This window comes from Malania oleifera, chromosome 3 (assembly GCF_029873635.1).
Source record: "Malania oleifera isolate guangnan ecotype guangnan chromosome 3, ASM2987363v1, whole genome shotgun sequence".
In the NCBI taxonomy this organism is placed as follows: Eukaryota; Viridiplantae; Streptophyta; class Magnoliopsida; order Santalales; family Ximeniaceae; genus Malania; species Malania oleifera.
The window spans coordinates 39,954,313-40,026,401 of record NC_080419.1 but is presented as its reverse complement, the minus strand read 5'-3'; the positions used below and the strand labels follow the sequence as shown (position 1 = coordinate 40,026,401).

The following is a 72,089-nucleotide window of genomic DNA, read 5'->3' as shown; positions in this document are numbered from 1 at the left end:
CCCACCTATACAAGTAGCACCCCTCTGCTCTGATACTTAGGCAACCTGAAGGTCACTACTGAAGCATACCAAGGAATTCACCTTACTCAGTAAGCCCTCAAGTTTTAGATTGATCCCGTACTCACATAGTTCAACAAAAGTTTACTGGCGAAGGCCCCAAGGGTAGGGAATCTACCCGCCCATACAAGTAGGTTCCTTCTACCATAGTACGCTAGACAGCTACTGCCACATTTGAAGTTACTAGCGCACTCGACTTTCTTAGCAAACCCTCAGGCGAAGAGTATGCCTTACCCAATCGTGACATGTTCTAATAGCATAAATACTTCTAATAACATAATACATTATTGTTTCTGTCATTACTCAACCATTCATATCTATTCATGTTCATAACTTAAAAATTACATTGCATTTCCTTTTAAGTGACTCTTTCCATTTATATCGTTCACATTTCATTTCATTCCATTATCATTTCATTACCATTTCATTAGAACTGTTAGCTGTCATCAGTTAGTCTACATAGAAATGTACTAGAATCTGCTAACATGACTCCTTTCAATTGTATTACATTTACATGGTTGCATTAACATACACAAGCAACATAGTCCATATCATATTTTATTCTTAATGCTTTACTTACTTAACTTGCATCTCATACATTTAACATATATTTACACAACAAATACATTTACTCATACCACACACAATTTAGCAGTAAAATTCATACATATTTCTTGTAAAATAAGTCAACCCACATTTAACGTTTATATGCTGAACATACTTTTCATTTCTTACATAATTTCCCAGAAAATATGTTTCACTTTCATAAGTTTATTTTACATATACATAACTATATACGCAATCCTAGGCTCAGAAAACATAATTTACATGGTTGACATTATTAATAATCCACACCAAAACATATACATAAATATAACATAATTTATTACCTTTAATTTCATAAAATCTGATTTAATATACAATTTCCCCTTACCTGACTTCTGAACTACACCGGTAGGATCCCCAAACTGATACCCACGACGTTCACTTGGACCCTGAATTAGAAATCCTAGTTTAATTAAATAAATCTCAACTGACTCAAATCTTAAGAAAATACTTATTTAATACTTCCGAGGTTCCAAATAATAATATGCATTAAGAGATTCCCAAAATAACTCACTTACCCTGATTTTGGGATGTTTCTCAAACCTCTCAAACTAATGATCAACTCCTACAGGCTTTCAGAGAACGATCCAACGAACCTCGTGGTTGTCCCGGATCGTCATACCAGGTCAAATCCATCCCAAAATCGAAGAGAGAATGGAGAGAAACCGAATTTCAAGAGAGAGAAACAAAGAAAAATCATTTTCTTCGTGTGGAAGCAACCTTGGACCTTTTTATAGACGCTGCTACCACGTGGATTTGTCGATGAGACACGTAGGTTCGTTGACGAGCCACTGAAGATACTTCATCAACAAGAAGACACTTTCATCGACGAAATTCAGAGTTTGAAATATACTCTCTCGAGATTCCTTCGTCGATGAGGAATAGAATTCGTCGATGATCCCTAGAGGACACTCGTCGACGAAGACAGAACATTCGTCGACGAGGCCTGCTATTCCTTCTCCAATTTATTTCCTATTGTTGACCTTATAGGTCAAGCCCAATTTTGATAATGACAAATACTTCTGTATTTAATAAATATCTAGTTCATGTATAGGTCTATATCAGCAGATACATCGATGGAACGTGAAAGCTCAAAGCTTGAAGACAAATTTATGTTCTCAATTGTAATATTCAGTAGTGAAATTTGTCTGTAATAGTAATTAGGGTATTTGGTTTGTAATAAGCACACACATCACATGTATGGTTTATTTTGTGAGCTCAAACCAATCATAATGCAAAATGACCTTAGAGTGACCTTAGGGCACACACATTTACACATATGTTTGATAGACACTTCATTAGGGTTTGTATGCTTCAAGATTGGACCGAAATGCACACATAGTGTACTTTCGGTCGACCAGCATAGTCAGTTCATTTTGGTCTGGTCAACCGAAACCTCCCTAGGTCAAAAGTTTGACCACCTAGTCGACCAAACCAGGTAGTTCAAAAAGACCTGGTCGACCGAAACCCTCCCTGGTCAACATTTTGACCATCTGGTCGATCAAGCACTTTTGTTCTCCAACTACTTGGTCGACCGGAGGTTCCTCGGGAGAAATCCCAGTGGTTTGGTCGACCGAACCAGCCAGCTCAAAATGGCCTGGTCAATCGAACCTCAAAAAATTGAGAATTCTCCCTCTCCTAGTTGACCGAGCCCTCAGTTCAAAAGTCCCCTAGTCGACTGCACCATATGAGACTTGGTCAACCAAACCATATGAGACTTGGTCGACCGAACTTGTTCTGGTTAACCGAACCTCTCAGGTTGCACCCAATTTTTACCGTAGTTAAAATATTTTAACGGCGTTAAAATGTTTTAAACATCATTAAACTTTTCTAATAATCCCTAATAAGTCCCCAACGGTCAAAAATTCAGGTGTGTCTATATATACCCTTTCATTTGAGAGAATTAAGCAATCAATTAGCAAAAATAAAAAATTAAATTCTCTCTCAAGCAAAATATTTCTCATTGCCCACACTTCCAAATACACTCTAGCTTACCTTCAAAAGTTGTTATATCATCTGTAAGTGTTGTTGAGTGTTTAGATTGAAAGGTTTGCTCTCTCTTTGCTGTGACATTGTTTCATTTTGTTGAGAGTCAAACCCAAAAGGATTCTTAGGGGACTTTGCTTATAAGTTCATCCTAAGAAGACTTTACTAGATCTTCTAAGATTGCATATTCGTTGCAACATCTTAAGAAGTTTGCATTTGCTTTTGGTTGCTAAATACTTTCAAAATCATGTACAAATATCTATTACTCTTTATTTTGAAAATCATTTAAGGAGATATTTGTTTTTGAGGTAAAACATCTTTGTTGCAATATTTATTCACTCATATATATTTTTTTGAAAACAAAGATCATATATATTTTGCAAGTCCAAGCATATACATATTTATGTGATTAAGATATTCTACTGATTGACATTCTTGAGGCTTGTTTGATATTCTGTGTAAACACATTTGATTGAATATTTTGAAACACACAGATTATTATTGACACCCTCACGTGCGTACTACACTGATAGAATATATATTTGAGAGTTGAACTATCTAAACCACACTGAGCATACATTTTAAATCATCTGTGGTGTTTGTGATTGTGCGCATTTTTGGTACAAATTTGCATTACGTGAAAGCACCCTTGTATTGTACCTTTTGATTTTATATCTGAGAGATTCCAAGCATGGCCTGAGGGGGCGGTAATCTAGCCCGATAAGGATTGGTGTAAAGGTTGAGGTCAGCCCTGTGATAATTTGACCTGATTTATATAGGTTCTGCTCCACCCGTTCAAGTGAGCAAGTTATTGTGATAATCCTTGTGCTAGTTAGCCAAGGCGGGGACGTAGGCAGTTGGCCGAACCTCGATAACATATCTGTGTGTTACCCTGTTCATTACTGCTTTCTGATGCATGTGTAATTGATTAAACTACTTTAATTAACTTCTTAAATTACTTGCACTAGATTGACTATAGGGTTGTGAACATACTGCTGTTAGGAGGAACACCTAGGGGATAGAAATTTAAAAATACCAATTCACCCCCCTTGTTTTGATCACGGTAAAGCTAACACCTGTTCCCCTTATTATCCTTTAATCCATTTCATTTATTATATTTCACAATTATTTTTTATTTTTTTATTTTCTGGGTCATTACATTGTATAACATAATTTAATCTCATGCCACACAATTTGGATATTAATTCATACTTTCATAAATAAACCTGAGAAAAGAATATCATAATATACTCGTATATTCTGTTGAAAATACGAGAATGATCATCTCCACAATTTAATTTAACAAAGATCTATTTTGAATGAAAATGGAGATAATCAACCCTACTCACTTTAATCTTTCACAAATACATGTATAATAACTCAAAACACTTATTTCATATACCTAATTCATTCAGAAAATCACATATAGTATTTGTGTAATCAGATGTCCAGTTTTAAATGGTTCACCTTTCAAAAATAACTAATACAATCCCATTTCTTTACTTATACTCAACTTTAACTGATTGAATTTCACAAATACGACTATCACAATATTCATATATCCATGTGTGGCAGTTTAATCGGTTAAATTTAGAAAACAAGTTGACATAATATATTCTCCTTACATGTTCCTAAAGATATGCCTAAAAAATTTGGAGGACAGAAACCCTAACTTTTTGAATGCTCCACGGGAAATAAGCTAGCGAGCTGAGAGGAGAGAAAAAGACGATCGAGGAGTGAGCGCAGACTATAGATGGCCTTAGGAGAGAGAAAGACACGAGAGGGATGAGAGAAACTGAAGCCTTATCTTTTAAAGAGAAAGAGAAAAAGAATTTTCTAAAAATAAATGAGTGAACTTCTATTTATAGGCAAGTTGCCCCCGCACAAAACTGTCGATGGTTTTTTTTTAAACCTTCGATGGTTTGGCCTTATGACCCTTTATAAATGATCTCTGTAGTTGAAACCATCGACGATTTGGCCTGTTTCCAAACCATTTCCTTCTTTCCTATTTCTTTTCCTTTTAATTTATTTCTCTTTTATTTTACTCATTTTTCTTTTATTTTCTGGGTTCGGGGCCTCTACATCATGAATCAATTGACTATCCAACACCAACACTTAATCTAAGGAGTGTGGTTGCACTAATTGATTTGTACACCCAGCCTGGTCTGAACCCATCCTATTCTTTGCAACACTTCTCAGGTCGGACACAAGGGGGTTCCAGTATCGTATCTGGCTAGCTAGTTATGGTACCGTGCTCATAACATACTTAATCCATCAGGGTTCTGATATCATATAGTACAATTTATTTAATATATCTGTAAACGTGATCTTATTTTATAAGCATCATTTCATAAATCTATATAAATCATGTTTTCACTGTCATATCATATTTGTCTCGGTATAAAAATGGCATAACATATCATACTTGGCTTACAACCATCATTTCATAACTTTGTATGTCATGGTTTTGTATAATTCTATCATATTATAAATTTTTAAAATAAATTTGTAATTTCTAAAATCATGTATAAATCTGTCATATCATAATTTCTTTATAAATCTAACATATCTTAATTTCTATATAAATCTATCATATCGAAATTTTCAAATAACTTTGTCATAATTTCATTACTTATGCCACACAACTTGTGTAAATATTTCATTATATAATAATCTGCTAGAAAACTATTTTATTCTGCTGAAAATATCGATGTAAACTTTCCTAGGGTTTATTCAAATCCATATACCAGGTTTTTTTTCCAAAACATACATGTAATAATTCAGAATCTATCATTTTCCATATGCCTAAATACCTAGAAAATCATATATCCTATCTTTGTAATCAGATGCTGTAATTTAATCGGTTAAATTTCTGAAATTAACTGGCATGATATGCTCCCCTTACCTGATTCCTAGAGAAATTCTTGCAAGGATCCTAAAACAATTTATGCGGCGTTCGCACAAAATCCTATATTCATATACCTTAGTTTAATCAGTTCAGCCCTTGAATGATAACAATATTAACATTCATAGGCCCATAAACTCCCAATAGTTGGTTAGATTTTAAAAACAACTAATTTAATTCATATTCCTTACCCTATATTTGAAGTGGTGCAGAGGATCCCCAAACTACAAATCTGCTCTAGTTAATCTGCTAAGAATCGAAGTTGGGATCCTGCAATTGTATTTATTTATCGATTCGGGCTGAGCTTGAGAGAGAAATTGAGGAGAGAGAGAGAGAGAGAGAGAGAAAGTGAGTCATAACCCTAGGAGCGAGAGTGAGGAGAGAATGATTTTTCCCTAAAAGAATGACTTAAAGCCTATTTATAGGCTACTAACCCAGGACAAAATCGTCGATGGTTTTCCTAAAACTGTTGACGGTTTGGCATTTAACCAAACCTTTTACCGCATTTTCACCCTTAACTATCCTCGTTAAATTGAAATCCTCGACTATTTTCCTGATCTTAATAAAACTCTCAACAGTTTGGCCTCACCAAACCATACTCACACAAAACCGTCGACAGTTTTCCTGAGGCTCCCTCAAACCGTCGACGGTTTGGTCCTACACCAAACCAAATTCTTCTTTTTATTTATTATTTTTATTATTATTATTTCTCGGGTATCTACATCCTCCCCTCTTTATAAAAATTTCATCATCAAGATTCGCTATCTAGCACTTATACCAACATTTGGGAAAATCTCTGAAATTTTATTAATTACCCTCACTTGTGGCGAAGGAATACCGTGGTTACATAAACGGTTCTGGGAGATTACAATAACCAAATCCAAACTCTCCCAAAACCACTTAACATAAAACCATTACACATAGATTACAATTAAATACACCCAGCTGGTCAATATACACTAGACATGCTTACACATAACTAACACTTACCTGAGCAGCCATACCTACTTGCTTAGTGTTGAGCCACGTCAAACAATTGCGTATACTTCTAGCATATCTCCTCCTCTAACTCCTATGAAGCTTCTTCAATTACATGATTATTCCAGAGCACTTTCACCAGTGGGAACTTGTTGGTGTGTAATTCCTGCTCTTTCTGATCCGAGATCTGAATCGACACTTCATCATAAGATAAAGTATTTCTGAGCTCCAAGGACTCGCAGCTTATCACATGTGAAGTATTCGGGATGTACTTTTTCAACATAGATACATGGAACACATCATGGATCCTAGATAGTGTTGAGGCCAATGCTAACCTGTAGGCAATTGGACCAATTCTTTCTAATCTCTTAAACGACCCAATATACCTAGTGCTTAGCTCACCTTTCTTTCCAAATCTCATCACTCCTTTCATTGGTGCAATTTTCAAGAACATGTGATCTCCTACATCAAACTCCAGCTTCCTCTAGCGAGTGTCTACATAGCTTTTATGTTGACTCTGAGTTGTTTTAATTCTTTCTTGAATAAGTCTGATTTTCTTAAAAGTATGTTGTATAATTTCTGCCCCTAGAATTTGCCTTTCACCAACTTCATCCAAATATAATGGATTTCAACTCCTATGACCATATAATGCTTCATATGGTGTCATCCTTATACTGGACTAGTAGTTATTATTATAAATGAACTCCACCAGTGGTAGATACTAGATCCAATTGCCCCCAAAGTCCAGCACACAAGCATATAACATATCTTCTAACATATGAATGGTCCTCTTTGACTGTCCATCAGTCTAGGGATGAATATCATGTTAAATTTCAACTAGGACCCCAAGGCTCTTTATAAACTCTTCCAAAACTAGGACGTGAACCATGGGTCCCAGTCTAATACAATATTGGCACACCATGACGTCTAACTATCTCCTAGATGTACAATTATGCCAACCTGTTCATGGAGTAGTTAACTCTAATTGGAAGGAAGTGGGCAGTCTTTGTCAGCCGATAAACTACTACCCAAATGGTGTTTTCCCATGTAGTGCTGGTGGCAACCCTATGACAAAGTATATGGAGATATGCTCCCACTTCCACTCGGGAATGTGAAGTTGTCGCAATGGTCCTATTGATCCCTGATGCTCCGTATTTACTTGTTGACATGTCAAGCACTGCTCTACATACCCGACAATTTCTCTTTTCAAATCACTCCACCAAAAGGATTCCCACAAATTCATATACATTTTAGTACTTCCTCGGTGTACTGTATAGAGGGAATGGTGTGTCTCTTTCAGAATAATTCTTTTAATTTCAACATCATCAGGTACACACAGTTTGGTATGAAACCTCAAAGCTTTATCATCGGAGATATTAAAATTTGTCTCCACCTCACTCTATACTTTATCTACAATATTTACTAACTCTGTATCTTTCGTTTGAGAAGTTTTAATCCTCTCCAGTAAAGTGGGATGAACTACTAAACTCGCAATAAATGCTTGATGGCTTCCCTTACTAGTTCCACTCCAAGACTTTCTAGATTCATCTTGATCTGATGTTGAGTCGCCATTGTTGATACTGAGGCATTCCCTAACTACCAGCTCAAGGCATCGGCTACCACATATTAGCTTTCCTTGGGTGGTAACTGATGGTATAACCGTAGTCTTTTATTAGTTTCAGCTATCTCCTCTACCTCATATTTAGTTCCTTCTGTGTGAAAAAGTACTTAAGACTTTTGTGATCTGTGAATATCTCATGTTGACTCTATGAGTCCAATCCTATTTTGATAATGACAAATCACTTGGTATTTGACCTATGCAATTGAGTTTTTGAACAGGATCATGATTTAAAATGCATGAATGGGAATGGGTATTTAGAATTGAATGTATTTACATATGTCAAATGATATAATTTGAAGCTCAAATATACCCTATACAAATCTTAGGACTCATACATTTCATGAAAGATACATTTACATTAGTTCTACGTTGAATGAATTTTTAGAGGCAAACTTTAGAGGCCTCGTTGACGAACCACATGGCCTCGTCGACGAACGCATGAAGCTTACTCGGCGACGAACAATTTGTTATCGTCAATGAAAAAATACCAAAAGCTCAAAATTTTCAAACAGTACTCTTGTTAACGAAATCATGTTCCCTTTGATGAACGAGTGTTGAACACTCATTGACAAAAGTATCCTCTCGTCGAAGAATGTCGCAGCACTGAATGTCATCTAAGCGTGGACACAGACGAAATTCTTTAATTCTAATTGATCCAACGGTTAGGATTTTATCAACTAAAATCTTTGTGATAGTTAAAACTATATTTTCATTCAAAGATTTGATATTTGGTTATTGAAAAAACGATCTGATTGCAAATTCTAAGAGCTTCTAAATACATATTCTTGAGGAATATTTTTTGAAAAATATTGTTTAAATCTTTACAATATTCAAAGTTATATTTTGATTCAAATATTTAATCTTACAAATTATTTGATAGCTAGAACATAGATCTGCATATTATTCAAGATTATTTTTAAAAGGATCTAATTTTCTATTCTTGCATAAAGTGAACGACATCAAACCCTAAGATCTCCAAAGCACTCATTTTTAAGAAATTATTTTTGGAAGATGATAATTAAAAGGTAAATTTGGAAAGCATCTCATTACTCATATAACGATCTTATCATTACATACATATTGAGCTTCATGTTTTATCATATTATTATGTACTAGGATTTATTTTGTACTCAATAGCTTTGTTAGAAGCATTTTGAGTTTTGCAGAAATTGAATTCATTATTGTATTAACGGTTCGGGTTGTGAACCTAGGTTGAGGAGAAAGTTACGCCTCTTATAAGCAGCCGACTATAAGGGAAGTTCCATCCCACTTAAAGGAGCGAGGATTAGTGGAATCCTTGAGTAGGTTCCTTAAGGCGAGGACATAGGCCGGGTTAGCTAAACCTCGTAAAATCATGTTTGCATCTCTCTTACCCTTAAATTTTTGTGTAAATTTATTTATGTGAATTGTGTGAAAGTTTTGATTATATAGTAGGTATACAAAGTAATTGAGTAAAAATGATTAATTGACAAAATCACTCATTAGGTTAATTAATTAAAGAACATTGAGCTAATTGTAAGTAGCTTTCAAGTTTGTAATTGAAAGTTTTCAAAATTAGAACTTGAAGGACTTAATTTTTAAGCTACCCAATTCACCCCCCTCTAGGGTTAACACTGAAATTCACATCTCACATCTTTCACCATATAAGTAGTGCCTCCAAATTTTCAATGCAAAAACTACCGTAGCCAACTCCAAATCATGCGTAGGGTAATTCTTCTCATACTCCTTAAGTTGTTGAGAAGCATAAGCCACCACTTTTCCCTATTGCATCAAAACACAGCCAAACCCTTTTTAGGACGCATCACTATAGATCAAAAATCCACCCTCCCTTGATGGAATGATAAAAACTAGGGCAATGACGAGGCGTTGCTTTAGTTCCTAAAATTTTCATTCACATTCATATATCCATTCAAAATTCATATTCTTCCTCATCAACCATGTCAGAGGACCCGATAGTTTAGAAAATCCTTCCACAAACCGCCTGTAGTACCATGCCAGACACAAAAAATTTTTAACCTCCTGAACATTTTTCGGTATTGCCCATTCCACTACCGTCTCTATTTTACTTAGGTCTATAGAAAATCCATCATTGGATATCACATGTCCAAGGAATGCAACTTTCTCCAGCTAGAATTCACATTTCCTAAATTTAGCATACAACTTCTTTTCTCTTAGCAACTAAAGCATCGACCTCAAATGATTTTCGTGCTCCTCAAGTAAACCAAAATATCATCTATAAACACCACCACAAATTGATACAGATATTCATGGAATACTTTATTCATCAAATCCATAAAGGCCACGGGAGCATTAGTCAATCTGAAAGGCATAACCAAGAACTCATAGTGGTCATACCTGGTTCAGAAAGCAGTCTTTGAAACATCCTCCGATCTAATTTTCACTTGATGATACCCTGATCGGAGACTAATCATAGAATAAACATGTGTTCCCTAAAGCTGGTCAAATAAATCATCAATGTAAGGAAGTGAGTATTTATTCTTAATTGTCACTTTATTTATCTCACAGTAGTCAATATACATTCTTATCGACCCATCCTTCTTTTTAACAAACAATACTGGTGCTCCCCAGGGTGACACACTAGACCTGATAAATCCCTTCTCTAATAATTCGTGCAACTGATCTTTTAATTATTTCAACTCTGCTGGAGCCATTCAATAAGGAGCCTTAGAAATCGGTGTCGTCCTTGGAAGTAGATCAATAGTAAATTCAGTCTCACAATTGGGAGGCAACCCAAGTAAATCCTCTGGAAACAAATCAAAGAATTCTCTTATAGCTGGAATATTCTCAAACTCTAATCCTCCCATAGGCACTTCCTTAACGCAAGCTAAATACCCCTAGCATCCCTCAAGGAGTAGCCTTTTTACCTCTATAGCTGATAAAATCTGTAGGGAAGAATGCACACTCGACCCAACAAACCTGTACTCCTGCTCACTAGAAGGTCTGAATACCACCTCTTTATTATAAAAATCAATACTAGCATAGTTGGTGGCTAGCCAATCCATTCCCAAAATCATGTCGAACCCATGCATGTCAAATACCACTAGATTGGCTGGTAGTATTCTTCCTTAAATACCCACTAGAAAATCTCTAAGCACTTTTCTACTTTTTACCACTATTCCTATCATTGTGACAATAGATAACTCGATATCTAACAACTGAGTTTCTACCCCATATAGTTTGATATATTCCCCAGATATAAATGAATGAGTCGCACCTGAATCAAACAACACCATAGCTTTATTTGAAAACATAGAAAAAGTACCTGTCACCACGTCACCTGCCGCCTTTGCATCTAATAGTGTCAATGCATAAACCCGTGTCTTGGCGGTGTTTCTCTGTTGACTGCCTTGGGGTGCCTAGTCGTTTCCCCTGAATTTTCACAGAGTAGATGCACTACTTAGCAACGCACGACATTAACCTGCTATATGACCAAGTCTACCATACCTATAGCATACATTCATCCTAAATTGACATTCTCCCACATGCCTCTTGTTACATTTGGGGCAAGTAGGGTATACTTAATTGCCCTGGTACACTTGTCTTCCCATCTCTTGTCTCTGGCCCCCACTATTTCTGTTTGTCCTCCATGGGCCCCGACTAGTACTTTCTTGAAAACTAGGAAGTGTAGGCCTCTTCCTATGATTCTGCACCCCAAAACCTCTATGTAGGCTGGTCTTGATCACCGTAACTTTATCTACTAGTTCTAAAAAGTTTTGGACTTGGAAATCCACTACCTGTTCATAGATTCCCTGCCTCAGGCCTCCCTCAAATCTCCTCGCCTTCTTCTCCTCATCTGGCACCATATAAGGGGAAAAATGAGACAGCTCCACAAATTTAGCTGCATACTACTGGACTGTGAGGTGCCCCTGGGTCAAATTCAAAAATTTCTCTGCCTTTGCATTCCTAGTGGTAGCAAGAAAGCATTGTTCAAACAATATCTCCTTAAAACAATTACAAGTTAGGTTTGCAGGTACTGGCCTCTACTTCTCTAATAGTCTCACTAATCTCCACTAGTGTTTAGCCTCCCTAGTCATCTTAAAGGCAAAAAATAAGACTTTATGTTCCTCGGTGTAAGAAATAACTGCCAATATTGCTTCAATCTCCTAAACCTAGTTTTCTGCAACAAATGGATCGCCCCTCCCAAGAATGTAGCATAATGCATATGAGTAAACTACTCTATGGTGGGCAATCCTGCTCCCTTGAGTTTCTCGCAATCTCCGCCATAACTTTCTAGGCTACACTATGCAATACTGCATATGAATCACTGCCACCCATGTTAGAAGGCCCCTCATCACTACCACCACCAACATTCGCATTGCTACTCCCAGGGTCCATCTTGAAAATAGAATGGAAATAGTATGAGATTCCTAACTTCATAACACAACTAATACATTTATCTAACTAAAAACCATAACATATCCTCATACAACCAATCAATTTAACGTCCTTATTTCCCAATTTAAGGTTTAGTCCCACTACTCAAAAACAAAAACCGATTATAGTTTACCATGCCTTTCTTGAAACCGTTATTTCAAGAAAATCACAAAAACCACCACACTATGCAATACTGCATCTGAATCACTGCCACCCATGTTAGAAGACCCCTCATCACTACCACCACTAGCATTCGAATTGTTACTCCCAGGGTCCATCTTGAAAATAGAATGAAAATAGTATGAGATTCCTAACTTCATAACACAACTAATACATTTATCTAACTAAAAACCATAACATATCCTCATACAACCAATCAATTTAACGTCCTTATTTCCCAATTTAAGGTTTAGTCCCACTACTCAGAAACAAAAATCGATGATAGTTTACCATGCCTTTCTTGAAACCGTTATTTCGAGAAAATCACAAAAACCACCATGGAGTTCCTGCCTCTAGGTTGCGAGACAAAACCCTAAATTCAAATATTATCCTCCAGTAATGACTCACTAAAATCCTGATCTACCCATTTCCTACCTTCACCAAGATCCATTCCTATACTCTGGTATTATTTTCCGCTGTGCACTAAAGTCTACAGAACCTAAAAACCTAGGCTTTGATACCAAAACTATAACGACCCAAAAATTATTATACTATACTACTATAAATATAAAAATAATAGTAAATCTGCTCTAATACCACACTGTAGCGCTCCGAACCCGGTGGGGCTCGGAGTGCTATCCTGTCTACACATATCTCTGATACCATACTCAAGTAACCCGGAATCCCACTACGGGAACCGGGTACACCTGTCCATATCTCAAATAAAGCATGCAGTGACATATTCATAAACCCAAAATACAATATCAGAGTTCTAAACCATCATATCATATATATACATGTCTCCCCAAAAACTCGAATAATTCAACACCTCAAGGTGTTACAAGACTTATTTATATTTACGTACATAACAGTGTCTCACCAGCACTATCTTCAAACCAAAGTATCTATCCTGCTTGAAGCCCACTAAGCTCGGCCCTCTAGATTTTCTAAAATGTTAAGAGATTATAAGAGTGAAACACCTCTCGATAAGACATAATAGATTATTATCAGTGTGTGGCAGCATGAGTTTTGGAGTAGTATAACTTATAGCATTTAAATAAATCACTTTAATTGGTAAATCATGTAAAATTTGTTCTTATATATACATATATTTGGAAACATACATGCTTTCCTACATAAACATACTTTATCATAATAGATTTCTCTGTGTATGTAAATCGTCTGATATATCCATATATACATAAAAAGTTTCCAAGGATATTTATATATCTCGTCATGTAATAACCCCACATGACCAGGTTGTGCAGCCCGTGGGCTGGACTTAGCAATGGCTGGCCTACCACGCTAAGTCAAACATAAAAGTATGTAAGCACGATTGCCCACCTAGCCTAGTTCGAACCCATATTGCTCTTCGCAACACTTCATGGGCCGAACCCAAGGCGTATCCTGCTCTTCGCAAGACTTCACGGGTCAATCGACTATCCAACACCAACACTCTATTTAAGAAGTGTGGTTGCACTAACTGATCTATACACACAGTCTGGTCTGAACCCATCCTACTCTCCTTAACACTTCTCGGGCCAGACACAAGGGGGTTCCACTATCGTATCTTGCTAGCTAGGTACGATACCGTGCTCATAATATACATAATCCATGAGGGTTCGGATATCATATAATGTGATCTCATTTCATAAGCATCATTTCATAAATCTATATAAATTATGTTTTCACTGTCATATCATATCTGTCTCTGTATAAAACTAGCATAGCATATCATACTCGGCCTACAACTGTCATTTCATAACTTTGCATGTCATGTTTTTGTATAATTTTGTCATATTATGAATTTTGAAAATAAACTTGTAATTTCGTAAATCACGTAAAAATTTGTCATATCATAATTTCTATATAAATCTATCATATCACAATTTCTATATAAATATATCATATCGAAATTTTCAAATAACTCTATCATAATTTCATTACTCATGCCACACAATTTTTGTAAATATTTCATTATATAATAATCTCCCAGAAAACTATTTTATTCTGCTGAAAATATCGGTGTAAACTTTCCTAGGGTTTATTCAAATCCATATACCAGGTTTTTTCCCAAAAAATACATAAAATAATTTCAGAATCTATCATTTCCATATGTCTGAATACCAAGAAAATCATATATCCTATCTTTGTAATCAGATACAATAATTTAATTGGTCAAATTTCTAAAATTAACTGACATAATATACTGACTCACTCGAAAAATGAGCAGCTCGAAAGCTATCCCAAGTATAGGAGTTACGTCGTGTAATATTAAGCCCAAGGGCTAGATCGTCTCCTCAGGGAATGCGTTTTAATCTTAGATTTTACTTTCTTCCAATCGAAATTAAAAAGGTACTGAACTCAGTTCAGATTCGGGTTTTCAAGATTGTGGAGACTTAAATGAAAACACAAATTAAAGTCCTAAAACTATCATGCACGGAATTAAATAACAATAATGAAAACCCTAGTCTACTTAAGGAAACACTGGGACACGCGTTAATTAAAAATGGCAACTTAGAACATGGAATTAAAAACACACAATGGAAACTAAACCAAACACATACTAAAAATCGAACCTTTAGCACAATTAAGAGATCAAATCAAGACTCATAATTTAAATGCAAACATGAATTCAATGGAAATTTAAAAAAACGTAAACAATAACGGAACACAATAAAAACACAACCTTTACTAATCATAGACCCTAACTAAATTGAATTTCGATAAAAAAAATATCTGAATTTAATTAAGAATGCTAAATTAAAATAACTATCAATTAGATAAACAAAGAGATTAATTTAACAATAATGAAATACCCAACATTACTCAACTTAAACAAAAAGAAAGAAAACTCCAATAACATTAAAAAAAAACTAAACTTTCTTCAATATTCCAAGATTCAAAGAAAAGTAAATAAAAGAAAGAAAGAAAGGAAAAGAGAGAGAGAGAAACAAATCCAAGGAGCCGTGAAGTTGCTGCTGCGCTTTGGTGGTCCTGCTATGGAGTCGGCTAGTGTTCTGCTGTGCTTGGGGACTGCTGAAGATGGTGGAGGAGGCTGGCCGTACTGCAAGAGGGCAGAGGATGCCAAGAAAAACAGAGGAAAGGGGGAGAGTGAGGGAGGAAAGACAAAGGGAAGGAAGAGAGACAAGGGGAGAGAAGCAGAATTGAAAAGAACGAAAAAAACAAACTAAAGAAGAAGAAGAAGAAGAAGAAGAAGAAGAAGGAGAAGGAGAAGGAGAAGAGGAGAATGGGGAGCCATGGGGGCTGCCTCTGCAGGTAGAGAAAGAGAAGGGTTAAATAGGATAGGGGGGAAAGCCCTAGACCCGAATAGGAAACCCGAATTGCTATATTTTTTCATTTTTTTCATTTTCTATTCATTGCAAATTATGCTCTTCTGGAGCCCGTATCTCACAAAACTCAAAACACAAAAGTTGTAGATAATCCTTTCCTCTTTCTCCAAAAATTTGAATCGTCTCAATCGAAACTCAGATGGAAAAGTTATGTACAAAATACGAACAGGTGTCGGTTTTGATTCCCGGGAATTTTCCTGCGACAAAAAATTACCAAATTCTCATAAATAGTGCAATAAAATTCAAGAATGATGATTTTGACACTTTATTAAAATATTGAATAAATTTGGACATTTAGTTAAAAATATAAACGGTAAAGCCCAGGTTAAGATGTCCAATTACGCAGTTTCGGCGCGTAATCACACCCCCCCAACTAACGTTTTGCTAGTCTCTAGCAAATGACGTGAATGAATCTCAGGGTGGTATCTACAACTACATACTCCAATAATCATGAAATCAATGCACATGTGATATAACTATACCCCTTCACATACAAGAACATACTGAATTTCACACAAGCTCGTTCATATTCAATGCACACGACTCCAAAGAACGTCACTTAGGCAAGTTTCATCATTTATATGTCATTTAAGAGTAGTATACTCTCATGAAATTAGTCAGTGGCACATTTAGAGTTAATGCAATCATATAAGTTCGAGTATAAACACGTAAACTCTCGAGGTGTGTGTGATGTGTGTGACTCAGTATACCTAGGACGCCAGTGGACACCTACAGAACGGTCGCTTTGACTCGGCCTAACTGGTATACCCTCAAGAACACTCAAAGAAAATGGGTTCACTCATCATATGTGAGGAAGAATGTCGCGATCAAACATCTCACATATTAAAAAGGAATAAACGCTAGGTATATGGAGTGAACTAGTCTTGAAAGGATCTAGCCTATCTATGAGGTGTCGGGTCCTTCACCCTAGCATCTTCTCACCTACTCGCCATATCCAACTGAGACCACCCTAAATCAACTTACTCACAAACTTGTCGTGAATACATCTGAGGCATTAACCAGTTGAAGCATCTTCATACGTGGAAAATATGTGTCATCCTTGACTTTTCGTGATATGTATTTGGGCCGGCATTGACTTTTCATTTCATGCGCATGTGTAACTTATTCTTTGTTTCTGCTCATTCTTTATTTTCTGTCTTTTCTTGAGTAATAAGGACAATATTAACACTTCTTTTGTAATCTTCATACCATCAATGGGAATTGAACTCGAATAGGAGTTCATGAATTAAGTCTATCTCTAGGGGTGGCTCAGCCTTCACATCTTGAGTAGGCTACAAGACCTAGGTTTCTATCTCCCCACTAGGTGTCACCTCTAGGCTAGAAAATCAAAAATAAAGACTAGTGTACAAGGAATCATCCAGAAAAATAGAATTGAGTTCTATGAACTCTGATTTGATATTAACGCTCAAAAGGACGATAAATAGCTCAAGAATATCTCACAAAGGTGTTATAGTCGCCACGGGTGCTCTCTCAGTGCTCACAGGAAACCCTAAGTGCAATGAATCACGTGAATGTGTTTATTCAGCCTCGTGAGATGCGGTATAAATACAGGAAATTATATAGTCAAATTAACATAAATGTACTACCAATCGATTCTTTATGGAGTCAGAAGATTATATAAAGAGAAAACTATGCATGATTGACTTAAGTGTGTCATTCATAAGTTATATGCAAGTATGCGAAAGGTATGAGTCAGTGTTAAGCATGGTATAATGCAATGTAATCCTTCAGTACTCCTCCTTTCTTTCTCTCTTTCTTTTTGATTTTTTTTTTATTTTTTTATTTTTTTTTTAAAAAAAACCCAGTACGTGTACGTGCACAGTGTCACATGCGAATGCTCATCCCCCCCAACTAAAGTGGAACATTGTCCTCAATGTGAAAGCATAGGGGAAATAGAAAATACTATGCACGAGAAAAGTAAGGCGTACCTGAGTGGCGAAATAATGGAAAACAAAGATCGAACTACGAGAAAATAGACCTGAAAACTAACTAAAAATAAAATAAAATAAAATAAAAGGAAAATAAGGGAAAGAAAAACATCACAATTGTCTTGGCGGAGGCTCTGGAGGAATTTCGTCTGGTGGCCGCAGGTCTATAAATTGCATCGGCGGGTCTCCAAATTTGAGTCGCCAAAATCGATCAGTCTTCAAACCTGCAAGAAAATCAACCTCAGATAAATTAATGCGTGTTAAAATACCAAACAATTTGTGTGCAAGTCGACCCTCTTGTGTTGACAAGAAAGGGTCTTTATTCAACATCGTTTCTAGGAAATTTGCTTCTTTACGAACTAACGTGTGATGGGAAGTTATTGGAGCAATTACCTGTAGTTCTTCATAAGCATTAACATTAAAGGTTTTACCTGGTTCTTTGAAAATTATAAGCTCACCAGACTGGTCACCCTCTTTATCGGGTGTAAATATCATCATACCACTGCAAGAGTCTGCGTCCTCATTAGGCTCCTTAACATCTGATTCAGGTGGGGATGACGGTTCCATGGTTTCTGAGCTTGGAGTATGAGGTACCACAGGTTGGTACTCCGTATAAGTATCAGTCTCCTTATAAACTAACTGCTTCGCTTGTGGGCTCGTTTCCTCTGATTTTTCTTTGAATTCATCTATTTCAGCCGTAACTTCCGGTGTTGGGACAACTATTTGCTCGATGATGAGCATTTCAGATTGGGGATCATCTTTCTTGCTACTGAAGGTGATGGTGGCCTCTGCTGTCTCAAGAGAAACATCATGTATTTGTTGTTGCGGTTGCTGGTACTCTTGAGAACTAGGCTGAAGTTCTGCGAGTGTTTCCTCATTTTCTAAGATGTCCAACTGTGTGCTTATCGCATTAATGGTGTCCCGCAATTCATTATTATGATCGACTTGAGTTTGCATGAATTGTTGGAGCATGTTCGCCATCTGTGTTATGCTATCCTCGAAAAGGTCTGACGACGTACGGCTCTGAGGGATTTGTTGTGGCTGGTAATGAGGTGGAGGAATATTTGGGTATTTTGGTGGTTCATATGCATCACCACCACTAATTGTGCTGATAGGGTGTGCAGTCATGGGTGCCTGAGTGTATCGTGTGTTGCACTGTGGGACATTGGCAGCTAAGTAATCAAAGAATAATAATACTTGATCTGGATCCTTGCTGACGGGCTCTCCATTAGACATAGTCTGGACAAAACACTTGCAATCAGCGGTAAGAGCAGTATAAAAATAATCAGCTAACCTCCATGAGTCAAACCCATGATGTGTGCAAGTACTTAGCAGATCCTTGAATCGTTCCCAGCAAGCCCGAAATGTCTCGTCATCCTGCTGCACAAAATTAAGAATCTGTTCCTGCAAAAATTGAGTTCTTTGTGAGGGACAAAACGCATGTAGGAATTCACGCTCCATATCAGTCCAATTAGTGATAGAATAAGGTCTCATAGAATGAAACCAAATCAGTGCCCTATCCTGCAAAGTAGTAAGGAATAAAATTAGTCTAGTAGATTCGTCAGCTCTAGCATGAGAGAAAAACATGTTGCAGGTTAACTCAAACTCTGCTAGGTACTGATAGGGGCACTCAGATTCCGTCCCGTAGAACTCGGGTAGCAGTGACGTTCTCCCGCGGTGCATCATGAAATTAAGCTCATCATAAGGCAAAATAGTGGAAGAGGATGCAGTGGCATATTCAAGCTGCAAAAAATCCATTATCGTGCGCGGTGCAGGTGTAGCCATTTTTCAAAACTCAAAATTTTTTTCTGTTTTTCTTTTATGTTTTTTTTTCTTTTTTCATAAAACTAATAAAAATGATGGAAAAAACGCAAATTTGAGACTAAGACCGACATTCCCCGGCAATGGCGCCAAAAACTTGACTCACTCGAAAAATGAGCAGCTCGAAAGCTATCCCAAGTATAGGAGTTACGTCGTGTAATATTAAGCCCAAGGGCTAGATCGTCTCCTCAGGGAATGCGTTTTAATCTTAGATTTTACTTTCTTCCAATCGAAATTAAAAAGGTACTGAACTCAGTTCAGATTCGGGTTTTCAAGATTGTGGAGACTTAAATGAAAACACAAATTAAAGTCCTAAAACTATCATGCACGGAATTAAATAACAATAATGAAAACCCTAGTCTACTTAAGGAAACACTGGGACACGCGTTAATTAAAAATGGCAACTTAGAACATGGAATTAAAAACACACAATGGAAACTAAACCAAACACATACTAAAAATCGAACCTTTAGCACAATTAAGAGATCAAATCAAGACTCATAATTTAAATGCAAACATGAATTCAACGGAAATTTAAAAAAACGTAAACAATAACGGAACACAATAAAAACACAACCTTTACTAATCATAGACCCTAACTAAATCGAATTTCGATAAAAAAAATATCTGAATTTAATTAAGAATGCTAAATTAAAATAACTATCAATTAGATAAACAAAGAGATTAATTTAACAATAATGAAATACCCAACATTACTCAACTTAAACAAAAAGAAAGAAAACTCCAATAACATTAAAAAAAAAACTAAACTTTCTTCAATATTCCAAGATTCAAAGAAAAGTAAATAAAAGAAAGAAAGAAAGGAAAAGAGAGAGAGAGAAACAAATCCACGGAGCCGTGAAGTTGCTGCTGCGCTTTGGTGGTCCTGCTATGGAGTCGGCTAGTGTTCTGCTGTGCTTGGGGACTGTTGAAGATGGTGGGGGAGGCTGGCCGTACTGCAAGAGGGCAGAGGATGCCAAGAAAAACAGAGGAAAGGGGGAGAGTGAGGGAGGAAAGACAAAGGGAAGGAAGAGAGACAAGGGGAGAGAAGCAGAATTGAAAAGAACAAAAAAAAACAAACTAAAGAAGAAGAAGAAGAAGAAGAAGAAGAAGAAGGAGAAGGAGAAGGAGAAGAGGAGAATGGGGAGCCATGGGGGCTGCCTCTGCAGGTAGAGAAAGAGAAGGGTTAAATAGGATAGGGGGGAAAGCCCTAGACCCGAATAGGAAACCCGAATTGCTATATTTTTTCATTTTTTTCATTTTCTATTCCTTGCAAATTCTGATCTTCTGGAGCCCGTATCTCACAAAACTCAAAACACAAAAGTTGTAGATAATCCTTTCCTCTTTCTCCAAAAATTTGAATCGTCTCAATCGGAACTCAGATGGAAAAGTTATGTACAAAATACGAACAGGTGTCGGTTTTGATTCCCGGGAATTTTCCTGCGACAAAAAATTACCAAATTCTCATAAATAGTGCAATAAAATTCAAGAATGATGATTTTGACAATTTATTAAAATATTGAATAAATTTGGACATTTAGTTAAAAATATAAACGGTAAAGCCCGGGTTAAGATGTCCAATTACGCAGTTTCGGCGCGTAATCATATACTCTCCTACCTGATTCCTAGAGAAATGCCTACAAGGATCCTAAAACAATTCCTGCCACGTTCGCACAAAACCGTGTATTCATATACCTTAGTTTAATCAGCTCAGCCCGAAAATGATAACCATATTAACATTCCCAAGCCCACATTGTAACGACCCAAAAATTTCACCAATCTTTTTTTTTTTTAAAAAAATAATACAAATTACTCTGATAACCCTATAACACCTGCTATAACATCTCAGGCCCCAGATGGGTACTAAGGCATCCCTGTACACAAAATGGCGTACCTACGTAGAGAAAAACATAAAATCATACACCCATATTTACAATACTACAATTCAGTATTTCCAAACCATGCATACAAATCTACACGTCACCACAGTACCATCTACCCAAAAATACAATCCCCTGAATATACTTACCCTTAAAACTGGGCAGCACACAAGATCTCTCCATCTGCGAGCCTGATCTGCTCACTTAGTTAGATCACCTGAAAAATGTTAAATCACTAGGACGAGACAGTGCTCAGCAAGAGGAAATATGCTATTACTAGTGTATGACAACTGAGTTTCATAAATACAATATTGATAATATTTGAAACTATAAAACTGGAAAATTAATATATTGTATAATTTGCATTTATCATAGTTTAAGGTATAACTATAATTTCTGAGTTTTCTACTTTTCATACTTCTAGTATCATCCTATATCTGCTGATATTCTGTAAATCTGTATATATATATATACATAACTAAGATGTTTACCTTGGAAAACTGTGCATCATGATTTAACCCCTCATGACAAGATTGTGCAGCCCATAGGCTAGACTTAATCTTGGTTGGCCCACTTGGTAAGTCAATTGTAACTCTACCAATCCTCAACCCGGCCAAACTGCGTCCTCTCTTAGCCATGGAACTTGTAACTACCTCGTCAAATTGACCACCTCAGCCCAATCTTTTGGGGAGTCTCCAAATCCTCCTAGCACGGTTGACGGAAACCATCCACGCACTATCTAAGACGTGTGGTTGCACTTTGAACTATACTAGCAACGGTACCGTGCTCTTCTAGTTGATCATAACTTGATTCATCAGGGTCTGATATAGTATATACTATTTCTATAAATATCCTATTATTTTTATCATGTTTCCAAAATAACCATAACACTATAAATATGATCTGAAAATACTATACTATCTGAATAAAATATCTGACTATAATATTTGTGTTATCTAAATGTCATATCTGTCTGTATAATCTGTATTGTCTTAGTGTTATGGTTTTGGAAACATAGCATTCTGTAAATACTATAAAATACTTGTTTGTATAATATATGTAAAATATCTGTCTGACAAATATCTATCTATAAAATGTATCTGTCTATATACATACACACTGTAAATCATGATATTCTGAGAAACTATATAAATTTTGTACTTAACAAATATCTACTCAGACCACACAATTAATATATCTCATGTTTTAAAATCTGTAAAACTGTATAATTTATATCCTATACCTTAATAAACAAATACTATAATTTACTGATAATATATCTGAATTTACTAGCATAGCATATTTCCTTAACCTAAACGGTTGGGAGGCTCACCTCCAACTTATCCTCATGCTCACAGCATACTGTTCCCAAAATCCCGAAATAACCCATATTTACAATAAATCACTATATTTCCCCGAACCTACATATTGTAATTTACTGAACTATAATTTACCTGGGCTCCTGGAAATATTTTTTGGGGGTCCTCACCCCATGCTTGCAGGGTCCTAAAACACCCTATCCCTAAAAAAATCACACCTTAATTTTATTTGACAAAATACTAGTATGTTCTCACAGAATACAAAATCTCAATTCAGATAACCCTGCTAATACTGAAATTACCCAAATAATTTACTTACCCTAATTTTGGGATGGTGCCCAAGTTGGCCAATCTACCAATATGTTCTAGTAGACTTGTAGATAATCTCCCTAAGATCAATGTGGTGACTTCGGATCGTCGAAATAGGGAGAAACGAAGCGAGAAATGTAGAGAGAAGTGAGAGGAACCGAGTAGGAGAGAGAGAAAAATGAGTAAAAAATGATTTTCTCTCCCTAAATCCTGATTTTCTACTATTTATAGACCTTTTGCCACGTGGCCTCGTCGACGAGCCACGTCACCTCATCAACAAGTTCAAGAAGGAAATTGGTTGACGAGCACCTACCGTCGATGAGTTTCAGGTCCCAAAAATAGCCCCTTGGTAAATTCTCGTCGACAAGACACGCGTCCATGTCGACGAGCTCAAGAAGACTATTCTTGATTATTTAATTTTTTTCCCTCTCTTTCTTTATTATCTAATTCCCATAATTATCCAGGTTACTATATTCTTCCCTCTTTATAAAATTTCATCCTTGAAATTTACTATCTGTAGTAAACACCATCCATTAAGGAAAATAAACTACTTATTTTATTACTTACCCTCACTTATGGCGGAGGAATACCGTGGTTACATTCAGGGTTTTGAGAGATTACAAATATACTCGATCATAAAAGAAAATTCTCCCAAAACCAAAACACTACCTATCCTATAATCTAAAATACAACTATACATTCATCATTATCTATTAATTAAAATAAAACTACTATTATTTGAATAATACTGACTATTACTGTATCTAACTAAATAGGTGTGGGTATTTTTGTCTAATTTCCTCTTCAAACTCCCATGAAGCTTACTTTATGGCATGATTCCTCCATATAACTTTTACTAACTGAATTTTCTTGATGCGTAAATCCTGTTTCTTTCTATCTAGGATTTGCACTGGTGCTTCCTTATAAGCCAATGAATCTCTAAGCTTTATCTCTGCATAACTGATTACGTGAGATGGATCTGACACATATTTCCTCAACATGGAAACATGAAATACGTCATGAATTCTAGAAAGGGTTGGTGGTAGAGCTATTTTGTAGGACCCTGACCCCACTCTCTCAAGTATCCCAAATTGGCCAATGTACCTAGGGCTCAGTTTACCTTTCTTTCCAAATCTCATAACTCGTCTGAGTGGAGCTACTTTCAAAAATACCCAATCTCCCATGTCGAATTCCAACTCTCGACGGCGCGTATCCACGTAACTTTTTTGTCGACTCTGAGCTGCACTGATTCTATCTTTAAAAAGTCGGACTTCATTACACACCTGCTGCACCATCTCAAGTCCCAGAACTCACCTCTCACCCACTTCATCCTAGTACAATGGAGAACGACACCTCCTACCATGTAATGCCTTTTATGGTGCAATGCCGATGCTCGCCTGATGGCTATTATTATATGTGAACTCAACCAATGGCAGATACTGGGTCCAGCTGCTCTCAAAATCCAGCACACAAGCTCACATCATATCCTCAAGTATCTGAATCTTCCTCTCGGTCTGCCCATCAGTGTGAGGATGAAAAGTTGTTCTGAATGCTAACTGTGACCCTATGGCCTCCTGAAAAATTTTTCAAAATCGTGTCATAAATAGGGGGTCATAGTCAAGACTATGAATACCGGCACTCCATGGGAGCGCACTATCTTCTGAATGTACAATTTTGTTGGCTTGTCCATAGAACAGCTAATTTTGATAGGGATAAAATGAGCGGTCTTTGTCAACCGATCTACAACCACACATATAGCATTTTTTCCCTGTCGTGCTGGCAATAACCCTGTCACAAAATCCATAGAGACGTGATCGCATCTCCACTCAGAGACGTAGAGTGGTTGCAACTGTCCCACATGTCTCTGGTGCTCAGCCTTTATCTGCTGGCACGTCAAGTACTGCTTCACAAATTCAGCAATGTCCCTCTTCATGCCTATCACCAGAAGGATTCCCGTAGATCCCAGTACATTTTAGTACTACTTGGATGTACGGTGCATAATGATCTATGAGCCTCCTCTAAAATCATTCTCCTTATCACGGCGTCCACAGGAACGCACAATCTAGCACGGAACCTCAAAGTCCCATCATCTGAAATACTGAATTCTTCCCCTTGTCCATTCTATACTTTCTCTGTCAACTCTTCTAATTTTGGATAGTTCATCTGAGCATCTTTAATTCTTTCTTGTAAAGTAGGATGTACCACCAGGTTGGCAATGAATGCCTGGCGATCATCCACTATCAGTTCCAGATCTAACCTCCCCAAATCCATCTGAATAGGGTGCTGAATCTCCACTAATGACGTCACCGCTCCTGCTGTTTTCCTACTCAATGCATCAGCCACCATGTTTGATTTCCCTAGGTAGTAGCTAATAGTGCAGTCATTATCTTTAATGAGTTCCAGCCACCTTCTTTGCCTCATATTCAGTTCTTTATGAGTAAAGAAATACTTTAAACTTTTGTGATCTGTAAAGATTTCACATTTCTCACAATATAGATAATGCCTCCAGATTTAAAAAGCATAAACCACTACAGCTAATTCTAAATCATGCACAAGATAGTTCTTCCCATATTCTTTAAGATATCTAGATGCGTAGGCAATGACTCTCCCATGCCGCGTTAACAAACATCCAAGACCTTTCAAAGATGCATCACTGTATATCACAAATCCATCCTTCCCTGATGGAATAGCTAGTATCGGTGTTGAAACCAACCGCTGTTTTAACTCTTGGAAGCTCTGCTCACAATCATCGATCTAATCAAACTTCACATTTTTCCTCGTAAGTCCTATTAGTGGACCCGATAATATGGGGAAACAAACTACGAAGCGTCGATAGTAGCCTGCTGAACCCAAAAAACTCTTTACATTCTGGACATTTCCTGGCCTCACCCAACTCACCACTGCTTCTATTTTACTCGGGTCAACCAATATATCGTCCTCAGAGATCACATGCCCAAGGAAAGTAACCTGTCTTAACCAAAATTCACATTTCTTAAATTTTATGTACAATTTTATTTCTCTCAATAGTTGCAACACCAGCCTTAGATGATGCTCATGCTCCTCAAAACTCATTGAGTAGACCAGTATATCATCAATGAAAACTACAACAAACTAGTCTAGATACTAATGGAACACCCAATTCATTAAATACATAAATACTGTTGGTGCATTAGTCAACCCAAACGGCATTACCAAAGATTCGTAATGCCCATATCTGGTTCGCAATGCTATTTTCAAAATGTCCTCTACTCTAACTTTTACTTGATGTTAACTTGACTGTAGCTCAATTTCAGAGTAGACATAGGTCCCCTGAAGATGATCAAATAAGTCATCAATCCTGGGAAGAGGATATTTATTCTTGACCATCAATTTGTTTATGTCCTTATAGTCTATGCACATCCTCATGGTCCCATCTTTCTTTTTCATGAAGAGGACTGAGGCCCCCCAAAGCGACACACTGGGCTTGATAACTCCTTTATGCAGCAACTCCTACAACTGATCTTTCAATTCCTTCAATTCGATTGGAGCCATACGATATGGTGCTTTAGATACTGATGCCAACCTTGGTAGAAGATTCACCGTAAATTCAATCTCTTGGTCTGGTGGTAAGCCGAAGAATTCTTTTGGAAAAACATCTGCAAATTCTCTGACTACTAAAATATCAGCCTGTTTTAGTTCTTCTTTTGGAAATTCCTTTATGTAGGCAATATACCCCTGGCAACCACTCTATAGCAATCTCCTCACCAGAATAGTTGACACTAGCTATGGTAAGGCGCGCACACATGAACCCACAAATCTGTATTCGTGCTCTCCTAGGGGTCTAAAAATCTTTACTTTTTTATGGCAATCTATATTAGCGTGATTAGATGCCATCCAATCCATACTCAATATTACATCAAACCCTGCATATCTAGTACCACGAGATCAGCTGGTAGTACTTTCTCCTAAATACTAAGTGGAAAGTCCTAAAGTACCTTCCTACACCTCACTATAAACCCTGTCGGCATGACTACAAACAACTCAACATCTAATAACTATGCCTCTACCTCAGTTACTTTAACATACCTCGCCGATACGAAGGAATAAGTGACACCTGTGTCAAATAAAACTACAACTTTATATCGTAAAATAGCGAGTATACCTGTAACGACATCTCCAGTAGCCTCGGCGTCTCCCGGTGTCAAAGCATATGCCCTTGTCGGTGCTGTGTTCATCTACTGGCCTCCACGAGGTGCCTGGTAACAACCCTGAAATTGTATGGGAGCTGGTGCATAGTTTGTTGGTCCCTAATATGATCAAGCTATATGGCTAGGTCTCCCATATCGGTAAAAAACATTCTCGCCTAACCGGCACTCGTTTGAATGCCTCCGACCACCCCTGGGGTAGGTGGGATAAGTCTATCTACCTTGATACCCACTGTATACTGTCCTTACCAGCTCTGCCTCCTCTCCATGGACCCCGACTAGGCCCAGTCTGAAAACTCAGAGGCGTGGGCCTTTTTGTCTGACTCAGTACTCCCACATATGCCTGCTTACTCCCCTCTGCTACTATGGCCCTATCTACTAACTTTGAGAAGTCTTGTATCTTAAGAACCGCCACCTGTTTATAAAAATCCCACCTCAAATTCCTATAAAATATCTTAGCCTTCTTAGCTTCATCTGGGACAATATAAGGACAGAAGCGCGACAACTCGATGAATCTCGCCACATACTGTTGGACTGTTATTGATCCCTAGGACAAACTTAGAAATTCCTATACTTTAGCCTCTCTAACCGAGGCAGGATAGTATCTTTCAAAGAATATGTCCCTAAATCAGGTCCAAGTCATTGGCACTGGAATTGATCTCTGCTCCTCCAGTGATCTAGTGATCGTCCACCATCTCTCGGCCTCCCCTATCAGCTTATACGCGGCATAGAGGACTTTTTGCTCCTCGGTGTAGTGGAGCATCATCAAAATCTTCTCTCTCTCCTACATCCAGTTATCCACAACCGCAAGATCAGGTGCTCTTGAAAAAGCTGGTGGGTTCATCTTCATAAATTTTTCTATTGTGCACACTTGAGCTATAGATGGACCTTCCTACTCCCTAGAGCTCCGGACAATCTCAGTCATGACTTACTAAACCACACTGTGTAACACAGCATATGAATCTCTACCTCCTACACCAGAAGGCCCAGCTCCATCATCGCCACTAACGTGAGCGCTACTACCTCCCGGGTCCATCCTGCATTATTACCAAATTATTCTAAGAAACCAAACCTTACTATGCTATACTAACTAAAATACCCCTTACCTCCTATTACTAATTTATGTTTTGACCCTACCATATGGAAATAGAATTCGACGATATTTTACAATGGTTTTCGTGAAATCGTCACCCCATTAAAAACACAAAAACCACCCTGAGATTCTACCTCTAAATTGTAGGACAAAATCCTAAATTCTCATTCAAATTCCCCAATATTAACTCACTGTTATCCTGTTCCACTCTTCTTATGATTCTATTCCTATATTCTGGTATTGTTTTCAACTGTACTTTAGAGTCTACAGAACCTAACAACCTAGGCTTTGATACCAAACTATAACGACCCAAAAATTTCACCCAACTTTTTTTAAAAAATAATATAAATTACTCTGATACCCTTGTAATACCTGTTATAACATCTTAGGCCCAAATGGGTATAGAGGCATCCCTGTACACAAAATGACATACCTACGTAGTGGAAAACATAAAGTCATACACCCATAGTTACGATACTAGAATTCAATGTTTCCAAACCGTGCATACATATCTACACGCCACCCCTGTATCATCTACCCAAAAATACAATCCCTTCAATATACTTACCCTCAAAATAGGGCAATACATAAGATCTCTCTATTTACGAGCTTGATCTAGGTGGATCACTTAAAAAATTTTAAATCACTGGGATGAGACAACGCGAAGCAAGAGGAAATATGCTATTACTAGTGTGTGGCTACTAAGTTTCATAAATAAAATACTGATAATATCCGAAACTATAAAAACTAGTAAATTAATATACAGTATATTTTGCATTTATCATAGTTTAAGGTATAACTGTATTTTATGAGTTTTCTACTTTTTATACTTCTGGTATCATCCTATATCTGCTAATATTTTGTAAATCTATATACATATACATAACTGAGATGTTTACCTTGGAAAACTATGCGTCATAATTTAACCCCTCATGATAGGGTAGTGCAGCCCGTAGGCGGGACTTAATCCTGGTTGGCCTACTAGGTAAGTCAACTGTAACTCTACCAATCCTCAACCTAGTCAAACTGCGTCCTCTCCTAAGCACGGAACTAGTAACTACCTCGTCAAACTAGCCACCTTAGCCCAATCTTTTGGGGAGTCTCCAAACCCTCCTAGCATGGTTGACGGAAACCATCCACACACTATCTAAGATGTGTGGTTGCACTCAAAACTATACCAGCAATGGTATCGTGCTCTACTAGTTGATCATAACTTGATTCATCAGGGCCTGATACAGTATATACTATTTCTATAAATATCCTATTGTTTTCATCATGTTTCCAAAATAACCATAACACTACAAATCTGATATGAAAATACTATACTATCTGAATAAAATAACTAAAATATCTGATTGTAATATTTATGTTATCTAACTGTCATATCTGTCTGTATAATCAATACTGTCAGAATGTTATGGCTTTGGAAAACATGGCTTTCTATAAATATTGTAAAATACTTGTTTGTATAATATGTGTAAAATATCTTTCTAGTAAATATCTGTCTGTAAATGTATCTGTCTATATATACATTGTAAATCATGATATTCTGAGAAATATATAAATTCTGTACTTAACAAATATCTACTCAGGCCATGAAATTAATATATCTCATGTTCTAAAATCTATAAAACTGTATAATTTAGACCCTAGACCTTAATAAACAAATACTATAATTTATTGATAATATTTCTGAATTTACGAGCATAACATATTTCCCTTACTTAACTGGCTTGGAGGTTCACCGCCAACTTATCCTCACGCTCATGTCGTACTATTCCCAAAATCATGAAATAATCCATATTTCCAATAAATCACTAGATTTCTCTGAACCTACATATTTGTAATTTACTGAACTATAATTTACCTGGGCTCCTAGAAATAATTTCTGGGAGTCCTCACCCTATGCCTGCAGGGTCCTAAAACACATTATCCCTGAAAACATCACACCTTAATTTTATTTGAAAAAACACCAGTATGTTCTCATAGAATCGTTACAAAAAAATTGATTTTTAGTGACGAAATTATTAGTGAAAGATTCAAATTTGTCACTAATAGTCGGGTATTAGTGACGGTTTTAGTAACCGTTACTAATATGACTAGGTTATTGGCTAACATATTGTATTTGGCCAGGTTATTGGCTAAAAATTCATAAAATATGTTTTTCTCTTATGCAATAATATTGTACAGTGCTTGGCTGGTTGGCAGACATTGCCTAGCTACTACATTACCAAAATCAAGGAAATTACTTTATAAATTTGTTACTAAAGGGATTCGTTAGAATTAAATTTGTTAGAATTTAATTTCACATTTGAATAAATCTTAGTATTCTGAACTCTGAGCGATAAGGCTTAAATGATTGAGAGTCAAATCATAAAGACTATAATGGGTTGAGACTCTTGGAGAATTAGTATATGTATAGGGGATGGGATCTCGTTTTTAAGGATCAATTTCAAGTACGTCAAATTCATGATTATGTTATGTAATTTTTTATTTTATTTTATTTTATTTTATCAATGGCCTAAGCTATTTATTTATGTTTTTTATTTCTAAATTTCTATACCTCTACTTTCCCTTTTTTTTTTTCTCTTTATCTCCCTTTCTATCCCTTCCAAAATGAGTCTATTTCTCCCTCCTCTCCTTATAAAGGTTTCTTTAAACCTTCTCGAGGGCTTCGCCAAGGAGACCCTCTATCTCCTTATCTATTTATTATTTTACAGGAAGTTCTTTCTCGGCTTCTAAAGAAAAATTTTATGGAGAATAAGATAGGGGCTTGCTATCATCCTCGTGGAGAGCCTTTGGTATCTCACCTTCTCTATGCAGGTGACATTCTTATTTTTTCCAATGGTAAGAGAAGTTCCATTCGAATGCTTATCGAGACTCTTAAGAAATATGAGGATTGGTCTTGTCAAATGATAAATAAAGACAAGTCAAGTATTTTTTTTGTCAAAAAGAATTGCTTATGCTCAGAAGAGATCCTTGTCAAGGATGACTGGCTTTGTAGAAGAAGGGTTTCCTGCTATATATTTGGGTCTTCCTTTGGTATCGATTCATCTTACGGCTCGTATTCTAGAGCCTCTAGTTGCTAAATTGAGGAAAAAGATAGCGGGATCCAAATTTAAGCTTTTATCTCAAGGGGCCGCTTAATATTAATTAAGCATGTATTATCATCAATGGTGATTCATCAATTGGCAATAATGGAGATTCCTAATATTGTCTTCACAAAGATAAATTATATGTTAGCAAATTTTTTTTTGGAGTGGAGTAAATGATAAAAGGAAAAGGAAATCTTGTACCTGACCTAATATATGCAAGCCTGTTTGTGAGGGTGGTTTGGGTATTAGAGATTTTGAGGAAGTAAAAAAATTATTGCATATGAAGTTTGTGTGGAGATTGTTAACTAAGGATAATTTGTGGACTCAATTCTTTAAAGCCAAGTATATGTATAATAGACGCCACTTGAGAGAAATGAAGCTAGATAAAGGAAGTAGATTTTGGAGATCAATTGTTCATGTGATACCTGAAGTATTAGAGCATGTTCGTGTTCAAATTAAAAAGGGTCGGCCTCTTTCTGGTTTAATAGATGGTTAGCATCCGGTCCTCTTTGTGCTAAGGTTCAAGAAATCAGAAACCATAAGCTATGAACACGAGATTGTTGGGATAGAGATGGGTGGAATGTTGATTCATTAGTGGATCTATTGGGTGAAGATCATGCTGAGGAAGTAATGAACTCTGCTATTTCTTGCAAGGAGGGTCTAGATATAGTAATTTGGGAACCTTCAACAGATGGGAAATTTACCACGACAAATGCTTGGGAAATTATAAGGGAACGTAAAGAGGAATTCTTAGTTGCAAAATGGATCTGGCATCCTATGTTTCCAAAATAGGTGTCAATTTGTATGTGGAAGTCTTGGTTCATTTGTCTTCCGGTTGATACTCGTATTAAAGAAGTAGGTGTTCAGATGGCCTCTCAGTGTGATTGTTGTTCAAATGCCAAGATTGAATCTCTAGACCATGTGTTTTGCACGGGATCTTTTGCTCAAGAGGTATGGAAACAAGCAGCAGTGGTGTTGGGTGCTAGTTGTATGGCAACTAATACATGGAAAGCCAGAGTAAAGGTATGGTTTAGTTGTGCAAGGTGGGCCTCACAGTTAGGCATTTTGGTAGGTCTTATACCAAGTCTCATCATTAAGAGACTTTGGACTCGTTGATGTAGAGCTAGGATGGAATCAATTCATGATTCAGATAGAATTGTGTGGCTTGATATTAAATATTGGCTGAGATCCATTTCAAACAAGTTAACTAAATGTGCACCTGCTTCTTGCACGGATATTGCAGTCCTTCGTGCCTTGAATATTCAAGTAAAAAAATGTGAGGGTTTGTCTTCCTCGTTTAAGTAGATGGTGTAAACCAGGGATAGGTTGGGTAAAGTTGAATATGGATGGAAGTTGAAGAGGTAACCCAGGTAATTGTGGTGGTGGAGGCATGACAATAGATGAAAGAGGTTTATTTAATATAACTTTTTCCTCATTACTGGGTTATGGAACCAATAATATAGCTTAAATGAAAGTGATTATTATAGGGATTAATCTGTGCAAGGATCTCAGATTTAATCAAGTGGCGATTGCCTGTGACTCTGCTTTGTTGGTTCAGTGGATAAATTCTGAGAAGTGTTCGACTTGGAACTTATGGGAATTGTGGGAAGAGTTTATGCTAGCATTGAGGGGCATATAGTACAAAGTGGAACATGTTTATAAAGAGGCGAATAAAAGTGTGGATTTCTTTGCCAAGCAGGGTGAACCTAGTATATCTCGATTATATAATTGTCAGGATGATCTTCCACAGCAAGTCAGGGGAATGATTCGATTGGATTTGTTGGGATTTCCTTCCTTGCACTTATGAGGCTTTGTGTTACTTTCTGGAGTTTTGTGTGTTTTTCACTTATAGTTGTCCAGTTCTTATTTATTTGTTTGGTTGCTGGTCATTGGTTTATTGGTTTTGAATAAGTTGGTTAAGTTAGTTTTAGAGTCTTGGGGTTTGATTTTGCTGTCCCCAAGTCTCAAGGTTGGAATGACGTTAATCCTCTGCCATAAGTGAGGGATTTTCTAATAAAGATAGGAGGTGCCGCCCTATTTTTCCAAAAAAAAAAGTTTTCTCCCTATTCTCTAATTTTTATTAACAATTTCTACAATTCTCACAACCTTTTGGCCTGTCTCTTGTATGGCTTCCCCTCATATATACATCCTAAAATTTTAAGGTGGTGATTTGAGCTCCCATATGTCATTTACACCAAATTCCTAATTCTAACTTCGAAAATTATTTACTATAAATAGTAAGTAGGCATTCCCAAATGAACCCTTTGTTAGATTACCAATTTACCTAAAAGTTTAAGCTATTAGGTTGTGGGCCAACAATTTATATGAAGGTTTAACACTCCCCCGCATGTGTAGTCCGACAGTATGTGAAGAGATAGACACATGATAAAGAACACCCATGATAGAGAGCACAATATTTTTAAACACCATAAAATAAACACGGGCAACAAGATTTGAATCCAGAACCTCCTAAAAACTAGCTCTGATACCATGTTAGATTACCACTTTACCTAAAAGTTTAAGTTGTTAGGTAATTTTGGGCCAACTATGTATATCAAGTTTTAACACCCTTTATGCCATCAATTATTAGGAGTAGAGGAAAGATCATTAGTGAATATATTGTATTGCCAATAATAGTCAAACTCATCAATATTAATGCTGATTGGGTAGCACTTCAATGAGAAATAGAAAAAGGAAATTTTTACCTAACAACTCATATCTCTTAAAAGATAGTGATCATGATGAAGTTGATGGTCAAAAACTTTAAGCTAAAAACCAATTCATGGATCCAAAGTATGTGCAAAAGCATGTTTAATAGTGCTACAACCATATTTGAAATGCATGACCCTAAGTTCAAGGAGGGGAATGTCATTATTGCCCAAAGACCAAAAGATGCTCTTGAGTTAATTCGTGTTGGCTACCACTCCATCATTTGTATTGCTTAGGTTTTGTGAAATTGGTGCTTATTAGAAAGAGTTGGTTCTTGAAGCCTCTCGAATGAATAGCAAATTCAGTTGAGACACGTCTTGTTGGTGATACCCGATAGTTGAGTCATCTACTCGTTCATATTCTGAAAATAAAAGAGAAAAGAGAAAAATTGCTTGAGAATATATTTGAAAAAAGTCTTGGTATTGGGTGATCCAAGAATTTTCCTATGATTTTTTCAATTGATATTTTGCTATAGTAATATCTCCTTCTTCTTCATTGCAGGCTACTATTTCATCGAGTTTAAAAGGGCATAAGTATTAATTTTCCAGTTAAATGTACTTTGTTTGCTCGTTATTGTGTGTCAAGCGCTATATTTGGCTTACCTACCCCTAAGGAGGCCAACTTGGCAACTAGTCATTACTATACAAAGCAATATTCCAATGCCACAAAAAAGAGTGGTCAACCGACTTAAAATGTGATTGACTGACCTACTCTTAGTCAAGATCGGTTGATTGGCCCCTAGGGCGTGTAGTTGACTGCTTTGGGCATATATTGCCCATAATAGTTTGCGCCTTTTATTTTTTTCTTATTTGTATATGTGTGCCCTAAAGTGATAAAGTTGTTTAGGCACATAATAGTATAAATTTAAATAATTATAAGTATGCTAAGATAGGAACAAAGTTTTTAGGTGCTTTAAAAATTTGATTCTCCAGTGATTGAAAATCTTGTTGAAAGCATAACTCAAACTCAAAAGAACTAGTCTTAATGGTTTTCTATCAACAAAGTTTGGTTAACAAAACAATGGGGTTAAGATATTCATGTCACTTAGTTGAGTTCTCATATGTAAGGCACAAGCTTTGTCAAACCCAAGAAAATTTTGGTAACACTGTTTTTGTTTTAAAAGATTATTTTTGGCATTCTAAGCAATAAGCACATTACACTGAGTGTTTCAATATTTCTATGTGTTTTTTGTTTTTGTTTTTGTTTTTCTTTTTTTTACATGTGATTAGCAAATTCTTGTTAACAACACTTTTTATCAGACACCTAAACAAAATTTACTTATTCAAAATTAGTGGAATGATCACAATATGTGGACGGATCAAATTGATACCTTACAATATTATTATGCTTTATTAATCAAAGTCCATATTTTCAATTATCAGGAAACTATACTATATTAATAAATTACATCAATTTTGTTCACAAATTGCAATCTTGATAGCTTAGATTGCATCAGTACTGACAACTTGGATTGCATTGGTCACAACCCAAATTTTACACCATTTATAAGAGCCCAAATTGGTTGATTATATTTTCAATTATCAGAAAATTATACTTTATTGATAAATTACATCTGTCTTATAGCTTGGATTGCGTTGGTTATAGCTCAAATTTAATTTTACACTTAATAACAACCCAAATTGATTGATTATAAACCATCTCATTATTGCCTACCATACCGTAGATACTTACTTAGTGCATTATGGGAATTGTAATTTAGAGAGTGCCAAGGTTAACTAGAAGGGGGTGACTAAGCTGTGCAAACTAGCTTTGCTTGTCACACAAGCTGCAGTAGGATTGCCATGGATATCATCCAAGTTCCACAAACCATCCCATAGAATGTCCTCATCATTTGTGGTCTCTGGAAGAAGCAATTCGCCATTGAATATTGGATAGATGAAACCTTGTTCGGCACTTGGATGGGGGTACATGGTGGTGATCTCTTGCCCTATTTGAGGTAGAGTCAGCTCTTGGAGTACTTGGTCCACCTTATCTTCACTTTCGTCAAGTAAAGACATGAACTTTTGGATGTCCTCTTGGTTGAACTGTTGTTGTTGAAATTGTTGTTGTTGTTGCTGCTGCTGCTGCTGCTGCTGCTGAAATTTTTGTTTTTTTAAAAGACGATTTTTTGTCTTTTCTGAATCATTTGAAGTAGCTTTTTCCTTTTTCTTAAAGTGGGTCCTCCAGTAGTTTTTTATCTCATTATCTGTTCTACCCGGCAGGCTTCTTGCAATTGTTGACCACCTGAGGATGAGATTTAGTTAGTTTCTTCATCACTAACCAAGTTGCTATTAAAGAAACTGCTAATTAAGCAAATAAACAAAATGAAACAGATCAACTTTACTTCATAGGTTACCTGTTTCCCCACCTAGCATGCAGGTCCACAATGATACTCTCTTCATGTGGGGTGATCTGCCCCCTCTTGAGGTCTGGCCTCAAATAGTTCACCCACCTCAATCGACAACTCTTTCCATTCCTTTTCAAACCTTTATATGTGGGGAAAAGCACAGTATAAGATTGATCAGCTTGCTTATATAATATCATAGACTTCTTAATCATGAAATCACTCATTAAATTTGCCATATTTTTTTTTCCGGAAGAAAAGCTCCACATATGTTCTGTCACATGCACTCATTCCCAAGTGATCTTTGTAGTCTGCTGTCTATAAGGGACAAAATATATGCCCCCACCGCAGACACGTAGTTCAGCTGAAAAATCCTTATGTTAAAATAAGCCTATCGAGCTCTTGTGAAACCTAAAGTGAAAGAGGGGGAGACTCTGTGCATTCTTCTAAGCTAGGTTCTGCATGCCTCCGGTCATGCCCATCTTCAAATTCAGCGCCCAATGAAGCTAAGGCATATATATATATATTCCAAATTAAAGGACTTCTCAGTCCTTATTACAACTATGGGGTTACCCAAAAGAAAGTGTACCCAACGTTATCATGTTCTAATTTGCCACATTAGCTGATTATTTCTCATATACATATGGAGATCATTCCCACAGCTACCAGCTACTAAGTTTGAATTTTTTTGAACGAAGCATGGCGATGCATATATGTGTATATATGCATCACACACACAACCACACGCGCACAGATATATGCATATATATATATATATAGAAAAATAGAAAATTCAGAAAGTAAAATTAAACATATTTGAGTGTACCTGCAAGCCTAGCGACAGAGCTCCATCTGCCTTCACCATGCAACTTGACATACTCAATGAGCAATCTGTCTTCTTCAGCAGTCCAGGGGCCCTTCCTCCACCCTTCTTCCAACTTTCCCCATCCCATCTCTTCTCCCATGTCTCCCTCAGCTGACATCTATCTATGAAGAATTTTTTTGCTGAGCAGAGAAATTATAGCTAGCTTTAATTAGCCGCACCTTGATTGTCTTCCAGATTCTGTGACATTAGGGTTAGTGTGTTGTGACTTATTTATACCTCCACAAATGCCCCCACTTCTTCGTTCCATATCTCTTGCCATTTTTTGATGTCTTTATCACATCATCCCTATCCCTCTTTTTTTTTTTTTTTTTTTAACCCTTTAATAAGCTAGCTAAGCTAGGGATGAGATCTTCAAAATATATACATGGGTATCTTTTCAAAGTACCCTAACCCATTGATGTTGTCTCGAGGGGTTAGTATCTATTGCTCTTTGCGATGACTTGGGTCTTCTTATTTCATTATTAGTCCCGTTGAACTCAACTCACGAGTGGATCCTGACCGTCCGATCACAATCTATCTCCTTGATGATGATTGCCACCTCAGAAAAGCCACACCCCATCAATTGGTTGTGATGCTATGTATGAGGGTATTCTTGAAGAATCCAAAAAACTGCCCAGGCATTGGGTGGCATGTTCTCATAAGGATACATGGAATCAAATATTAGATAATATTTGTTGATGCCAAAGTGCTAGCAGCAGAGAGAGAGAGAGAGAAAGTGCTGAGGAGACAAAGAGAGAGACAGAGAGAGACAGAGAGAGGATAGAGAGGGAAGCAGCCACGTATAAGGGGTAAGGCATATGCATCTAGACGCTAAGTAGCAGTAGCTGCTAGCTCCAAGGCATTTTGTGGGAAATTGGGGAATAAAATATAGGAGGGACGCACAGGAGTGGGAGATAATTTTGTGTTGAAAACCACCGGGGAGCCAATGGGGGAGACCCAGGTGTTTAGCTTGCTTCCTTATTGAGGAGATTAAGTATGGGGATCTTTCTTGCAATCTTAATTGATTAAACAATAAACTCGTTGGATGCCATATTGGGTTATCTTTTGGCATTATAATAATAGAGATTGTAATGGCGCAGTGATGCACCACCAAGATGACACGTAGTGTGCATGCTTTTGTTGTGATTTTGCCATCAAGTGTTTTGGGGAATTGAGGTTGCAGCTAGCTGTAGATGATCCACAGAGTCATGGGCATGGGCCTGGGCACTTCTCTCTTCTTGTGCTTTTTGAACAGTGACAAGTAAACCCTAGCTAGCTATGCAAACCAATTTTAATATACGTTAGTTGGAAAGAAATCAATGTGGTTATTTTGTTAGGCCTGGTACAAGTGGGAAATGTTGTATGGGTTGAGGGAGGGTCATTTCCATGTGGTTTATAGGAATCACATGCGAGTCTTGTGTTACAGTTTTCATAGGAGGCAATAATGTGGCTGAGTCTGTTCACATGTGCTTGTGGGTATTTTAGCCTTTAATAACTCTTTATATGCATATATGTGTAGAAGCACAATGTTATATTACAATATATACTTGAAAGGTGAAGACTGGTGATTTAGGAATTATATATCAAAGAGTGTTGGGATAGATGTACCTACTGAGAAAAGATCTTAACTCCATCACTGAAGGTGAGATGGTGGGTTTGGGGATTTTGTTATTATTCAATCCATTCGGCTGCTCTTACATATATACAATTATACAAATAGTTTTTCTATGCTGAGGACCTTAATAAGAATGATCCTTTAACTCAATGACTTTTGCTTTTTAAAGGAAATGGACTTTTCAAGTAGTATTGGAAGTATTGGTTGTTAGAAACTCAGTTCTTCTATGTAAAATCAGAACTCATGCCAAACTGAAGTAAATCTTGTAGAATTGATTTAACAAAGAAAGAGAACTAACAATTTTTTAGGAATTAAAAGAAGAAAACACAAATTTACATGGTTCAGCCAATATGGCCTACATCTACGGAGAGAACCAAACGGAAGAACCTTTATTGATGAATCCAATCAATCTTGAGATTACAAGCATACCACCTCACAGTCACAACTACCTATATTTTCAAGAAGAACTCTGCCCCTTGGTGTTTTTCAGCTTTCAATCTCCCTTCCTAATCTTTGTATTGCCAAGAAAAATAATCTTCATAATAATGGAATTTAACAAACAACCAACATTATATACAACACACATCTCCCAACTAACCCAATAAGCTTAACAAAAATCAGCCACCTGTCACTTGCAACTAACTGCTGAATTGTCATCCCAAATTGAACCTATAATTAACTGTCAACTGCAAGTTGTTTGTTTAGCCATGTGTGTGTTAAAATGATTGGCACTTATCATTACAAATCTGAACCTTGACAGCATTTTAAACCTTCACACTGTTCTCCTTCTCCCAACTGGTCTCACTTGCCTCTTCATGAGGCTCAGCAGCTCCTAAAATTTATCAAGTCCAGACAATGTCTAAACTTAGATGCTAGCAGTGGCTTGGTCATCATATCAGATGGATTTTCCTCAGTTGGAACCTTCACAACCTCGATTTCTCTAGTTGCTATTATGTCCCTTACAAAATGAAGTCGAATGTCAATGTGCTTTGACCTCTCATGGAACACCTAATTCTTAGCAAGGTGCATTGTGCTTTGGTTACCACAATGGATAGTGATATTACCTTGGCGCGTACCTAGCTTATGAGATATTCCCCTCAGCCATATAGCTTCCTTAATTGCCTCAGTCATCACAATATATTCTGCTTTAGTAGTAGATAAAGCAACTACAGATTGGAGAGTTGCTTTCCAACTAACAGCTCCTCCAAATGCAATAAGTACAAACCTAGTCAATGACTTCCTTCTATCGACATTTCTTGTATAATCAGAGTCTACAAAGCCTTGAATCTCCCTTCCATGCTTCTCATTCCCTTCATATCTCAGTCCAAAACACTTGGTACCAATAAGGTATTGAAACACCCATTTGATAGCATGGCAATATGGCTTGCCTGGATTGCTCATAAACCTACTAACCACACTTACTACATAGGCTTGGTTTGGTCTAGAACAAACCATAGCATACATGATGCTTCCCACCATGCTAGCATATGGAATTTTTGTCATAAATTCCCTATCTCCTTCTGTCTCGTGTGCTTGTGTGACTGACAATTTGAAGTACTGTCCCATGGAAGTTTTAACCATCTTCAATTGATCCATGCCAAATCTACTAAGAACTTTAGTGATGTAGGACTTTTGGGATAAAAACAGTAGCTTCTTACTTCTATCCCTCTCAATCTCCATTCCTAGAATTTTTTGTGCAAGGCCAAGTTCTTTCATTTCAAATTCTGACTTTAATATGCCTTTGACTTGTTCAATCTTTCTTCTATTTTTACAAGCAATAAGCATGTCATCTACATACCATAGTAGGTAAACCATTTCCCCTTCATCTTGCTTGAAATAAACACAGCTATCATAGCTACTTCCCTTGAAATCCAATTTTAATCATATGGACATCAAATTTTTTATACACTGCCCAGGTGACTGCTTAAGTCCATAGAGTGATTTATATAGGAGAAATACCTGATTAGTGTTGGTTTCATCCACAAATCCTTCAAGAGGGTGCATGTAAATGGCTTCTTCAAGTTCTCCATGTAGAAAATCTGTTTTGACATCTAATTGTTCCAACTCCAAGTCTTGGATAGCAACAAAAGCAAGTAGAAATCTAATGGAACTATGCTTGACTACCAGGGAGAAATTTTCATTATAATCTAATCCCTCCCTTTGATTAAAGCCCTTTGCTACTAATCTAGCCTTGTACCTCAGACCCTTAACCCCTGGAATGTCTTCTTTCTTCTTGTAGATCCACTTGGACCCAACTACCTTCTATGTTTTTGGTATAGGAACCAGCTGCCCGGTATGGTTTTTCTTCAACAATTCCATCTCCTTTTGCATAGCTAGGATCCATTTGTCTACCTTCTTGCTATTAATTGCTTCTTGATAAATTCTTGGCTCCATGTCAATTATTTCTTCAGCAACTGATAGAGCAAAAGTAGTGAATTAGCTTGCTCATATCTCTGTGGTGCTTTAATGTTCCTTCTGTATCTGTCTCTCGCCAGAACATAGGAATCAGCTCCACCTGTTTGGAGATTCTGACTTTCCGAGCTTGTTTCCTTTTCTATCCCTCATTGGCTTGCTTCTCATTCTACATCAGTTTGCTCCACCTGATGTTGTAGAGATTTCTCTGACTGCTCCACCTCAAGCTACAATATGTCCATACCTGAGTCTTTGTTATGATATTTCTTGCTTTCTGTTTGATTTCTAGCCATTTGAAACTCATTAAAAGTAACTTCTCAGCTAATCAAACACTGCCTTTCACTTGAAGCATCAATCCACAATTTGTATCCCTTCACACCTCTATGGTATCCCACAAATATACACTTTACAACTCTAGGGTCTAACTTGTCTGTTTTTGAGTGAACATATATAGTGCCCTGACCCTCTCTCGTACCATAAATAAATACAACCTGCCCTAACAAGGGAAAATGGGTGTTCCATCCTAAGATCATCATATACATACATAGCGAAAAAATTTCTAATACATCAAAAACTTACCAGAGTTTCTAACTGTTCCTAACTACATACCAAATCCATATTATAATATTACAAACCCCAAAAGCATAAAAACCATTATCTATGTCTCACCAACTCTGAAAATATCTAACAACTATCTATCACTAGCCCGGTGGTATGCTAGACTTGATCCCTCGAAGGACCTAAAACATGATTTGTATAATAGGGGGAAACACCTCTCAGTAAGACGGATCATAATATTATCAGTGTGTGGCTAGCATGAGATTTTGTGTAAACATATTACTGATAACAGTTAAATATATTTAAATGACATTTCAAAACTGTACTGAACTATATATCTAAAAATGCATAAATTTTGTTTCATATATTGTGGGCTCAATATAGTCCATTTTATAGTAAATATGCCCATACATGCCTAGAAGATACAACCTAGACTGCTGAATTAGCGTCGTCACGCTGTCACATACTATTACCACATGCTTCCTGTAACGACCTGATTTTCATGTTATGTTTTTTTTTCCTATTTAAATTAAATGTAAAATTCCTACTGCTCTATTACCTTTTAATATAAATCAAACCCTCATCACAGTCTAGATAGGACCCATGGAATCTGAGACACAACAAACAACCTAAGCAGCGAGAAGCTGAATTCATAGAACCATAATCATATATATATATAAAATACCAGAGTGCCAAAATATTTTTCAAAATATAAATACACAACTATTCCTAAAAATACCCTCAACTGAAACTAGGGCTATACAAAAATAACCTCCCAAAATACTCACCCTACAGATAAGGTAGTACTGTAGCCCCCTCTATCCGCGAGCTTGATCTGCTCGCCTAATAAGATCACCTAAAAAATATTAAATCACTGGGATGAGACAACGCTTAGTAAGACAAAATATGCTATTTCTAGTGTGTGACAAATAAAATACATATTTATAAAATATGATTTAGAAATACCATAGATAACTAAAACTGAGAAAACATGTATAAATATTGTACAATATAGCTCATACCTATGTTACTTAACATAACTGTTCTTATCAATTTTCTATTCATAATACTTCTAATAATCATAGATACATCTACTGTTTCAGAAAATCTGAATATACATATAATGACTGAGAAAATTTCACTAGATTGATAGTTATATGTCATGATTTAATCCCTCATGACAGGATTGTACGGCCCGTAGGCAGGACCTATCACTGGTTGGCCTACCACGATAAGTCACTATATTTCGAAATTCAAATCAGCCTCCTCAACCCTAACTGATGAGGAGCTTATCCACTGTATAGGCACGATTGATTGCTGTAAATCCACATACTATCTAAGTTATGTAGTTGCACTCTAAATTGTAAATAGATACGGTACCGTGCTCTGTAGACTAATCTATAATGGTCCATTAGGGTCTGATACTATATAATACATTTCTATATAAAATCTATCTGTTTTATCATAATTCTGTATCAACTGTATTAACCATGATTCTGTAAAACTCTATATTAACCATGACGCTACAAATAACTATATTTCTATACGAACTGTTATTCTGTATGAACTCTAATTCTGTATGAACTGTAATTTTGTATGTCATGATTCTATGATCTGTATATCATGGTTCTGTAAAACTGTATAATCATGATACTATGAAAACTATAAAAACATCTTCCTGTACTATAACTGTGAATCATGAAACTATAGAGACTGTATTTCTGAATAAAACTGTATATCTGTATAAACTGTGCATTTGAATAGCTGTAATTTTGTAATTTAAAATTGTTTATTCTATGAAAAATAATTCTATAAATCTATATACTCGTAATTTTGTAAAAGTTGTGTAGAACACTGTACTATACTAGTATTTCTCATGCCACACAAGTAAATAATACTCATTAACCATAATCAATAAAACTACATAATTCTTGCTTTAGAAGACCCATAAACAAATACTATATTTTTCTAGTGAAAATAATTGATTTACTAGCATAACATATTTCCTTTACCTGATTACTGGAAAGCCCCAAATATGACTTGTCCTACACCCGCAAGGTTCCTTAATCAATACCCTGAAAACAACACCCCCCCCAGAACAAAATTTTAGTATTTCTTTGACTGCTACATTTTCTGTAATTGTAAGTAAGCTAAATACTGAATTAAAAGTCTTACCTTGAATTTGGGAAGAAATTCAAGATAGCCCCACCAATGATCCACTCCAGTAAACTTGAAGAGAATTTTCCCAGGAGTGTCGTGGTGGTCTTGGATCATCGAACCGACAAGAATCCGGCCCAGAAACTTAGAGAGAAGGGGGTAAGGATGAAAAGGAGAGAGAAATATTGTTTCTGCGTGAAATTTATGCTACAAAAAATTAAGTTTGAGTTATTTATACACTAACCTTCGTTGACAAGACATGTGACCTCGTCGACGAGGTCACAAAGGAAGTTCGTCCACGATGCTTATTCTTTGTCAACGAAAATTTATGGCTGAGAAATAGCCTCTCGATATTTTCTCGTCGATAAAATGTGCCCCCGTCGACGTGCCCAAATAGCCACTTCGTCGACGAACACTGAGGCCCCTATTGAATTTCATTTACCATTTATTTTCCCTCCTCCCTCTATTATTTAAATACCTTAATTCTTTGGGTCATTACATTCTCCCCTCCATATAAAATTTCGTCCTTGAAATTTACTATCCATATGATTTACTATCCCATAAACAAACGTGGTCTACTTATTTTATTACCTACCCTCACTTATGGCGGATGAATACCGTGGTTACATAAGTAGTTCTAGGAGATTACAACTATACCTATAATAGAAAAATTCTCCCAAAACCAAAAACACTACCTATCCTATACTCTATATTACAATTACACTGTACTAAATAAAATAAAATTATCATTACTTTAACTTACAAATCACTGTGGTATCCCACTAAATAGGTGTGGGTAATTCTATCTGATTTCATCTTCAAGCTCCCAAGAAGCTTCTTCCACCGTGTGATTCCTCCATAGGACTTTTACTAGTGGTATCTTCTTACTGCGCAATTCCTGTTCTTTTCTATCTAAGATCTGTACTGGAGCTTCCACATATGCTAGAGCATCACTGAATTCTAATTCGACGTAACTGATAATATGGGAAGGATTTGAGAGGTATTTCCTTAACATAGAAACATAAAATGCGTCATGTATTCTAAATAAGGCTAGTGGTTAAGGTAGCCGATAGGCAACTAACCCAATCTTCTCAAGTATCTCAAATGAGTCAATAAACCTAAGGCTCAATTTACCCTTCTTCCCAAACCTCATGCTTTCCTTCAGTGGTGCTATTTTTTAAAAACACATGATCACCCACTTCAAATTTCAATTCTTGGCGACGAGTATCTGTGTAGCTTTTCTGCGGACTCTGTGCTGCATTAATTCTATCTTGAATAAGTCAGACTTCATCATACATCTGTTGCACTATTTCTGGCCCCAAAACTTGCCTCTCACCTAACTCACTCCAATATAAAGGTGAACGACACCTCCAACCATAAAGCGCTTCATAAGATGTCATGCCTATGCTACCCTAATAGCTATTGTTGTAAGCAAACTCTGCCAGTGGTAAATACTAGGTCTAGCTAGTTCTAAAATCCAATACACACGCTCGCATCATATCCTCAAGTACCTAAATCGTTCTCTCTGCCTGACCATCTGTCTGAGGATGGAAAGCGGTGCTGAATGCTAACTGAGACCCCAAAGCCTCTTTCAAGCTCTTCCAAAACCGTGATGTAAAGCATAGATCATGATCTGAGACTATAGATACTGATACTCCATGGGGTCAAATAATCTCCTGGATGTAAATCTCTTCCAATTTGTTCATAGGATAGCTAATTTTAATAGGTAGAAAATCACCTATTTTCATCAGCCGATCAACAATTATCCAAATGGCATTCTGACCATGCGGCGCTGGCAGTAGGCTAGTAACAAAATCCATGGATATGTTGTCCCACTTTCACTCAGGGATGTAAAGTGGCTGAAACTATCCTGCCGACCTCTGATGCTCAGCCTTAACCTGCTGGCACGTCAAGTACTGCTGTACAAATTCTGCAATTTCCCTCTTTATGCCACTCCACCAAAAATACTCTCACAAATCCCTATACATTTTAGTACTGCCAGGGTGAACCATATATAGAGATATGTGAGCCTCCTCTAGAATCGTTCTCCTGATATCATCATCTGCAGGCACACACAACCTGAAACGAAACCTCAAAGTCCCGTCATCAAAAACACTGAATTCCTCTCTCTGACCACCCCGTACTCTAGCTATCACCTCTGCTAATTCTGGGTCATTCCTCTGAGCGGCTTTAATATTTTCATATAGCGTAGGCTACACAAACAGGCTGGCAATAAATGCGTGAGGATCATCCTCCACTAAGTCCACACCAAGACTTTCCAAGTCCATCTGAATTGGGTGCTGAATTACTGCTGCTAACTGTGTTGTATTCTCTAATTTACGACTCCATGTATCAACCACCACATTTGCTTTACCTGGGTGGTAGCTGATGGTGTAATCGCAATCTTTGATGACTTCTAACCGTCTCCTTTTCCGCATATTCAACTCTTTTTGTGTAAAGAAGTACTTTAAACTTTTATGATCATAAAATATTTCACAAGTCTTACTATACAAGTAATTCCTCCAAATCTTTAGTGCATGTACCACTGCAGCCAATTCCATATCATGAGTAGGGTAGTTCTTTTCATACTCTTTCAACTGCCTGGAAGCATGCACTACCACCCTACCATGCTGCATCAATACACAATCGAGCCCTTTCAAAGACGCGTCACTATAAATTACATAACCATCACCTCCTGATGGAATCGTTAGTACTGGTACAGTGATGAGCCGTTGCTTTAATTCCTGAAAACTCTGCTCGTATTCATCATCCCATGCAAATCTGGTATTTTTCCTAATCAAATGCGTGAGAAACCCTGATAAGGCTAAAAACCCCTCAACAAATCAATGTTAATAACCTGCCAGCCCTAAGAAACTTCTAATTTCCTAAACTTTTTTTGGCCTGGCCCAATTCACCACCACATCAATTATACTAGGACCCACGAAAATACCATCCCTTGAAATCACATGACCCAAAAACAACACTCTCTCTAGCCAAAATTCACATTTACTAAACTTGACATACAACTTCTTCTCCCTGAGCGTCTGGAATACCTTTCTCAAGTGTGCCTCATGATCCTCAAAACTTCTCGAATAAACCAGTATATCATCCATAAAAACCACAACAAACTGGTCTAAATATTGGTAAAAGACTCTATTCATCAAGTCCATGACCACAACTGGGGCATTCGTCAGACCAAATGGCATAACGAGGAATTCATAGTGCCCATACCTAGTTCTAAAGGCTGTCTTCTTGACGTCCTCTGCTTTTATCCTCACTTGAAGATAACCTGATCTGAGGTCAATCTTGGAATACACTCGTGTACCCTGGAGCTGATTAAAAAAATCATCTATACGGGGTAGAGGATATTTTGTTCTTAGTAGTTACCTTATTTATCTCCCTATAATCAATACACATCCTCATAGGCCTGTCTTTCTTCTTTACGAACAGTACTAGAGCTCCCCATGGAAATATACTAGGTCATATAAATCCCTTATCCAACAAGTCTTGCAACTGATCCTTTAATTCTCCCAATTCAACTGGAGTTGTGCGGTAAGGGACCTTAGAGATCAACGCTGTCCTTGGAGGTAAATCTATAGTAAAATCTACCTCGCGATTAGGAGGTAACCTACGTAACTCTTTTGGAAAAATATCTGAAAATTCCCTTACCACTGGTGTACTGTCAAGCTTCGATTCATTTTTTGACACCTCCTATATAAAAGCCATAAACCCTTGACTTCCATCTAGGAGTAGTCTTCTTACCTGCATGGCTGACACTAACTGTGACGAAGCACATACACGTGAACCAACAAATCTGAATTCTTGCTCGCCAGGGGGTCTAAAAATTACTTCTTTCTGATGACAATCAATACTTGTGTGATTAACAGCCAACCAATCCATACTCAGTATTACATCAAACCCATACATATCTAATACAATCAGGTCAGCTGGTAACACTCTCCCCTGAATTTCTATTAGATAACCCCTGAGCACTCTTCGACACCTCATCACTGACCCTGACGGTGTAGCTACTGCCAATTCTACTTCTAATAATTGGGTCTCATTTCCAGAAAATTTGAAATAGGTCACAGAGACAAAGGAATGAGTAGCACCTGAATCAAATAAAACAATAACTTGATATGGTAGAATAGTAAAAATACCTATCACTACAGTCTCAGCATCACCCGACATCAAAGCATAAACCCTCGTCAGGGCTACATTCCTTTGCTTGCCTCCACGAGACACCTGATAACCTCCCCGATAGGGTCTGGGACCTGGTACCTAGATCAGCGATCTTGAGCATGTTCGTGCCATGTGGCCAGGTCTCCCACAGTGATAGCAAACACCTCTCCCTACCTGACACTCCCCCAAATGTCGTCTCCTGCACGTCTGACACGCTGGGTAGATCTACATACCTTGATTCTCACGAGGTCTTGTCATCTATCTCTAATCTTCCCTATAAAAGTCTCCTCTCCATGGGCCTCGACTAGAACCTGCCTGAAAACCTTAAGGTGTGGGCCTCTTTCTTTGACTCTGAGCAGCAATACCTCTCTGCAGACCACTCTCAATAACCACAACCCTATCTACGACCTCCGCAAATGTCTGAGCCCGAAAACCAATAACCTAGTGAAAAAAGTTCTGCCTCAAGCCTTCTTTAAACTTTCTTGTCTTTTTCTTTTCGTTTGGTGCCAAATATGGGGCGAACTGAGACAGCTCAATAAATAGAGTTGCATACTGTGATACCGTCATCTGCCCCTGAACTAAGTGCATAAACTCTGCTGCCTTTGTGCTCTGAACGATAATAGGGAAATATCGCTCAAAGAACAGATCCTTGAATCGACTCCATGTCACCGGCACTAGATCCGACCTCTACTCCTTAATCAATCGCGCTGATCTCCACCAGCGTTTTACCTCTTCTGTCAGTTTGAACATCGCAAATACCACTTTCTATTCATTAATACATGGAAGCACTTCCAATGTCTCCTCAATGTCCTGGACCCAATTTTCAACCATAATCGGGTCAGCTCCTCCAGTAAAAAATGGGGCCTTCATTCGTGTAAACTACTCGATCATACAGTTGTGCTCCCCTAAACTCCTGGCTATCCCAGCCATCACCTGCTGGGTGATGCTGCGCAATACTGCGTCAATATCTCCACCTCCCATACTAGAAGGTCCTCGTATGTCTCCCCCAGCGTTCATACCACTACTTCCTAATTTCATCCTGAAAAACAAAGAACACACTTTAAAGACCCTATCTCCTGTGCAAATCTATTCCATTTCATTCAACTGAAATCCCATATTCAAACTTAACTATCCCCCCTATTCTAAATTCAAAATCAAATCCTGTAATCCCAACACATGACCCGACAATAGTTTACTATTATGGCTTTCCTGAAATTGTCACCCCAGGAAAGACACAAAAATCACCACGGAAATCTTGTACGCAGACTACAAAATAAAACCTCAAATTCTTTCCTATACTCTGGTATTGCTTCCACTGCACTTTAGAGTCTACAGAACCTAACAACCTAAGCCCTGATACCAAACTGTAATGACTTGATTTTCATGCTATGTTTTTTTTATTCCTATTTAATTTAAATGTAACATTCCAACTTCTTTGTTACCTTTTAATATAAATCAAACCCTCATCATAGTCTAGATAGGACCCATGGAATCTGAGACACAACAAACAACCTAAGTAGCGAGAAGCTGAATTCATAAAACCATAACCATATCTATATATATATATATATATATATATATATATATATATATATATAATACTAGAGTGCTAGAATATTTCCCAAAATATGCATACACAACTAATCCCAAAAATACCCTCAACTAAAACTAGGGCTATACAAAAATAACCTCCCAAAATACTCACCCTACAGATAGGGCAGTACTGTAGCCCCCTCTATCTGCGAGCATGATTTGCTCGCCTAGCTGGATCACCTAAAAAATACTAATCACTGGGATGAGACAACGCTCAGTAAGATGAAATATGTTATTGCTAGTGTGTGGAAAATGAGTTACATATTTATAAAATCGATTTAGAAATACCATAGATAACTGAATCTAAGAAAACATGTATAAATATTGTACAGCTCATACCTATGTTACTTAACATAACTGTTCTTATAAATTTACAACTCATAATACTTCTAATAATCATAGATTCATCTACTATTTCAGTAAATCTAAATATAAATATAATAACTGAGAAAATTTCCCTGGATGGATAGTTGTATGTTGTGATTTAACCCCTCATGACAGGGTTGTGCGGCCCGTAGGCGGGACCTATCACTGGCTAGCTTACCAGAATAAGTCACTATACTTCGAAAGTCGGATCGGCCTACTCAACCCTAAATGATGGGGAGCCTGTCCACTACATAGGCACGATCAACTACTGTAAATCCACATATTATCTAAGTTATGTGGTTGCACTCTGAACAGTAAATAGCTACGATACCATGCTCTGTAAACTAATCTGTAATGGTCCATCAGGGTTTTATACTATATAATACATTTCTATATAAAATCTATCTGTTTTATCATGATTTTGTATCAACTGTATTAACCATGATTCTGTAAAACTCTATATAAACCATGATGCTATAAATAACTATATTTCTATATGAACTGTAATTATGTATGAACTATAATCCTGTATGAACAGTAATTCTATATGTCATGGTTCTATGATCTGCATATCATAGTTCTGTAAAACTGTATAATCATGGTACTATGAAAACTGTAAAAACATCTTCCTGTACTATAACTTTGAATCATGAAACTATAGAGACTATATTTCTAAATAAAACTGTATATCTGTATAAATCGTGTATTTGAATAGTTTCAATTTTGTAATTTAAAATTGTTTATTCTATGAAAAATAATTCAATAAATCTGTATACTCATAATTCTGTAAAAGCTACGTAGAACACTGTACTATACTAGTGTTTCTTATGCCACACAAGTAAATAATACTCATTAACCATAATCAATAAAACTATATAATTCCTGCTTTAGAAGACCCATAAACAAATACTATATTTTTCTGGTGAAAATAATTGATTTACTAATATAGCATATTTCCTTTACCTAATTACTGGAAAGCTGCTAATATGACTTGTCCTGCACCCGCAGGGTTCCTTAATCAATACCTTGAAAACAACACCCCCCAAAACAAAACTTCAGTATTTCTTTGACTACTACATTTTTTATAACTGTAAGTAAGTCAAATACTGAATTAAAAGTCTTACCCTGAATTTGGGATGAAATTCAAGATAGCCTCACCAATGATCCACTCTTGTAGATTTGAAGAGAACTTTCCCAGGAGTGTCATGGTGGTCTCGGATTGTCAAACCGATAAAAATTTGGCCCAAAAACTTAGAGAGAAGGGGGTAAGGATGAAAAGGAGAGGAAAAGAGGGTTTCTACGTGAAATTTCTGCTGTAAAAATTGAGTTTAAGCTATTTATATACTGACCTTTGTCGACGAGACACGTCACCTTGTCGGCGAGGTCACGAAGGAAGTTCATCAACGATGCTTATTCTTCATCGATGAAATTTAGGGCTAAGAAATTGCCTCTCGATATTTTCTTGTCGACAAAACATGCCCCTGTTGAAACTGTTCATTTACAATTTCTTTTCTCCCCTCCCTCTATTATTTGAATACCTTAATTCTTTGGGTCATTACACTTCCCCCCATAATGGGTTGTGCGGCCCGTAGGCTGGACCTAGCATATAGTCGACCGACTATAGCTAAGTCAAACTAAGTGGTAAGTATGATTGTGCCTACTCTATACCCGAAATTCGTCATCGGAAGGGTCACCCAGTATTTTGCATCGGATGGGGCCCCAAAATTCTGCATCGGTGAGTACTATACCCAGGTCACCAATTGTCTATCGAATACCCACACTCTATCTAAGACATATGGTTGCACTCATTCCCACCTTTAGCTACGGTACTGTGCTTATAACATAACATCATATTCACAGGGCTCTAAAATTATATATGCCAATTTACATCATAAAACTAAAATCATAATTCATTTTCATAAAATTATATAAAACATAAATTGTTCGTAATTCTATGGAATATCTGTCATATACTGTCTTAGTATAAAATTGGCACATTAGACTCGACATTTTGCCGTCATATCATATAACGGCTTATAGCCATCATATCACATCTCGGTATCTAGCCGTTACAATTCAGTATTACACAAAATCTGTTCATTCAGGCCAAGTAAAACTGCACTCGTGCCACACAATTTTCACCTAGTAAATCATAAATAAAATAATTATTTGAGAAAATAGACACTGTGCTAAAAATAGGAGTATGAGTATCTCCAAGTTGTTATTATACTAAAAATATAGATACGTAGGTAAGTACAGGAAAAACGGAGATAATCAACCCTACTGCCTTTGGTTCGTATTAAAACACGCCTAAGGTTTGATATCACAAATTCCAACTGGTGAAAACGTTTAGAAAGCCTAGTACTATAATCCAAAAATATCATATTCGAATTTATTGGTTGGTTTTGAAAATAACATCAGTTAACCGAACCCTAGGCTCGGAAACCCTAGAAAAGTCGTAACTATATATATATAAACATATCCTATATTTTCAATCTGTAGAACTCATAAGGTTAGGTGACCTAATATAATCCCCTTACCTATTTCTGAAAAAGAAATCGAAACGGACAGAAAACCGAAACCCTAGCTTTTTCCAACCGGCCAAAAGACGAGAACCCACTAGGCTTGAGGAAAGGGAGCCAACCAAGAGTAAGAAAGAGCCCAAACAAGCTTTTTAGTGACAAAAAGTCGAAATCCTAGCAAAGCAAAAAGAGAGGAATTTGAATTTTCTAAAAAAAATTAGCTTACATATACTTATATGTGAGTAGCCCAGGAGAAAACCGTTGATGGTTTTCTTGAGATGGACAAAACTGTCGACGGTTTGGCAATTGACTCGCCCAGTTGACAGAAAATCGTCAACAGTTATTCTCACACTCAGTGAAACCATCGACGGTTTGGGCTCTGTCAAACCAAAATCCTTCCTTTTCTTTGATTTTCCTTTGTCTCTCTTTTTTATATTTATTTCCTTTTATTTTTCAGGTTCGGGTTACTACAATCTCCCCTCCTTACAAAAATTTCGTCATCAAAATTTGCTAACTATTTCTATCACATCCACTGAACTATCACTGATCTACTTCTAGAAAGAGCTGGCAGCCACCCACATAGCAGCCCTGTCCCAAGTTTATTACCTACCCTCACTTATGGCGAAGGAATACAGTAGTTACATACAATATCTTGGGAGATTACAATATCCATACAAAACTCTTGTTGACTTTTTGGTCAAATCCCTATTTTGATTATGACAAACCACAGTATCTCATCTGTGTGCTTTGAGTTTTTTAGCAGGTTTATGTTTTAGCCAGCACAGATGATGATGCAATGTGGAAGTCGTAACAACAATTGAATGAGCATATCTCAGCGTATTCCATGGAATTGCAAAGAAGCCGCACATAAAGATCGATTTATATTTCAAGTTGTATTATATTTTTATATTTATCATTTTGGGTCTGTAATCTTATATGTTCTGTAATATTTAAGGCATTACATACGTGATAGGAATGATAAGCTCAAATGACCATAGGGATCCGAATGACCTTCGGTCAACCGATGCCATATTTTTTGGGTTAGCTCTCAGAGACCATAGATTGACTTTAGAACCCCAAAATATCACATGAAAAAGTCTCATATAACTTAGAAATGATAATTATGTGAGAAAGGGTGATTTTATATAAAAATCATAACCTTAATGCACAGTTTTTGTATGTTCGGCCAATTGAACCAAAACATACAGAACACCTTCAGTCGATCGAACCTCGCTAGGGTTGACTGTTGACCACTTGGTTGACCGAACCTGAACACGCATAGATCTTCGATTGACCGAACCTCCCTAGGGTCAACAAGTTGACTCTTCGGTCGAACGACCAAAAAAAAGCTGCAACGCTCTGGTCAACTGAACCACCTCGGGGGAAGTCCCAATGCTCTAGTCAACCAAACCTTTAAGTTCAAAAGACTTTGGTCAACCGAACCTTGGAGATCAAAAATCATCTCAAGTTTGGTTGATTGAACTTGTAGTTCAAAAATCCCTTGGTCGACCGAACTGGGCAATACGGTCGACTAAACCTTAAAAACGATCGACCAAACCTCTCGAGTTGGGAAATTTTTTACCGACTTTAAACTGAGTTAATTTTAATTAAACTCACTTAATATTTTTATAAAATACCCAGTGTGTCCCCAACGGCTATAATTTTTTCTAATTCTATATATAGCCCTTTATTTTGCAAAATTAAGTGTGGTTAGGGTTTTGAGATCAGGCAAAATTTTCTAAAAAACTTTTTGACCAAAATCATCTATACTCTCATATATCCCTAAACATATTTCCAAAATCTACCTCACATACTCATCTAGCCACTTATCTTGAAAGAAGATAGTGCTTTCATATTATTTGTATGAGCTAAACTCTCCCTTCTTTATATTTGATTGTGTTTTGGAGAGTTGGCTAAGGTTTTTCCCATAATATTTTATTCATAAATATTTTATTGGGAAAACCTATTACTTGGCTTAAGATCTTGCATCCTCATTGCAAGTTTCATAAGCTTGATATGTGCTTTGACGAAAATATCTTTAGCAAGCTTAAAACCCTATTATCTACTGTGTTTTACATTTGAGAAATATTTGTGTGATATTATCTTAGGGTTATAATGATTGTCTGATCATCAACACAAGAAGCATATTTGCTTAAGATCAAAAGTCTTACTCTCCCACACATACATTGATACACATTTAGTTGAGAGTTAACACATTCGTTAACAAAATCTCACTTGAGCTTAATATCCTATCATACGTGAGTGCATTATTTAGTTGAGCTTGTTGGTACATATCTGCGTAGTGTAAGAAGCATTTCTATGTAAGTAAATTTTATATACATTTTTTTTATTCTAGGTGTGGGCCTGAAGAGGGAGACTAGTCCTGTTGAATAGTCCCAGATTCGCTTAGACCCAATTAGGAAAGCTAGGTGCACCATCCTAGTAAGGTTTAGGTAGAGGTCAGCCCCGTTAACTGAACTGGTTGCAACCTGTGCCGCTCCGCCCGTAAAGTGAGCTTATAGTGAAATCCTTGTGCTGGTGAGCCAAGGCAGGGACGTAGGCACTTTGGCCGAACCTCGATAACATTTCTTGTGCGTGCTTTTAATTTCCGCATTTTAAATTCCAGCACATAAATATTTGTATTTTACTTTTGTGAATGATTAGGTTTATAATTGCTTAGATAGAACCTAGGCTGAGTAATACTGTTGCTAGATTAGTTGAACCTATGAGGGAAATTTTAAATACCCAATTCACTCTCCCCCCTCTTGGGAATACACGAAAGCTAACAACTCTCCCGAAGGCCAAACATACACTAAACTATAAAAAAAACCTACTCTAAACACTGTACATACAAACCGACACTTACTTACTGTTCCACTCAAATGTCTAGCTATGAGCATCTCTGAATAACTATGAATACTTCTGATGTATCTCTGACTCTAACTCCCATGAAGCTTCCCCCACGGCGTGATTACGCCAAAGTACCTTTAGTAGCAGAATCTTCTTAGAACATAACTCCTGCTCCTCTACATACTACTACTGACCCTAACAGTGTAACCATTGCTAACTTGGCACCTAATAATTGTGCCTTTACCCCATATAATTTGACAAACCCTTAGGAAATGAACGAATGCGTCACTCCTGAATCAAATAATACAACAGTTTTATTTGAAAGCATGTAAATGTTACCTATCACTACATCTCCTACATTCTCAGTGTCGCTAGGAGTTAAGGAATACATCCTTTCCTGGGCCGTACCCCTCTAATATCCGCCTTGCGGTGCTTGATTACCTCCTCGGCATGGCTGCTATAAGGGTACGTTGCTCCCTAGTGGGTGACAATCTCACGCCATATGCCTAGGTTGACCACACTGGTAGTAGACGCTTGATCCAACCATGCACTTCCCTAAATGCCGCTTGCCACAAGAAGGACAAGCAGGGTATGATGTGGTACCCTTAGATGCACTACCACTCGTCTTTGGTCATTGGCCACCTCCACCACCATACCTCTTCCAAGGACCCTGCCTCGCACTTGTATGAGAACTAGAAGGCATTGACCTCTTCTTTGAGTTATAAGCCTCTATATCCCCCTGCAAGCTTGCCTCAACCACCGTAGCTTTATCTACTAGTGTGGCAAACTCTTGTACCTGAAGCACCACCACCTACTTTTTAATCTTCTGCTTCAAACCCCTCTTTAAATTTCAAGCCTTCACAAACTCGTCTGGTACCATACAGGGAGCAAATCGTGACAGCTCCACAAATTGGGCAACATATTGTTGAACTGCTAGTTGTCCCTAAGTCAAGTTCAAGAACTTCTCTGCCTTTGCTTTCCTAACAGAGGCTGAAAAATACTAATCAAAGAACACTTCTCTGAAACGGCTCCATGTCATAGCCACCGGCATTAATATCTGCTCTTCTAGCAGCTTTACAGCTTCCTTCCATCTCTTGGCCTCTCCGGTGAACTTAAACGTAGCATATAGCACCATCTGCTCATCGGTGTATCGCAGTATAGGCAAGATCTTTTTGATCTCCCGAATCTAGTTCTCGACAAAAATCTAGTTGGTACTTCCCGTGAAGATATGAGGCTTCAGGCTCGTGAACTTCTTAATAGAATCTTCCAGCTCAGTACTGAGACGATCTTGCCCCTAAGGATTCTGTGTACCCTCAGCCATAAATTGCTGGGCAAAATCCCAAAATGCCACTATAGAACTGCTGCCACCCTTATGGGCAACTCCCTCACTGCTACTTCCTCTGGCTACATCGTTACTGTCCTTGGGATCCATTATAAAGAAAGAACCAAATGAGTTAGAATTCCCATATCCTAACATGTCTAGTGCAATTATAACACAAAATACTCAAAATAAATCCCAATTATTGGTCCAAATCCTTTCTCCCTAATTAATGACATACTCTGCCAATCTCATACTCCCATTCAAATTTTCAAGTTCCTACCCCTTCCGCTTGGAAACAAAACCATCAATGGATTGTCGTGGTTTTCTGAACCAGTCGACTGATCTAGAAAAACATAGAAGTTCCTCAAGGAATTTCTACCCCTAGGCTTATGAAGCAAAACTCAACATTTCTATTCTACCTGTTCCTATCTTCATATACTTTAGTATGACCTCCTAACCTCGTCTAACCAAGTCTACAAGACCTAAACACCTGGTTCGCTCTAATACCACCTGTAGAGCCCCGACCCTTTACTCGAGCTCAAAATGCTACTAAAACACAACATACACATTTCTCTGATACCATAAATAAATACAACTTGCCCTAACAAGGGAAAACGAGTGTTCCATCCTAAGATCATAATATACATACACAACAAAAAAAATTTCTTATACATCAAACACTTACAAGAGTTTCTAACTGTTTCCAACTACATACCCAATCATATCATAATATTACAAACCTCAAAAGCATAAAAACTATTTTATATGTCTCACCGGCTCTGACAATATCCAACAATTGTTTATCACCAACCCAGTGGTACGCTAGACTCAATCCCTTGAAGGACCTAAAACATGATTTGTATGATAGGGTGAGACACCACTCAGTAAGACGGATCATATTATTATCAGTGTGTCGCTAGCATGAGATTTTCTATAAACATATTACTGATAACAGTTAAATACATTTAAATGGACTGATGAATTGGCGTCCTCATGCTGTCACATACTACTATGACATGCTTCCCCCCACAACGGGGTGTGTGGTTCGTAGGATGAAACTAGCATATAGCCGGCCGACTATAGCTAAGTCAAACTAAGTGGTAAGTACAATTGTGCCTACCCAATACCCAGAATTCTGCATTGGGAGGGTCACCCGAAATTCTGCATCAGATGGGGCCCCAGAATTCTGCATCAGGGAATACTATACCCAGGTCACTAATTGTGTATCAAATACCCACACTTTATTGAAGACGTGCGATTGCATTCACTCCCACCTATAGCTATGGTACCATGCTCATAACATAACATAATATTCACAGGACTCTAAAATCATATATGGCAATTTATATCATAAAAATGAAATCATAATTTATTTTCATAAAACTGTATAAAACATAAATTATTCGTAATTCTATGGAATATCTGTCATATACTATCTTGGTATAAAATCAGCATATTAGACTCGGTATTTAGCCGTCATATCACATATTAGCTTATAGCGGTCATATCACATCTCGGTATCTAATCGTTACAACTTAGTATTACACAAAACATGTTCATTCATGCCAAATAAAATTGTTCTCATGCCACACAATTTTCACCTAGTAAATCATAAATAAAATAACTATTTGAGAAAATAGACACTATGCTGAAAACAGGAGTATAAGTATCTCCAAGTTGTTATTTTACTAAAACTATAGATACGTAGGCAAGTATAGGAAAAACATAGATAAGCAACCCTACTACCTTTGGTTCGTATTAAAACATGCCTAATTTTTAAAATCACAAATTCTAATTGGTGAAAACATTCAAAAAGCCCAATACTTTAATCCAAAAATATCATATTCGATTTTAATCAGTTGGTTTTGAAAATAACATCGGTTAACCGAACCTAGGCTCAGAAACCCTAAAAAAGTGGTAACTATATACACATAAACATATCCTATATTTTCAATTGGTAAAACTCATAAGGTTAGCTGACATAATATAATCCCCTTATCTATTTCTGAAAAAGAAACCGAAATAGACGGAAAACCAAAACCCTAGCTTTTTCTAACTGGCCAAAAGATGAGAATCCACTAGCTTTGAGGAAGGAGAGCCAACCGGGAGTAAGAATGAGCCCGAACAAGCTTTTTAGTGACAAAAAGTCGAAACCCTAACAAAGCAAAAAGAGAGGAATTTGATTTTTCTAAAAAAAATAAGCTCACAACTATTTATAGGTGAGCAGCCCAAGAGAAAACAGTCAACGATTTTCTTGAGATGGAAAAAATCGTCGACGATTTGGCTATTGACTCACCCAATTGATTGAAAACCGTCGATGGTTTTTCTCAGACTCAATGAAATAGTCAACGGTTTGGGCTCTGCCAAACCAAAATTCTTCCTTTTCTTTGATTTTCCTTTAAGTCTCTCTTTTATATTTATTTCCTTTTATTTTTCAGGATTGGATTACTACAAAATAGGTCACACAACCAAACACCTGAACTGGCCATACTCAGTCCTGACCATAATTCTTGTGGATTTTTGAAATCTATAGCAGAAGAAGAGCTCCTATTGATTAGATACACTGTTGTATCAACAACCTCTACCCAAAAATATTTTGACAAACCCGAGTTAGATAGCATACACCTAACCCTCTCCAAAATGGTTCTATTCATACGTTCAGCCAACCCATTTTGCTGAGGTGTGTGCTTCACTGTTTTGTGCCTAGCTATACCCTTTTCTTGATAGAACTTGTTAAATTCATTAGACAAATACTCCAAGCCATTATCAGTTCTTAGTGTCTTTACTTTCCTACCCAACTATTTTTCAACTAAAGTCTTCCACTCTTTGAACTTGGCAAAGGTGTCACTCTTATTCTTAAGGAAGCATATCCACACCTTCCTTGAGAAGTCATCAATTAGAGTTAGAAAGTAGTTAGCTCCTCCATGAGATGTTACCCTTGTAGGCCCTCATTAGTCTGAATGAATATAGTCCAAGGTCTGCTAAGTTTTATGATTAGCATTCCTAAAACTTGCTCTTGTTGCATTTCCATAAATGCAATGCTCACATAAAGGTAACTCAGTTAACTTTTCTGTGCCCAATAGCCCTTGTTTTTCCAGTTCTAGTATTCCCCTTTGACTGATATGCCTGAGTCTCATAAGCCATAACTTCATAGCATCATCAGTAGCATTCTTCACAGGTGATGCTTTTCTAATAACAGTTCTCCCAATGAGAGTATACGGTCCATTCTTGACCACTCCTTTCATCACAGTCATAGATCCCTTGGCTACCTTCAAAACCTCAATCTGACTTGAAGGTACAGCCAGCTTGAGTAAGCATGGCTAGGGTGATAAGATTCCTTTTAAGTTCAAGTATGTACTTGACTTCTTGGAATAGCCTATCCACACCATCAAATATCCTTATTCTTACTAACTCGATGCCAAGTACTTTATAGGACTTGTTGTTGCCAAGTAGGACATAAACCTCATTATTTTCTTTAAAAGTTTCAAACTAGGAGTTTGTTGGATACATATGAAACAAGTAGCCTGAGTTTAGTATCCATTCCTTTCCTGAATCAATATCAGACACATTTAACACCTCGACATTGTCATACCCATCCAATACAACTGATGCATCACCTTCATCAATTGATTTCTTTCCTACATGCTCCTTCTTTTCATGACAATTTTGTTGATTTAGGTGTAATCCCAAGAGCGGGGTTGAAAAATTCTTTGAAATTTATTTACCAATCAATCCCTATGTCTATGTTTAACTAATTAATTGTTGGAATTTAATGTTGAATTGAATTACAAAATCAATGAATTCCCTTTTACCTGATTAAATGCGTGTAAAGTTATTCAACATACACAAGCAAGCAGGAAATTGAAATATGATGCGGAAAATGAAAAGGATAAGGGAAGAGAGAATGCAACCAAGATTTTATGAGGTTTAGCCAACCTGGCCTATGTCCTCACCTTGAACAACCCACTCAAGGATTCCACTATAATCCCTGCTCCTTAAATTGGAACGGAGCTTTCCTTACAATCCGCTGCTTACAAGAGGTACAACTCCTTCCTAATCCGCTGCTTACAAAAGGTACAACTTCCTCCTAATCCACTACCTACAAGAGGTACAACTTCCTGCTCACACCCGGTTCACAACTTGAATTGTGTTTACAATTTAGGCTCAAATCTGCAAACACTCAATGTTCCTTCTAACAAAAGTTAGTGAGTGCAATTCAAAATCCTAGTACATTCACATATGATGTAACTTGAAGCTTAGAATGTATGGAAACAATACAATCGTTTTATGAATGATTATGCTTCAACACACAATACTCTTTTTATGAAATATCACAAATAAAGATATATTTAAGCACTTTGGAGAATTTTAAGGTTCTAGTTCACTTGGTAAAAATGCTCAAATACGTCTTTTTGTGAACTTATCAAATAGCTTTGAAGATTATATCAATTACAATCAAAAAGGTTCCTTTCAAATATTCAATCTCAACACAATTTTTGTTATATGCAAGTATGTATATATATATAGATAATGATGTTCAACACTCACAAACTGAATATATTGTTGTTCAGAAAAATATCCCTAACTAAAATGTATATTTATAAAATTCAAGGATATTTAATCAAGCTTTAATATATCTAAAATATAGATCTTTTAACAACCACACACTAGAATCAAATCTTTTTAACCAAAAAAAAAAAACTTAATCAAGTAGTGAGATTATCCAAATAATCTATATGAAAATATACTCACTATCAATCACCCTGCTCATTTCAACAATAGATTTGGAATGAGAAGTTCTTTGAAAAAAAGATTTACTCTTGAATCAAACACTATTCAACTAATAGCTAAAACCTTTCTCAAGTAATGATCTTGTAAAAAAATATTTATATGTATATACACATTCAAGATCAATTTCTCTAATGATGTTCAATAACAAGTAATGAGATGAGAAGTTCTTGAAAATAATAACTTGAATGATCAAACCTCAATACTAGAATGAAAAACTAGATGAGTAAACAAGTTTCCTTCGAGATTCTAAGTTGATTTGTCCAAGCTCGATGATTAGAAGTTGAAGTGTAGGCAATCGTATAGCAATGAGAGCAAGTTTCTCAATATTCTCTCAATAATATGTATTCTTCTCTTCTTGTGTGTCTTAGCTTGGTTCTAGGGTTTAGATATTTAGTATTTATAGTGTCTCACCCTTAGGATTGATCTCAACCATTGGATCAAAGAAATAGTTCGCGAGCTAATTTTTAAACTTTCCCGCGACTTTAGGCTACTAATGTTGAAGTTCAGGCTCCTAAAGTGACTTCAGACGACTGAAGTTTCAGGGTCAGGAAACCGAAGTACCTCGGCCTTCTTGCTGCGTTTTCCCATTAATTCTTCAAGCTACCGAACTTAATCTTCAGGATCCTGAAGAAATTCTTTAGGCTACTGAGGGCGAGTTCAGGCTACTGAAGTCGCCTTTTTCTCAATTTTCCTTTCTTTTTTTTTAATTTAAAAATATATTTTACTTTCTTTCTTGGCTCTTTTATAAAGGTACTTTCCAAGGTTTTAAGAATATTTCTTAAGTCCATGAAAGTCCCCTAATGATATACATGAAATGCATGTATCCTAAAATCATTCTAAGTTATGTTGAGCCTTAAATTAAATCATATGAAATTGTAAATACATAAGATCTAAATACTCATTTCCAAGATGTTCTTGAACTTTTCCGGTTGCATCTTGATTATCATACTCTTTTAGTTCCATGGATCTTTCCAGGATATGTATGTTTTATGTAAGGCTTCCATGACTCATTATCTTTCCATGCATGTTTAATATAAGTCTTGTTCACAACTCAATGCACAGATTAAATACCAAGCGATTTGTCATTATCAAAACCGGATTTGACTCATAGAGTCAACAAATTTCTCTTAAAATATCCCTCCTTATGACAGTTAAAGCACTTTAAGCTTTTTCCTTCGGATTTCGACCTCCCTTTGTTATTCTTGTTCTTATTTTCATGTTTTCCTGTTCAACCTCTTACATTCAAATCCTCTCCAACTTCATTCTTTAACTCCCCCCTCCCTATTTTGTAACTCTCTAGAATGTAGAACTAATTGGACTTCTTCTAAAGTCGAGCTCTCTTTACCTTACATCATGGTTTCTTTTAGGTTAGCATAGGAGGTGTCCAAAGAACTCAACAGCAAAATGGCTTGATCCTCATCACTTGTTGTTATGTCCATGTTTTCAAGATCCAAGATTATCTCATGAAACTCATCAAGATGATCATCCACAGACGTACCTAGAGCCATTTTGAAGGTGTAGAGCTGGGTTTTCTTGTACAATCGAGTGGCTAAGGATTTTTTCATGTATAGGCTTTCAAGCTTGAGCCAAAGTGCTGCTACTGACTTCTCTTTAGCCACTTCTCTTAATACTTTATTACCGAGAGAAAGTATGATGGCATTATGAGCCTTTTGCAATATCTCAGACTTCTCCTTATTAGACAGAGAACTTGGCATGTTCTTTTCACCAAGAAGAGCATCTTGAAGACCCTGTTGCACCAACAAAGCCTACCTCTTTAGCCTCCACAAACCAAAGTCATTTTTCCCCGTGAACCTCTCTACATCATATTTGGTTGTCCCCTTCATGATTAAGCTCTGATACCAATTGTTAGAAACTCAGTTCTTTTATGTACAATCAGAACTGATGTCAAATTGAAGTAAATCTTGCAAAATTGATTCAACAAATAAAGAGAACTAACTGTTTTTAAGGAGTTAAAAGAAGAAAACACAAATTTATGTGGTTCGGCCAATTTGGCCTACATCCACAGTGAGAACCAGATGGAAGAACCTTTATTGATGAATCCAATATGTTGACTTTAGTTTAATCCTAAGAGGGGGGTTAATTGGATATTTTGAAAAAATTCCTTTCTAGGTCAATTAACCAGCAGCTGTATTTCACAAACCCAGAGTCAATTTAGAGCATTTAAAACATAAACAGATAGATGCAACTGCAATTAATTTACTTAGATAAATTTTAAACAAGCAAGCACAATATACCAAAGTAGATAAAGTAAACCAGATGTGTTATCAAGGTTTGGTAAATGAGCCTACGTCCCCGCCTCTAGCTTGCAAGTCCAAGGATTCCACTAAAGCTCACTTGCGGGTGGAGCGACACTGAATACAACACCCTTTCCTTAATGGACAAGGGAAACCCCAGCTCAAATTAACAGGGCTAACCAGAAATTTTACAAGTAATCCTTACGGACTAGATCAACACCCCCTCAGGCCACACCTGGGGTACAACAAATAAGCAATATAAATTTTGTGTACAATATCAATGCTTCTCCAATAAGCAAGTATGTACCAATACAATCAATGCACTTCAATATGATAGGATTTATAAGCTTAATGAAGATTAATGTAACTAGTTTCAAGATAATGCAAATATAGCAATCAGTATGCGAGAGAGTTTGTGTAACGATCTTTGAATCAAGATAACTATATCAATCACAAAGTGTAATATCAAAGATCTTAAATACACAAGAAAATATCTCAAAAATGTTTTTCAAAAATCAAGCACAAGAGATATTTGTAAATCTAGCTTGTCAAAAATAGTTTTCTAAAATCACAAGACAAGCTCTTGAGTCTTGCAACAGGAATGCAAAGACTCACAAGCCTTAAATAGTTTTCCCAAAGAAACATATGAATAAAATCACTAGGGAAAACTCAAGCTTACTCTCAATAAAAATCAATATCAATCAAAGAGTATGAGAGTGCAAGCTAATGGATGATTTCAAGATAATATACCAAAGAAATTTTGAAAGTAGAATGAGTAGGAGTAGGATTTTTAAGCTTGTATGGGAAAATGGGTATTTGAAAATTCAGAGAAGTTTTGCTAATTATGTTTGCTAATCTGATGCTAATCAAGACAAATGAAGGACTATATATAGACACTCCAAAAATTATAACCGTTTGGGACTCAATGGGTATTTCTAAAAATATTTAATTATATTTAATGAAAAATAACTCAATTTAATCTCGATAAAAATTTCGCCAACCTGAGAGGTTCAGTCAACCATATTCCTAAGTTTTGTTAATCGTGGCAATTTCGAACTTACGGAAATGGTCAACCATCTCAAGGCGATTTTGAACCCTTCATAGGTTCGGTCGACCATTGCTAAGGTTCGATTGACTGCTCATCTAGTTTGGTCGACCGTGGCCAAAATGAACTGCACATTTGGTTAGCCGAACAGTTAGGGATCAGACACGTTTCAGTTCGGTCAACCTAGGACGATACGTTCATTTCCAAACAGTCGACCGCGTGAAGTCAACATGTTGACTTCTAACTGGTTCAATCGACTAAGGCTTTTACACTACCCGGGGTTTGGTCAATCGATGCTTATTCAACACTTTGACTTTTCAGCCATCAAAGTGTTCGGTCAACCAAGCTAGTTATTACTAGTTTAATTCGATCAACCGGGGCTATTTACAAGCCTAATTTTGACCCTAATTTTGACCCTAAATTTTATTCCTATTTGTATAAATGTGACATTTTTAGCTTAAGGGAATTTTCATTTATGTGCATAGGGTCCTAAGGTCAATCTATGGCCATTGAGCTTAGTTTACCTATCATGCATGCAATGCATCAATTATTACAGACAATTTTAATATTACAGACCCAAAATAAAAATGCAATTTACAATAAATAAATCGTCTTCATTTCTTTTTGGTTCTTCGGTCTCTTTGCTATTAAAATGCCATAGTTGATGTGGTCTTTGCGTTCCTTGTGGCTTCCTTGTGTTCCTACCCTTAGTACATGCAACGGATGATCCTGTTCAAAGAACTAGGTGCATAGGTAACAACCATTGGATTTGTCAGAATCAAAACAAGAAGGACTCATAGAGTCAACACAATCAGTCTTGAGATTACAAGCATACCACCTCACAGTCACAACTTCTCTATATTTTCAAGAAGAACTCTGCCCCTTGGTGTTTTTCAGCTTTCAATCTCTCTTCCTGATCTTTGTATTGCCAAGAAAACTAATCATCATAATAATGGACTTTAACAAGCAACCAACATTATATATAACACACATCTCCCAACTAACCCAAGAAGCTTAACAGAAATCTGCATCCTACCACTTGCAACTAACTATTGAATTGTCATCCCATATTCAGCCTATAACTATCAACTGCAAATTGTTTGTTTAGCCACGTGTGCGTTAAAATGATTAACACTTATCATTACATTGGTAGTATTTGAAAAAAAAATTTATAGTATTTGAGACCTTAGATTTTGAAATTTATCCCTTTTGATCCCTTTGTTGATGATTGAAAAGAGATTTTTTGTTAAAGTTGTTTAAATTATAATATAAGAAAAAGAAGATGCCTCTTCATAAATCTTCATTGACCCACAATGCAAGCTTGAAAAAATTACGATATTTTTAGAAAACATTTTTTATCGTGTTAGTTGAAATTAATTTGGAGGAAAAAAAGACAAACAATTATATTTAACAACTTTGCACTTGGCACACACGCATTAGAATTAATGAAGGCCTTATATGCATAAGCATTTAAAAAGGTATAATTAATAATTCTATAAATAGTGGTGCCTCTCTACAAAAGACATATGCCGCTACTCTTCATGTTTATAAATAAGAAGTTTTAATGAAAGGAGCCAAAAATTCAAATAATTTCTTTGATTATATTCTCCTAATATCTTGTAACCCGTATTAGCTTTTGAAAAAGAACTAATAAAAAATGAGGTGATTAAGGTTATTGTATAAATTGTTTGCTCCCTATGAGTGAGAAATTGTTAGAAAAAAAAAATAATACTAGGTATTAGGTATAAAAATTAATTGTTCCGTCCTCTAATTAAGTGATTTGCCTTCTCTCTCTCTCTCTCTCTACAGTAAAGTGCTTAGGATGAGAATGTCCAATCAAATTTGAGAAATTAGAATTATTTGACATGCTAAAAGATAATGAATTAGGAGTGAAATTAAATATAAAATTGTACACTCGACATGTAAAATTAGAATGTTCAATTATTGCACTCCATTCAATCTACTAAATTTTGCATGAGGAAAAGACCAAAATTTCAAGTGACAAAACTTACTGTTGAGCTACTTGCACTGCTATTAAACAATCACAATATTTTTTTTAAAATAACATTTATTTATATGCAACAACAAAAAGGGGAAGATATTTCTTGTTCATTCGTACAGGTTTCTCGCAAATGTGTCACCGACTAAGATTTACAATATTCGAACCCAATGGCTTTGCTCTAGTTGTACTTTTCATGCTAGCATACGAGAATTTGAGTCATATATGCAGAAAATGTGGGTACAAGTGGGTACTAATTATCTCAGGCCTTAATCACCCATCTAATCCGTATTTAGCACGGCTGCTAACGTGAGTGCTAAAGAGCTAAATGGTGGGGGCTGATTTCACGTTTAAATTAGAAAAGTTATAGTGATTCATCAGTTCTTTTATTTATTTATTATTTTTTAAAGGCCAAAGCTAGAAGACTACAACTTTTTGTTCTTTTATTTTTATATATTAACATTGCAAAGTGGAAGGAATATTAATTAATTAAGTTAATTAATTAATCTCATGGTTTGTCATAATCAGGGAGGGTGTTGTCGGAACATGAAAAATATCTTCTAGGAAATCCGTAGCTCTTTACTCATTTTTTAATAAACCAGCGAATCTATGTAATCATCTCTCTCTCTATCTCTCAATATATTATTTTTACCGGTAGTTCTATGATTAAATTATGCATATCACATATAAGATCACAACAGCACGATCACATCCACATTAGAGATTCAGAACCCTTTATGATATATAGTTGGGTGCCTATTTTATAATTATGTTTCTGAATGACTCCAATTTTACCACATGTTCAATTATTTTTTTCTTTTTGTTGTTTTGGTTTCATTAACCATATCTCTACACTAAAGTTTGATATGTGTGGGTGTATAAGCCATCGCAGAAAGGGGATCCGATGCCTTGACAAGAATTAGAGATCTGATCAGCGAGACCTGAGGGTGGAGGACGCTGATCCGTAGGTTTGGTGTCGCACCAGGGAGTCCAAAAGGCTCGTTGGTGGCTAGAGTTCCTATGCTATATAAAAAAAAAAAAATTAGAGATCTGAAAGTTTTTTTTGGCTTTGATTTGTCTTTGTTATATTAGGGGTGCTAAAACGAGTTAGAATCTGGCGGGTGACTCCTCTGACCTACCCGTTTAAATTGGGTTCGGGTTTAGTTTAAGGTAACCTATTCATAAACAGATCAACCTAAACCTAACTCGTTTAATAAATGGTTTAGGCGAGTTTGGGTTGGGTACCCGCCTGATGACCCATTTAATTCGATATATATATATATATATATATATATATGTACACATTAAAAAATATATTAATTAAAATATGTACTATTTTTACTTTTTATGTTTTTTTACTAAGATATTGATAAATAAAATAAAAAAGTGTTGTTTTTGTTTTTTCTAAATAAATATGTCACTTTATACTTAAAAATAAATAAATCATATTTTTAAAGGGGTTCTTAATGGGTACTCGTTTATGACCCATTTATTAAACAAACAGGTTTGGGTTTATATGTTAATCACCCGTTAGTAAATGGGTCAATTTGAATCCTTTTAACCCCGACCTGTTTACAACCCGTCCAAACCCAACCCGCTAACCCGTTTTGTCATCCCTAACCCGACTATTAGAAATGAACTTATTTCTAAATTAAAACATAGGGTTAAGAAATAAATAATCATGGCCTATGTTATCCAAGTCAAGTTAATTTATGAGTGCGGTTATACAAGTTGAAAGTACTATCGATCCTACACATTTTTTCTAAGAATGGTACTTGGCTGTGCTAGAATCTCCTTTGAATTCAACCCATCAATACTTTGGTTCTTGTAATATTTTATTTATTTACCATCTTTTTACATATTGGACAACACTCTATAAAAAGAGACTATCCTTACCTCTAGAATCTAAAGCTCAAGAATAGGCAACATGTCGTATAAAACTCGAACTTGCACAATAGAAGACAAACACAACAATCAATGAAATAGAAAATAAAGAACACAACCACAACAAATAAATGATAGCAAGAACAACACAAGGAATTACGTGGTTCGGCAATGCCTACATCCATGGGAACGATCTGTAAAGAAATATTACTATCTTGTGTCAATTAAAGACACTTCTAATGTTATAGATACATCATAATCGACATATATATATATATATATATATGTATATACACCATAGAGGCTTTTCCTCCAAACACCCAACCAACTTAATGTTCACAATCAAAATTCAAACATTTGCATTGGGGTCCCGAGCCAAACCATCGATGGTTTCATACATAATATAAATTGTCCAAATTCTAGTGCCAAACCGTCAACGGTTTCCTTATTGCTCCTCAGCATTTGTAATTTTCCATTATGTCTTCTTCCTTGTGCATGCATCCAATCAAGTATATGAGTTACATAACACAACAATCTCTACCTTAGCGAGTATATGCCCCTTAGGAGAATCCAAAAACATTGCTTGTTGCTCCACCTTGACCTTGGAATGTTAGGTTGGGTCTATCTCCCTTCTAGCACCTGGAGACATGAAGTTATTGACCTTATAGGTCACGTGCGGTTTTGATAAGGACAAATACCTAGTGTATTTGATTGGTGTTTGAGGTTATGTGCAGGTATACAACTTCCAAATCAAGATGATGGCACCAGAAGTAAAATTCGGAAGCCTTGAAGACCCTAGTTTTTTATTGTATTTAATTTCTATATTCATCATGGGTCTGTAATAGTATATAGGTTCTCTCACTTGTAATAATTGCATACATCACCTGCATGGTATGTGGGATAAGCTCAAACTAAAAAGAACCTAGAAATGACCTCAGCACACTCACTCATGCATATATATGTATGATCATTTGAATAGATTGATTGCATGCTTAAACAAGACCGAAATGCACTAAATAGGCACATTCAATCGACTGTACTTGTTAGTACAAATTCCTCCTAGTCAACCGAATCAGTGCTAGGTCAACACTTTGACCACAGCCCAATCGACTGAACTTGCCCAATTCATTTTTACCCAGTCGACTGAACTCCCTAGGAGTCAACACATTGACCGTCTGGTCTACCATGCCCAAAATGTATAATAACGCCCTAGTCAACCTAGTTCTCACGTGTGAGAACTCAACGGCCTGGTCCACCGAACTAGATAGTTCAAAAAGTTCCCTCTCGACCGAATCGCGCTAAAATGGAAAATTGCCCTAAAATTTCCATGTCCAGTTAACTGAACTTGTAGTTCAATTAATGCCCGGTCGACCAAACCTAAAGCAACTCGGTCAACCGAACCTCCTTCGGTCGATCAGTGCTCTCGAGTTGCCCCAATATTTTTACCGTGGTTAATATTTTTAAATGAGGTTAATTTAATTAAATTATATTAAAACTTTCCTAATAATTCCATATGTGTCCTTAACGGCTATAATCAGCAAGAAGTCTATATATACCCCATCATTTGGAATGATTAGCACAAGATTAGCAAACTCAGTTAGTGATTTTTCTCTGAATTTCAAAATCATTCTCTCTTACATCCAAATATCCTACACTCAAACTTACCTTGCCATATTGCTAGAAATCCGTTTGTAAGTTCGATTTGAGTGTTCTTGTTCTATATGATTGGTCTCTCAAATTTGTGAGTGTTGGATATTATTTTATTTTTTGAGAGTAAGTCCTCAAGTTTTCTTAGGAGGCCTTATTGATAAGTATTTCCTAAGAAGACTTCATTTGAACTTCTGAGTATTGCACTATTATTGCAATATCTTAAGAAGTTCGTATTCGATTTTGGGTAATAAAATACTTTCAAATCACTTTAAAATATCTCGTACGTTTTTATTTTGATAAAAATTCTTGAGGAGATATTTGTTTATGCTTTAAGGATCTTTGTTGCAATATTCCTTGAGTGAAATTATTTTTGAACACAAAAATCAAACTCGTTTTTGCAAACAAAATCTATAGATCCCTTGAAACTTATATATTGAGAAATATCATTTGTTGAGATATATGAAGTGTTGCTATTATCTTTGTTTGAGCATTGTGATTGAAAATATTGTGTGATACAAAGATAGTATTATTTGCACTCTCATGCACTGATTACAACGCTTGTAAAAATATTTGAGAGTAGATATCTTAGACCAGGTTGATCTTAATTCATTATATCATTGGTGGTGTATGTGATTGCTAAGAATGGGTACACATTTTCTTTACACGAAATCATAATCAGTGTACCAATTTCTTTGTTGTGAACATACTGAGTGTTTCCAAGTTTGGCCTGAGGGGGCGGTAATCCAGTCCGGTAAGGATTGGCTGTAAAGGTTGAGGTCAGCCCTGTGCTAATTGACTTAATTTGTTTTGATGCCGCTCCCCCAGTTTAAGTAGACAATTATAGTGGTAATCCTTGTGCTTGTTAGCCAAGGCGGGGACGTAGGCAATTGGCCGAACCTCGATAACATTTATGCGTGTCAATTTCCTTTACCGCTTTCTAGTGCATGCGTAGTTAATTAAATTGCATTATTTAATTTCTGGTACATATAATAATTGATTTACTTTACTTGCACTAGATTGACCATAGGGTTGTGAATATACTGTTGTTAGGATACTCACCTAGCGCATAAATTTTAAAAGTACCAATTCACCACCCCCCCCCTCTTGGGATCACGGTAAAGCTAACAAAACCAAGTCCAAGCAATGTTTGAACTTCTCAATAGTAACCAGTTTTGTCAAGATGTATCTTGCATTCTTAAATGTATGAACTTTCTCAAGTACAAGTTCACCTTAAGAGATCAATTCCCAAACCCAGTGGAAC

At 36.6% G+C, this 72,089-nt stretch overlaps 1 protein-coding gene across 1 annotated transcript; it reads right to left on the bottom strand.

The window, feature by feature from the left end:
* Positions 1 to 36,155: 36,155 nt before the first annotated feature.
* On the bottom strand, positions 36,156 to 37,746 carry LOC131151279 (transcription factor MYB2-like). The gene is made up of 3 exons (XM_058102533.1): positions 37,590 to 37,746; positions 36,776 to 36,905; positions 36,156 to 36,663 (listed from the first exon to the last, which is right to left on the bottom strand). The coding sequence occupies exons 1-3, from the start codon at positions 37,744 to 37,746 to the stop codon at positions 36,156 to 36,158; spliced, it is 795 nt and encodes a 264-aa protein (XP_057958516.1).
* Positions 37,747 to 72,089: the final 34,343 nt, after the last annotated feature.

What these genes read in the sequence shown, in the direction of transcription:
- LOC131151279 (XM_058102533.1), bottom strand. Translation starts at nt 37,746, where the DNA reads ATGTCAGCTGAGGGAGACATGGGAGAAGAGATGGGATGGGGAAAGTTG. An exon ending in CTCTGTCGCTAGGCTTGCAG is followed by an intron (nt 36,906 to 37,589) that starts GTACACTCAAAT and finishes CCACATATAAAG; the next exon opens with GTTTGAAAAGGAATGGAAAG. An exon ending in CATGCTAGGTGGGGAAACAG is followed by an intron (nt 36,664 to 36,775) that starts GTAACCTATGAA and finishes TCTCATCCTCAG; the next exon opens with GTGGTCAACAATTGCAAGAA.